The sequence below is a fragment of the Acomys minous genome (assembly GCF_964271855.1).
Source record: "Acomys minous genome assembly, chromosome: 9".
Lineage (NCBI taxonomy): Eukaryota > Metazoa > Chordata > Mammalia > Rodentia > Muridae > Acomys > Acomys minous.
The window spans coordinates 80951482-81016256 of NC_140490.1; the positions used below are offsets into that span (position 1 = coordinate 80951482).

The 64775-nt window shown below is 56.4% G+C and overlaps 4 protein-coding genes across 24 annotated transcripts in view; all 4 read right to left on the bottom strand.

Moving 5' to 3' along the window:
• Positions 1–269, bottom strand: part of MEX3D (mex-3 RNA binding family member D) — a 7341-nt gene extending 7072 nt beyond the window's left edge. The window contains exon 1 of the mRNA XM_084795501.1: positions 1–269. This exon is cut by the window's left edge and continues 691 nt beyond it. Coding sequence (XP_084651627.1) covers positions 1–126 — 126 coding nt within the window. The 5' untranslated portion in view covers positions 127–269.
• A 5272-nt stretch (positions 270–5541) lies between these two features.
• MBD3 (methyl-CpG binding domain protein 3) lies at positions 5542–12034 on the bottom strand. Of its 3 annotated transcripts, none has more exons than XM_084795590.1 (7): positions 11759–12034; positions 8311–8470; positions 7940–8161; positions 7450–7540; positions 6785–6962; positions 6058–6242; positions 5542–5979 (listed from the first exon to the last, which is right to left on the bottom strand). In XM_084795590.1, the coding sequence occupies exons 1-6, from the start codon at positions 11866–11868 to the stop codon at positions 6062–6064; spliced, it is 942 nt and encodes a 313-aa protein (XP_084651716.1). In that variant the 5' UTR covers positions 11869–12034; the 3' UTR covers positions 5542–5979; positions 6058–6061. The 3 variants fall into 3 exon arrangements, with proteins under 3 accessions (XP_084651716.1, XP_084651718.1, XP_084651717.1); XM_084795592.1 differs by having other exon boundaries at positions 11855–12030; XM_084795591.1 differs by having other exon boundaries at positions 7940–8077; positions 11759–12023.
• Positions 12035–15586: 3552 nt separating this feature from the next.
• On the bottom strand, positions 15587–20223 carry UQCR11 (ubiquinol-cytochrome c reductase, complex III subunit XI). Its single transcript, XM_084795633.1, has 3 exons — positions 20068–20223; positions 16692–16843; positions 15587–15726 (listed from the first exon to the last, which is right to left on the bottom strand). The coding sequence occupies exons 1-2, from the start codon at positions 20115–20117 to the stop codon at positions 16723–16725; spliced, it is 171 nt and encodes a 56-aa protein (XP_084651759.1). The 5' UTR covers positions 20118–20223; the 3' UTR covers positions 15587–15726; positions 16692–16722.
• Positions 20224–22961: 2738 nt separating this feature from the next.
• TCF3 (transcription factor 3) lies at positions 22962–47740 on the bottom strand. Of its 19 annotated transcripts, none has more exons than XM_084795520.1 (19): positions 47394–47740; positions 44943–45077; positions 41693–41765; positions 35322–35395; positions 35090–35168; positions 33909–33976; positions 33415–33547; positions 32436–32485; positions 31157–31259; positions 30927–31084; positions 30712–30841; positions 30309–30367; positions 30140–30218; positions 29170–29243; positions 28720–28875; positions 28514–28640; positions 26779–26911; positions 23785–24011; positions 22962–23646 (listed from the first exon to the last, which is right to left on the bottom strand). In XM_084795520.1, exons 2-19 carry the CDS (start codon positions 45012–45014, stop codon positions 23504–23506), a joined length of 1938 nt encoding a protein of 645 aa, XP_084651646.1. In that variant the 5' UTR covers positions 45015–45077; positions 47394–47740; the 3' UTR covers positions 22962–23503. The 19 variants fall into 19 exon arrangements, with proteins under 19 accessions (XP_084651646.1, XP_084651643.1, XP_084651645.1 ...); XM_084795517.1 differs by lacking the exon at positions 23785–24011 and adding an exon at positions 26392–26627; XM_084795519.1 differs by having other exon boundaries at positions 23785–24008; positions 28720–28878.
• Positions 47741–64775: the final 17035 nt, after the last annotated feature.

Genomic DNA, 64775 nt, shown 5'->3' on the forward strand with positions numbered 1-64775 from the left:
CTCGGGTGGCGGCCGGGGCGCGGCATCCTCGGCTCCCGGGAGCGCAGGGTGCGGATGCCCGGGGTCGCCGGCGGTGGTCCCGGTTCCCGCGCCGCCCGCGTCGGGCTGCCCGGTGGAGCCCGGCATGGCTTTAGCGCTCGGGCCCGCGCCGCCGCCGCCGCCCGCGCCGCCCTCCGCGTCTGCGAGCTCGGCCGCCGGCCGCCGGCATCCAGCGGCGGGGCGGGGACGGCGGCGCGGGGATGCTGCGGGGACGCGGGGCTGCGGGGCGGTGGCGCTGTGGCGGGGCTGGCGGCGGCTCCTGGGCGGCCGAGGCGGCGGCGGCGGCGGCGGCGGCGGCGGTGGCACGGGACGCTCGTGCCCTCCCTCCCTCCGCCCTCCCGCCGCCCCGCCCCGGCCCCGCCCCGCGACGTCACCGCGGCCAACAATGGGCACCGCTGCTGCGCACGCGCGGGCCGGCCCGGCGGTCACGTGTTTGCCCCGCCCCCGCCCAGGGCGCGGACCCTCCCCCTCCCCCAGCCGGCTCGCACGTGCGGGAGGCGCCGCAGGTGGGTCGGCGGAGTCGGCTGTACTCTCCGCCACCTCGGTGCGTCCCGGGGGATCTGGGATGGATCGTGTGCGCCCCGGGCCCTCGCCATCATCCCTCGCTTCCCCTCCCTTCCCAGTACTTCCAGTGCTCGCCAGGGGACCTTCTATCGGGGATCGCTTTGCGGTCACAGGTTCCCCCTCCTGCATCCCACTTTAAGATAGGAACTCTATTCTGTGCGCACACGTGTGGGGTCCCCCTCCGGTGTCTGTCCCCCTTACCCCCAAGTCAGTCCCCGCCCTTCGAGAGCAGGGAGTTCCTCCCCGTGGGCCTGGGGACCATGGGGACCCTGTGTCAGGGAGTCATCTCGCAGTCACCTCCAAGCCATGGACTCCATCCCATCGCAGAGGCGTAGCTATGGTCCCTCTTCGGTGTCTGGCTAGTCCCAGCTGTCCCTCTCACGTTTCGGGTACAGTGATTCCGCTCCCGGAATCCACCCCTAGAGTCATAAAACCCGTCTCCGCACGAAAAGTGTGGCGTCCCTCCCAGGGCCTGTCTTCTCCCGAGTCCGGGCCCTCTGTCCCAAGCACAGCTAATGACCTGGGGACCCAGAGCCCGCACTGTGGCATCCTGCTCGCTCATTGCCCTGGTCGGATACCTCTTGTCATGGCGTGGTGCCTGGGCAGCCCCTGAGGTCGTCTCTTTTCCCAAGTCAAACCTCTTTTCCCAACTCATCATCCTCACCTTGGGGGTGGAGAGGGTTGGGTCGTGTACCCTGGATGGGGCATCTCATCATAGTCACTAGCTCTGCCCACCGCCAGGGCCATACTGTCCCCTGCTGGAGCACACACACTTCAGTGTTCCTGTTGAGATTTCTTAGGATGAACAGCAGGGGACAGGATGGGCCTGGCCTGGGTCCTTTGCTTACAGCCGACTGCAGGTCAGCTTGTGTGGGGTCTGTGGCAGAGTCTGCTCTGCTCTGTAGCTCCCTTAGCCACAGCAGTGCTCCTGCTCCCCTCCCATGCACCCCTCCAGGAGTGTCCTCACACCTCCAGTGTGTGGGTTCCCCTGCCCAGAAGCCACCTCATCCTAATTAAAAGGCCAAGAGCTGGCAGGGTGTGGTGGCTCACGATTTTAAGTTCCAAGCCATCCTGGTCTACTTAGGAAGTTCTAGGCCAGCCAGGGCTATGAAGTGAAAGTTTATTTTTTAAATAATAATTATAATTATATATCATCGTTATTATTAAATCAGAGCCGGGCATGGTGGCCTTTAATCCCAGCACTTTGGAGGCAGAGGCAGGCAGATCCCTGTGGGTTTGAGGAGCCCAGCCTGGTTTATAGAGCAAGCTCCAGGATGGTTAGGGCTACACAGAGAAACCCCGCCTCGGGGTGGGGGTGTAAAAAGTCTGGCCACTCCCTGGGCTAGCTACAGGCCTTGTCCTTGACTTGGCAGAAACTCCAGCATCCTTGGCAGCTAGTCAAAGCGAGAGGCTGCATCCCGATGCAGCCAGTCAAGCAGGTCACCTCTGCCCTCTCTTCCCCTCGGGGATTTGAACTGGTCCTGGTCTCCTGAAGTGGAGGAGCACAGAGCTCAGCTCTGGAAAAGGACACACAGAGGGAGAGACACGCAGTCCCTTGTCTGAAGATGCAAAGCTGGGGGTTGACAGACACCTCAAGTGGCTTTCCAAGAGGTTAGGAGCAAGGGGCTGGAAGATGCCACAAAGGTGAGCACCCAAACCTAAATGACAGCAACGTGTTTGTAACCCCAGCACCCGGGAGGCAGAGGCTGGCCTGGTCTACAGAGTGAGTCCAGGGCAGCCAGGGCTACACAGAGTAACCCTGTCTCAAAAAACCAAAAAAAAAAAAAAAAAAAAAAAAAAAAAAAAGAGAGAGAGAGACTGTCTCAAAAGCCAGAGGGCAGAGGCCTCCGTTGAGAGTTTACAGCTTTCGCTGAGGACCTGCGGTCAGCTTCCAGCACCCACGCAATGGCTCACAACCACCTGTTACTCTGTTTCCCGGGATCCAGAGCCGCCTTCGCACTATACAGTGCTCAGGCATAAACTCAGGCATATACACGTTTTGTTTTTGAAACAGGGTTTCTCTGTGTATCCTTGGCTGTCCTGGACTCACTTTGTAGACCAGGCTGGCCTCGAACCCAACAGATATCCGCCTGCCTGTGACTAAGGGGTAACCTTGGGAGGCCAGGGCCAGATATTTCGTTTTGTCTTTTGTGTGTTTTTGGTTTTTCAAGACAGGGTTTCTCTGGGTAGCCTTGGCTGTCCTGTACTCACTTTGTAGACCAGGCTGGCCTCGAACTCATAAGAGATCCGCCTGCCTCTGCCTCCCCAGTGCTGGGATTAAAGGTGTGCGCCACCACCACCACGCCCGGCTCAGGGTGAGATCTTAACAACAAACAGCAGACCAAGGGTGTTGCTCCCACCAACATGCTGGGAGCCCCGGGTTCCATCCAGACCATATATACAGGGCCTATACTGGCTCAAGCCTGTCATCCCAGCCCCGAGGAGGCGGCGGCGGCATGGTCAGTTCTAGGGACAGTGTGGCGAGCGAGGGTTTCTCTGGAGGCCATGGGGGTGTGGGACTAACCCCAGGAACGTGCAGCTGCTCACTTGCAGAAATGCATGCCTTGCCAATGAGGGAGTTGAGTGACATCCTTAAGACCTAGGTATGTAGAACCTGGTACGGAGCATCTGGGTGACCTGCAAATGACCTGGGTAATGACACCAGAAGTGGTCCTCTGAGTGCTATCTGCATGTGTGCGGTGCTTGTACGTGAACACTTACACACAGGCAACAAGTAAACAAACCAATCAACTACAATAACACAACCCGAACAACGCAGGGGCTGTGGTGTGTCTCAGCAGTAGAGCATATCCAAGCATGCAGCTGGGCCTAGGGTCCCCCTCATCTCCAAATAAATGAGTATGTGTGGGAGACAGCTTAAGTGGTCAGAGTTCTGGCTGCTCTCCCAGAAGACTCATGGTGGGTCTCAAGCATGCGTAACTCTAATTCCAAGGTCCTGACCCCCTTTTGGCTTTTGTGTGCGCTGCACACACATGGTACACACCCAGCCACAATACTCACACATGTGAAAGCAGGTAAAGGCGCATGCTCTGAGCCTAGCTAGCCACCAGCATCCGATCCCTTGGACCCTGCTGCCCTGGGGCCTTTCTCCGTGTGTGGGATTAAAGTTGTGTGTGGTGAGCACACAGGCGAGGAGGCAGCTTGCAGGACACTTCACTGAAGCCAGGTGGACAGAGGGCACCATGGTGAAGCCATGGCACACAAGACTGAGTGTGCCAGCACGCTTGGCACTTCAACCTTTCCTTAACAATAAAGCTAAATTTGAAGAGAATCCTTTGATTCATTTGAAAGTGACTGGAGAGATGGCTCAGAGGTTAAGAACACTGGCTGCTCTTCCAAAGGTCCTGAGTTCAATTCCCAGCAAACACATGGTGGCCCTCTTCTGGTGGGTAGGCAGAACACAGTATACATAAATAAATCTTTAAAAAGAAAGTGACTGCAGGACACTGCTGTGGGCCTCTTCCTGGTGTGGGCAGCATAGTACTCTGGGTTCTATCCCCAGCTCCAAGATAATGAGCCACATCTGTGTAGTTCCAGAATATTCCACCATCCCAACAGAGGCCCTGTCCTCCTCAGTCCCCACTATCCCACTTGACTGTCCTTGCTTTCTCACATTCTAGGGTCCCACTGTGAGCTTCTGTCTGGGCTGGGGTGTCTCTTCGGTGTGACATCCTGGCTGAGGCGTGCGAGAGCCTTGCTTTCCTGCTCATGGCCTAGTAATACTCTGACAAGTAGATAGCCCCACCCGGGCAAGCTTTTACCTGTGGTGCCACCATTGGCCATGGTGGCTGACGGGACAGAAGTGGCCTGTGGAGGGGCTGAGCAATTTGGTGGCCACAGGACAAGGTGCAGGGCTATATAGGAGGGCTGCAGGGCTACCAGGTGACCTGGACGACAAAGGTGTGACAGGCTTTTAGAAGGAGGAAAGGGCTTTGGGGTGGGGACATAGGCAGCCCCAACATGTCCATGTGGGTGCAGAGAACCCTTCCCCATGCCCCAAGAAAGCTTAGGTGGCCTTGCCCCACCCAGTCACTAGGTTGAGGTGTCCTCAACGGCCATGTTGCATTTTAGGGCATAAGGCCCGGAAACCAACACTGGTCGTGTGGACCCGAAGACCCCCAACAGTTTCTTGGGTACCGTCAGCACATGCTAGAAGCCCCTGTAGGGTGCCCCACGAGAAGCTGCACTACCACTGCGCCTGTGGGCCCCCAATGACTTAAGAGCCTGGCGCTGGCAGCTCACGTTGGTCAGGCTGCCATGTGTGGATGGTCCTGGGGGAGTCGTCAGCATAGTAGGACCTGGTCCTGCCGGGAGTCTCCTCCATGGTCATGGACAGTGGATGACCGGGGCACCCCCAGCCTATAGGGGATGGTGCCCTGCCTCACACTTTATCTTCCAGCCAGCAGATGCTGAGCCCATCCGTCTCTATGCTGGAGCAAATAGAACAACTCTGGAGCCTCTGAGGTGGCACAAGACACTTTGCCCAGAGTCACAGAACCAACCGGCTCCTTCACTGGCGGAGCCAGCCCGGTTACCCTTGTGGGTGAGGGCAGACAAGGGGCAGCAGCTCTGGCCTTGGGTGCTGTCCAGTGTGGGGAACAAGACCCTGACAGACACAGGGTAGTCAGGGGCACTCGCTGGGCCCTAGAGAGGTATCTGCCGCACCAAGGCTGTCAGATGGGCGAGGCAGGTTTGAGGAGATGCCCCCACTCCCTGCTAGCCTCCTAGAGGCCACAACTGCAGGGATACAGGAGTTCAGGTGGTCAGTATCAAGGGCGTCAAGCAGAGGGGCTGCCAATTTCTCACTCAAAGCCCATGTCCCTGCCACACCAGGACACTGAGGCCTGGAGCAGGTGTGTCCCATGGGCCAGGTACCCTCAGAGCTGTGGCTCAGAATGACAAGTCAGAGCCCAGAGATGTTCCTACCATCAGTTTATTGAATAAAAGCGACTGACTTCCTGGCTGGCTGCTGGCTCTCAGCCGCGAGGCCCCAATGAACAGTTGCAGTCCAGGCCCTGGACCACAGTGGGGTTAGGACACTGTGAGGCAGGCACAGCCAGGTGTGCTTCTAGAACCTTCCTCCAGCGCCCAACAAAGCTCATAGCTTCTTGGTGACGAGAAGGGCCTCTTCCTATGGTGGAGGCAGGGAGGTGACCTCCCAGCTGTGCCTTCAGTTTTCAGTGTGGGGCTTCTTGCCAGGCTGCACAGGGGCAAGCAAGTCCAAGGCCCAGGGGGCACCTGCACTGAGACCCGGCTGGGAAGAAAATGGAGGCCCCCATCTGGTCCAGGCCAGGCTGAGGGAGGTCCGCAGGAGTCCATGGGAGGCAGTTTGTCACCACGGCCTGGGCAGGGCATCTGGAAGAGGCAGGAAGGGAAGCCGTCAGAGGCCTGACTAGGGTGGGGCCTACACCCCGGCACCCTAGCCTGCAGCACCTATTTAAACACGCTCGGGCTCTGGCTCGTCGTCGTCCTCCTCCTCCTCATCTTCCTCCTCGGTGCAGGCCTTGTCCAGTGGTGCCTCCCCGTCTCGGGCCAGCTCCTCCACGTGTGCCAGCATGTCGGCCATCAGTGCCTCCTCCAGGCGCTTGCGCACCTGCTGCACCAGCTCCTCCTGCTTCCTGGGAACACAGGCTCTGACAGGGTGCACAGCCCACAGGTGCCCACCACACCCTCTCCATCAGCTGCGGGGACCCACTGGTCTCTAGACATGTTCCACTTTTCACAGCCAAGCTACGTAGAAGCCACGTGCACACAGGAGCGGGCAGACCATGCACGGTGGCCGAGAATCTAGTTCTGGGACCTGCTCTTGTCTCCACCTTGCTTATCTCCCTCGTCTGAGACAGTGAACCCGGGCCGGCCCCCAGGGTCCAGACAAGCGCCCAGGGCTGCTTCCCTAGCCACGCCCACCAGGCCTCTGGAGAGCTGTCACTCACTCAGGGTCTGCTCCCTGTTTCCCAGTTCTCCCAGGCTCATGGCCGTGACAGTTTCTGAGCCAAGACCGCACCTCACTGTCCACGTCTGTCTTACCCCAACCCCAGCCATTCCAACAGCCCCTGCCCTCACTCCCAGCATTCCTGAGGGTCAGGTATAAGCTGGCCTGCCCTGCACCCTTCATGACTAACTGGTGGTTGGGGGTGCAGCCCACGGAGCCGCCAGTTACCTGATGTCATCATCGGTCACCATGAAGGCTTTGCAGAGCGGCTGTGCAGTGTTCAGCCACACGCCAGGATTCTTCTCCACGGCTGCGGAGAGCTGGCCTGTAATGGGCAGGGTGCTGGTGTGCAGTGCACTGGCAATGGCGGAGAGCAGTGTCTCGTCTGTGCAGCCTGGGCCCACTCCTGTGCAAGAGTGACAGTGGGCAGGGTCACTGGATGGCAGAGGCTCCTCCTGGGGAGCTATGACATCACCCCACAAAGCCTTTGTCCAGCATGGTGGCACAAGCCTGTAAGCCCAGGCAGAGGCAGGAAAGGCTCCACAGTGAGAGCCAGTCTCAGAAAACTGAGAGGGGTGGTGCTAGAGATGCTGGTGGACAGAGAGCACGACCCTCCTGGAGCGCCCAGAACCGCGCCCAACACCACAGCAGAAGGCTCGCATTGCCTGCCACTCCAGTTGCGGGGTGTGCATGCCCCCTGTTCACTGGCACATGAATGCCTGTGGTACAGACAGACTCACAGGGGATGGGGCCACGTGTACACACACCTTTTAAAAAAGAGAACTGATAAAAACAAAAACGGAAAAAAAAGAGGCCCCAGCCACGGGCATCCACCCACCTCACCCAAGTTCACAGGGCAGCCCTCCCTCCGGCCCCCCCCCCCCCCAACTCACCCTGCAGGCCCTTGGGAAGGTCCATGGTTCTGACCAGCTCCTCAGCAATGTCAAAGGCACTCAAGCCACTCAGCTTCTTCTCCCAGAACAGCTTTAAGGTAGAGGGGCTCGGTCACAGGAAGCCAAGGTGGGAACGCCCCGCCCTGTGACCCCCCTACCTAGCACCAGGCCCCAGCAGCCCTGGGGATGTTTACAGAAGGGTCAGAAAACCACAAAGGAATCTTGGCTTTTGTTATGTTGATTTTTAAAGGGCAAGGTAAAAAAAATCTACAATTCATGACCCCCCACAGAGTCCCCCGCCCCAGCCTCAGATGCTAAGTGCTGGGCCTCCGGTGAGGGCCACCAAGTTTGGGCGGCCATTTTCTTTCTAAGGAGTATACTTAAAGCCGAGGGGCTTGCAGCTCACGGGGCAAGGCACTTGCTTATCTCGTCCAAGGTACTGGTTTCTCCCACCCCCTAAAGGATGCCATGGACACTGCCTGGGGCTCACCTGCCTCGGCTGGTCCACTGCCTTTTGCGGGTCGCTCTTGACCTTGTTGCTGGGATGATTGGTGATTTTCGTCACTGGTTGCTTGAAGATGGATGCAGTCTGCCGCACAGGCAGCGCAGTGTTCAGGTCAGGCTTGCCCTGGGGGGAGAAGACTCTGCAGCGGGCCGCTCCGACCGGGGTCCATGGAGGGTTGGAGGGGCCAGGGAGGCGGTTAGCCAGAGCCTGAATAGTGGCGGGTGGGCGATCAGGCGGGCAGATCTCCCACCCACCAAACCAGATACGCGCCATGCTGCTGCCAGCAGAGGTACTGGCTCGATGGCAATGTGGGCTAACCCAAAGGGCCCGCCCACCCCTGACGTCACCACCCTCACCTTGACCTGGTTGGAGGAGTCATAGCGCACGCGCTGGCGGCTTTTATTCATCTTGTTCATTAACATTTTTCCAGTGCGGAAATCGAAGGTGCTGAGGTCCATAGAGCCGCCCAGGTAACGTGCCAGCTGTGGCTTGCTGCGGAACTTCTTCCCGCTGGGGCTGCGGGCGGGAAGCTGGTCAGCCTGAGCAGGACCCCACCCCAACCACCGTGGAGGGGCGCGCTCCCCGTGCCTGTGTCACAGGTCTCAAGGAAAGCAAGAAGGAATAGCCCCAAGAAGCCAGGCCTTAGGCTGGGGTGGGGGCACAGTACATCTGGGAAGCCCAAAGTGGGGGGGGCTATGATATTGGGGCCTGCACCCCTTGGCTTCCTGCTTTCCAAGGATCACCTATCCCGTATCGGGGACAGGAGTCATGTAGGCCAGGCTGGTCTCAGACTTCCTGATACTCCTCTCAGCACCTGAGAGGCCATCGCCTGGACGGCTAGATAAACACTTATCAACTCAGTGAGCCCCAGCCTTTTTGATTTGAGACAGTGTCTTATGTACTTCAGGGTAGCCTCGAACTTGCCACATAGCCCCCAAGTGTGGGCGGCATGTGTCTGCTTGAGTCCCTTGAGCAAGGTTCAGACATTTAAATGTGGAGGGGCCCTGAGGACACCGAGGTCAATGAGGCCGCACCTTGTGGGGGCTCCAGGGCTAGGGCATGTCCCAGAACAGATTTGTGGGGGCTGTTCTGGGATTAGTCAGAAATGGCTACAGGCTGGGTGTGACGTGACCATCTTGGGGCTGGCAGGAGGGCTTCTGGTGGGGACGGTTGAGCCCCACACTGACTGCCAGGACACCAGCTACAGGAGCCCACATGTTGTCCTAGGCCTGGTGGACCCCAGGTAGACACAGGACTCTGACTGGCAGCTGCCTAGGGAGTGGGCAGGGGGATGGGCAGTGGAAGGCAAGGATCCCTCCAGCCAGGCTGGTCTCAAACTGAGGTGGAGCATGCTGGTGAATCCATGGTCCTCCTGTCTCCACTGTGGTAGCAGGCACAGTGTGGTGCTGGGGATGGCCCTGCCGCTGTGGTAGCATTCTAACCTCTTGAGTCCAGCCTTAGTCGCTGGGGCCTTTTAAAAATATTCTAAAACCTAATCTGATGTAGAGCCCACCTGTTGGAGCATGACTAAAGCTGGCTCTCTCCTAATGAGCGAGTTTGGCATCCAGTTGATCATCCTAACAGCTGAATTAGAGCCTGGCATGGCGGCACGTGCCTCAAATCCCAGCACTCGGGGTTAGGGTTAAGGTTAGGGGGAGGCAGGTGGATCTCTGTGAGTTCGAGGACAGCCTGGTCTACAAAGTGAGTCCAGGACAGCCAAGGCTACACAGAGAAATCCTATCTCAAACCCCCCACCCCCCAAAAAACCAAATTTAAAAAACAAGACCACAAAATCAGGCATAGTGACACATGTCCCTCATCCAGGTAAGGCTGAGGAGAGAGAGGCCACAAGTCCCAGGCCAGCCTAGGCTACACAGTAAGACCCTACCTCAAAAACAAGTCAGAAGGGCTCTCTCAGCAGTTGGGGTGGGAGGTGCTAGTATGGGGACAGCCCCTTTGACGAGGTCCCGAGGCAGGGGCTGTAGGGCCCTGACCCTGTCCTAGAGCGCCTAGGGGAGGGCAGCTGGAGCTTGCCCTCATGCACAGGGAGAACAGGGTTCCCCAGTGTCTGTGTGGGAGGATTCTGGGCGCGACAGGTGTCCCGCACACACGAGTGGATGGCACTTGGCTATCTGGGCTGTGGAGGCTGCGTGACGAGCCAAGTGGAACAGCGACCGTCTGGAGACTTAGGCCATCGCGGTCATAGCCACGAGCCGCCGGGTGTCTGTTCTCACCACGTTGTGCCTTAGACAGAGGTAGGGACAGCGCTGCTGTCGCTGCAGGCCCTGAGCTGCCCCCCCTGTGTCCCCCGGGGTAGAAGGGAGCAGAGCTGGATCATGGTCTATAGACTCCTTCACAGGACAGAACCCTGGGGTTACAAGGTTTAGAAAGTGTTAACATGGGGCTGGAGAGATGGCTCAGAGGTTAAGAGCACTGACTGCTCTTCCAAAGGTCCTGAGTTCAATTCCCAGCACCCACATGGTGGCTCACAACCATTTATAACGAGATATTGTATACAACAACAACAAAAAAAAGTGGAGCGTGGTGGCGCACGCCTTTAATCCCTGCACTCGGGAGGCAGAGGCGGATCGCTGTGAGTTCGAGGCCAGCCTGGTCTACAAAGCGATCCCAGGACAGCTAGCCAGGGCTACACAGAGAAACCCTGTCTCAAAAATAAAATTAAAAAAAAAATGTTAACAAGACTGCGCAAGTCAGAAATGGGGGCGGGGCCGCATGCACACAGGGTCCCAAGACACCATTTGCTGCTTACAGATTAAAACCCTCAACTGTCCCAGGCCTTTAGGAAGCCACAGCAACAACCCTCTTGCAGCCCCAACGGTCCTGGGCCGCCAACCTGTGACTCCACAAGACCAAAGGGCCTGCCAGATTTCCTCACAGGGACAACTTCAATCAGCTCAGAGAGCAGGGGGGGGGGCGGGGGACACGGCGGGATGGTGCTTGCCAGGCATACATGAGCCCCAGGAGTCTATCGCCACCACCGCAAAAAAAAAAAAAAAAAGAAAAAGAAAAAAAGAAAGAAAGAAAGAAAGAAAGCGAGGGAAGACTAGCAGCAGGTGCAGGCTGCTTGACTGTAATTCCAACAGCTGTTAACCTAAGGGGTTGCAAAACAGCCTGGTCTATGTAGACATTGTCTCAAAGAAGGGGGAAAGTCTTGGGCACAAACACCACATTCACAGGGCTCAGAAGCCACTGTGACAGATGTCACTTGTACGGGGTACGACTCAAGACCAAGGGATCTGGAAGAATTGCAAAAACGGGAGGCATCTTGCGGACCCAAGTAGTTGGAACCCCAAATGATGCAGCTGAGGGGATCAAGCCACCTCGGGCAGTTCACCCTGCTCCCCAGAATCAGGGTTATGGCCCCCGCGAGCTCCCCACGAGGATGAAAGGGTAAGCCCAACCCCCGCCCCGCCCCCCGCTTCCCAGCGGCGTCTGGCCAAGGCCGGGCACCCCCCTCGGCCGGCTTGCGCGGTCCCCGATTCCGCAAAGAGGACAAAAGCTCGCGCCACGGGCGGGCGCGAAGCCACGAGGCTGCAGCTGCGAGCGGCGCGCACGCGCGCGCGTGCAGTTAAGGCAAGGCGCTGGGTCCGGCGCACGCGCACTGAGCCCCGAGCCGAGCCCGGCGCGTGCGCACTGACCACGAGCTGGCACGCACGACGCACGCCCCGTACGCACGTCGCCCCGGCCAAGACCGCCGCCGCCCGCAGTCGGGGCGCCCAGGCCGCCGCAGAGGCCGCTGGGAGGCGCCCGTTGGGGCCCTGCGCGGCCGGCGCGCTCATTCACCTATAGTAAAAGACATCCCTGTGGCCGGCGGACAGCCCCGACCTCCTGGGCACTTCTTCCCTTTCCCAGCCCTGCGGGAGCGCCGGGCACTCCCACCTCTTCCGCTCCATCGCGCCCCTGCTCTCCGCCCGCCTCCGGGCCCGCCGCCGCCAATGCCGCCGCCGCCGCCAGTCGCGACCCCCGGGTTCGTCGCCGCTCGGTTCCCGCCGCCGCCGCCGCCGCCGCCGCTCGCCGCGGCTGTTCCGTCCCGCGGGCCTCCGCCCTCCGCCCCCAGCCGGGCGCGCGCCGGCACTGCCACCCGCTCGGCCCCCTCCCCGCGCTCCACAGCCCCCGCTAGGGGGGCCGCTCCGCCCACCCGCCCGCGCGTGGCGTCCGTGTGCGCAGGCGCAGAGCTGGCCCCGCCCGTCCTGGCTCGCGGGACTCGTCTGACCGCGGTCCGGACTCTTGTGCGCAGCCGCGGCCTCGGCCCCGCCCCCCAGCTTGCCCTCAAGCCCCGCCCCGCGGCGGTCAAGGCCAATCGGATCACTTCGGCTCTGGCAGCGGCCTGCCCCCGCCCCCTCCCCGTAGGCCCCGCCTTTAGCATCAGGCGTAGGACACGCCCCCGGGGCGGCGAGGCCAATCAGAGTGTTCAGGACCTGTCTCTGCGGCTGAAGCCTCTCGTAAGACCCGCCCTGAGACGGGGCAGCCAATCAGCGTGGAGGGGCGGAGGGACAGCGCTCGCGCTTGCGCTCTGGACGCGGCGAGAGAAGTGTCGCACCTGGTCCCCGCCGTGCTGTCCCTGGGGGTCGCGCTCGCCCGCAGCAGCGCAGGGTGCGATTGGCAGGTTCTGCTACACACCCGCCTAGGCCGGTGTGAGCAAGATCTGATGCAACTCTGGGCCTCCAATGCGCGGCAGTCCTCCTGCCTCAGCTTCCACATTGTTGAGACGACAGGCGCGCGCCATCACGCCCGGCTTCGTCCAAAACTATTTTTATTAAAACTTTTCTTCTTTGCAAAAACAGCGGAACTAGGAAGCAGAGCCTAACGCGTGCTGGGCAGGCCGTCCTGGCTTCCGGCTGCACACCAGCCTGAGCAAGGCGGCTCCCAGGCGGAAGCAGTTTGCACTGAGTGATGCGGGCGTTGTCATCTCAGCACCGCGATGGTGGAGGAAGGGGTCAGGTCAGGACCACCAGCCTGGGATTTATGAGATCCAGCTGTAGCGTTTCCAAGTTAGTGTAGGCCTGGGTGCCACGGCGACCTCACACTCAGCCCCTTGGCCACCGCAGCCATGAGGACAGGAACTGGTGGTAAGCCAGAGCCCTTTCCCCGCCTCAAGACAGGGTTTCTCTGTGTAGCCTGGACTGTCTTGCATTCGCTTTGTAGACCAGGCTGGCCTTAACTCTAAGATCCACCCGCCTCTGCCTCCTGCGTGCGTCAGCCACCACCGCTGCCTCCCAGAGAACCTCTTTATAAACCTGGCCACCCACCACTGGCTGGACTGCCTTCCCTGGCCTTGAATTTAGAGATGCTACTGCCCTTGCCTCCCACGTACTGGGATTAAAGTCATCCACCACCACCACCTTCCCAGGGTTGGAATGGTTTTACCGGGTATTTGCATGTGGGAATTGGAGGAAGGTTGACACCTTTAATTTTAATTTTTTCTAACCTTTAATTTTAATTTTTTGTGCCTCTTACCATCTGTAGTGAGAATTCTGATATTTTGGTTTATTAACAAAACACAGGAATATAACGAAGTGCTTTTGTTCTATCCCCCGTGTAGAAATATGGGCTGCTTTTTCAGACTGTCCACAGCTGCTATGATTTGCCTCCCGCTCCGGCAGAGGCATGGTTTAGCAGCTGCAGTGTCTGAATTCTGGGAACTTTTCAGAGGGTACACAAATATGCTAGAGCCTTGCTAGGAGCGTGGCGGCTGTTGGTTGCTTAGGGAGGTGGTTTGTGAGAAGCTGAGGTCAAAGAAGAAACGAAAGAAATTAGGAAACCCGGTGTGGTGGCGCACGCCTTTAATCCCAGCACTCAGGAGGCTGAGGCAGGCGAATTGCTGTGAGTTTGAGGCCAACCTGGTCTCCAAAGCAAGTCTAGGACAGCCAAGGCTAATACAGAGAAACCCTGTCTCAAAAAACCAAAAAAAAGAAAGAAAAAGAAATTAGATCAGGGGTTTTCCTATTTCCTCTCTCTCCCTCTATCCCTGTTTCTCTCCTGTCTAGTGTTAGGGATGAACCTGGGGCGGGGGCAGGTGGCAAAACACCACAAAGCAGTACAAGTCCTTCTAGAAACATCCAGGTTTTCCAGACAGGGTCTCTTGGCCTGTAGCTGTTTCACCTCAGGGGGCTGGCGGGGGACTCCCCAGGAGTCATGTTCTCAGGGGTATTGAGCGAGCAAGTAGCTCTCCACTTCCCTGCAGCTGGGGACGCACTCTGCCTGGACAGCGCCTGGGGACAAGTGTCCCAGTGCACTCAGCTATGGACCCAGAGCCTTGAACATGCTACAGCAGCGCCATCCTCAGCCCGATGTGTCGCCTTTACAATCCTCCTAGCTTACATTGTGTGTGCGTGGGCCTCAGAGGCTGAGCTCAGGGGCTCAGGTCTGATGGCAGGCGTGTTACCCCCGGAGCCATCCCGCCCCTAAGGTCTGATGGCAGGCGTGTTACCCTTGTTTTTTTTTTTCCCTTTGAGACAGGTTTCACGTAGCTTATGCTGGCCCCTCCAAACATCTATCAGAAGATGGCCTTGAACTTATTTATTTATTTTGGGTTTTTTGAGGCAGGGTTTTTCAGTTTTAGTCCTGGCTGTCCTGGACTTCCTTTGTAGACCAGGCTGGCCTCAAACTCACAGAGATCCTCCCGAGTGCTGGGATTAAAGGGGTGCACCACCCCTGCTAGGCTGACCTTGAATTCTTTTTTTTTTTTTTTTTTTTTTTGGTTTTTCGAGACAGGGTTTCTCTGTGTAGCCCTGGCTGTCCTGGACTCGCTTTGTAGACCAGGCTGGCCTCGAACTCACGGCGATCCGCCTGCCTCTGCCTCCCAAGTGCTGGGATTAAAGGTGTGCGCCACCACACCCGGCCTGACCTTGAATTCTTGATCCTCTTGACTCCACAGTGCTGGGAAGACAGGTGCCACCTTATCCAGAACTTTTTGAGACAAGAAGTCACTACAAAGGCGTGGTGGTGCACTTTTAATCCCAGCACTTGGGAGGCAGAGGCAGGTGGATCTCTGTGAGTTCAAGGCTAGCCTGGTCTACAGATTGAGTTCCAGCACAGCCAAGGATACACAGAAAAACACTGTCTCAAAACTAAGCAGCAGGGATGGAGAGATGGCTCAGAGGTTAAGAGCACTGACTGCTCCTCCAGAGGTCCTGAGTTCAATTCCCAGCAATAGCATGGTGGCTCACAACCATCTATAATGAGATCTGATGCCCTCTTCTGGCCTGCAGGTGTACATGCAGGCAGAACACTGTATACATAATAAATAAATACATCTTTTAAAAAAATCATTGCTGATTCTTTACTGAGGCAGGGTGGTGCACACCTTTAATCCCAGCACTTGGGAGGCAGAGGCAGGAGGATCTCTGTGAGTTCAAGGACAGCCTGGTCTACAAAGTGAGTCCAGGACAGCCAGGGCTACACAGAGAAACCCTGTCTTGAAAAAACCAAACCAAACCCTCTGTTCTCCCTGGGTATGGATGGGGCCAAAGGGACCCGGAATACTAATTTAAAAGCCATTAAAGTCAAGAATGACTTATGAGACTCTCCCAGATGTGCAAGCATTGAGCGCTTAAAGGACCCTTGAGGAGGAGGGGGAGGGGCCAAGTGGAGCATGAGGAGACCCAGGCGTCAGAGTAAGAAGGAGGTTTAATGCCACGCCCATCTTGGCAGCCCCAGTGTCCACGTTGCAGAGGCTCCCGAGGGGCATCCGGCTTCCAAAGCATCTTCCACAGGGTTAGGCTGTTCCTGAGGCAGCAGGGGTGTGAAACCTGGGGGCAGAAGGGGACAACTGAGAGTGAGGTAAGCTAAGCACACAAGGAGCCAGCTCAGGGGAGCAGCACGGACTACAGGGCCCTCGACTGTAACGTGGGGTGAGGACTGGTGAGAGCAATGGGTAGGTAACGACCGGAGCTCTATCCCCAATAGGAGTGCAGTAAGCCCGGCATGAGCTGCAGGCTCAGCAGGAGACCCGAATGGTCAGCGCTAGAGAGATGTGGTTCGGCTCCCAGCACCCACACCCAGCAGCTCACAAGCACCTGGACTCCAGGTGCAGGGCCTCTGACGCCCTCTTGTGGCCTCTGTGGGCACTGCAGCCGACCCCATCCCCACAGCCACACAAGCATCTTAGGTGGAGGGGCGAGAGAGATGGTCCAGCGAGCGGGAGCCTGCTGTGCTGTGAGCGGACGAGGAAGCTAGTTTCAATCTCCAGTACCGCATAAAAGCCAGGCACGGCCACGCACGCCTGTAGCCGGCCCTCCGGCACAGGGTGGAAAGAGGCAGATCCGGGGAGGTTGCTGGCTGGCCCGAAGCCAACCACAGTGGCAAACTTCCGGTCTAGTGAGACCTTGCTTCACGTAAAGTGGAGAAGACAGAGGAAGGCCCCCACCGCAGGCGCTGGCTCCCTTACCTGCGCATGCGCATAAGCACCAGGCGAGGCAGGCGTGCCCTGAACAGGACTGTTTTATGGGCAACAAGCCACCAACCTAAGCAAAACAACCAGTTTGCTGCGGTTCGATGGGGGACACAGTGTCGCATGCCCTCTGCACATCCCAAGAGGCTCCTGGCTAGGGGCAGCCTCCTTCTCCCATCTGTACAAAGGGCTGTCTGCACCTCACCCACCCGCTCTACTCGATGTCCACAGCTGACAGAGAGTCCAAAATGCGAAATCCCGTTCCACAGCCACGCCACCCCAGAATTTCCAACCCACGACAGTCGGCCCGACAGGCAGACTCACCTGCGAGGCCTGCGGCTGAGGAAAGGGGCTCCTAACTCTCATTCTTAAACTTGCCGTTGATGTAGGGCACCCAGTCCAGGATGAGCCGCCAGTCCGTGGCCCACACCAGCCCCACGGCACCCACAGTGCCCCACATGCTGGCTGTGGGGATCCTGGGAGGAGAGAGACAGTCGACTTAGCCTCTGAGAGCCCTTCTCCACCACGTCCCTCCAGGACGTCAGCCAAAGGTCCTCGATGATGCTTCCTTCCCAGCACCAGGGCAGGCGCTCACCCTCCACCAGCGCGCTCGGGAGGCAGAGGTGTGGATCCATCAGCATTTTAGCTCAGCTCAGTGGGAAAAGGCCCTTGCTGCCAAGTGTGTTAGGAGTTGGATCCATGTGGTGGAGAACCTACACTTTCAAGCTGCCCTCTGACCTCCATGCACACATGACCTCAACCGGGGTTAGGGGCTGGAGAGATGGCTCAGTGGTTAAGAGCACCGCCTGCTCTTCCAAAGGTCCTGAGTTCAATTCCCACCAACCATACGGTGGCTCATAACCATCTGTAATGTGATATGGCACCCTCTCCTGGTTTGCAGGAGTACATGCAGACAGGGCACTGTATACATAATAAATAAATAAAAAACAAACAAACAAACAAACCGGGGGTGGGGGAGAGGAGAGGCAGGTGTGGTGGCGCACACCTTTAATCCCAGCACTCTGGGAGGCAGAGGCAGGTGCATCGCTGTGAGTTCGAGGCTAGCCTGGTCTACAAAGCGAGTCCAGGACAGCCAGGGCTAACATAGAGAAACCCTGTCTCAAAAAACCAAAAAAGAAGGGAAGACAAAAAAAGTGGGGGGATGGGGGGAGGGAGGTGCTGAAGAGATGGCTCAGTGGTTAAGGGTACTGTCTGCTCTTCTAGAGGACCTGAGTTCAATTCCCAGCAACCACTTGATGGCTCACAACCATCTATAATGTGATCTGATACCCTTTTCTGGCTTGCAGGTGTACATGTAGGCAGAGTACAATATACATAAAATAAATAAATCTTAAAAAAGAATTTCTTTTAAAAAAAAAAATAGAAAAAGACAAGACCCAATATGCAACTCAAGTGCACCTGGAACCTGTGATCCTCCTGCCTCGGCCTCCCAAGCCTTTGGATGAGACGGCAACATGCTGCTTTAAGCCTGTAAGCTCAGGGCCACTTGTTACCCAGCATTTGTAACTGATACACTTGGCACTCGGCTTCCAAGCACTGGATGTCTGTGAAACCCTTGTGTGGGTCAGATGGGAGCTTGGGGCTGGTTCATCATGGGACCCTTCCCTTTTGGGTAGTAGGACCAGGTTGCTGGGGTTCCAGTTCAACCACCAGTCTCCCTGGCTATGTCCAGTGGGACATGTGCCAGGCTGGAGAGAGCCCGTGAACTTGGAGGACAGAGAGCACCAGGATGCCAGCCACCGAGCTACACACATCACCAGAACCTTACCTCCCCTACAAAGACACCCAGCATGTCCCTTGCAAGCCACAGATACAAACATTAGCTCCCACAGGTGGCTCTCTCTCTCTATTTTTTTTTACTTTAATCTGCGTACATTGGTGTGAGGGTGTCAGACCTTGGAGTTACACAGTTGTGAGTTGCCATGTGGGTGCTGGGAATTGAACCCAGAAGAGCAGGCAAGTGCTCTTAACCACTGAGCCACCTCTCTAGCCCCAGCTCTCTCTCTCGGCCTCTGCCTCATCCGTGCCGCCTCCCACTGAGGTCACCTACACCACCCAGCCTCCGGGGGGTCAGGCACAGCACAGTTGTAGGCACTTACTTATTTGTTTATTGAGACAGGACTCTGTATCCTACTCTGGCCTGGAATTGAATATGCCTCAGAGGGCAGCCACAAACTGCCTGCGTCCCCAGTGGAGTGACAGGCATGCGGTACTGGGGTAGACCCTGAGACCTCAGAATCACATCAGACACTGGAAGGGCAGTTTTGGGCCTGTTATATTAATTGGGTAACTTTAATACCCATACTCTGTTGCTTTTGAGATGGGGTCTCCTGTATCCAGGGCTGGTCTTGAATTCCTCATCCCCCTGCCTCCACAGCTTAAGTGCTGGGCCTGCACCACCATGCCAAGTTTGCTTGCGGTGTTAGAACCCAGATCCTCAAGCGCGTTAGATGACCTACTTACCCACCGAGCCGTAGCTGTAGCTTTGACACTCTTGGGTGACAGTCCTTCGGGGGGCTGGGGGTGTCACTTAGTGGTGTGAGCGCAACAGTAGTTCTAAGGCCTGAGTCTCACTGTATCATTGCAAAAAGCAAAAACTAAAATTAAATTTAAATTTTGTGCCGGGTGTGGTGGCGTACGCCTTTAATCCCAGCACTCGGGAGGAAGAGGCAGGCGGATCTCTGTGAGTTCTAAGCCAGCCTGGTCTACAAAGTAAGCCTAGGTCAGCTAAGACTACACAGAGAAACCTTGTCTTGAAAAACAAAAAACAAAACAAACAAACAAAAACTGAAAAGCCAGGCAGTAGGGACTGGAGAGATGGCTCAGTGGTTGGGAGAGTCCACTACTCTTGCAGAGGACCCCAGCTCCAGGACACCCAACGACATATTCTGGACACTTCCCGCCCCTGCACTCATATGCGCACAAACTTACATATATACATATAATTAGAAATAAGCTAAAATCAGCTGGGCAGTGGTGGCGCACACCTTTAATCCCAGCACTTGGGAGGTGGAGGCAGGTGGATCTCTGTGAGTTCAAGGCCAGCCTGGTCTACAAAGCGAGTCCATGACAGCCAGGGCTACACCGAGAAACCCTGTCTCGAAAAAACCAAAAATAAAATAAAATAAACCTAAAATCTAAATGGGAGAAGATGATTCTTCTTCCAGAGGAGCCAGGTTCAACTCCCAGCACCAACATGGCCTCTTCTTGTCGACGCAGATGCCAGGCACACACAGGGTACACAGACATGCAGGCAAACAAAACACTAAGGTGATGGTGGGTGCCTGAGATTCTAGCATTCAAGGAGTGTGAGGCAGGGGGATTGCTGGGAGTCTGAGGCCAACTTGGGTTACAGAAACACTGTTTAAAAAAAAAAAAATTAAAGACCGTAAAATCAAAGCCAAGGGCCACAAGGGGCTAGGCTGAAAGTTGGAGTTCCGAGCCGTAGGAGGCCAGTGTACCCGCGCCCCCCGGGGCCGCACAAGGCTCTGGATCCAGGTCGGGCTGGGGAAACTGAGGCTCGGAGCAGCTCAGACACTGGACGAGGGTGATCGCAGTCTGACCTCGGATCCTCCACCACTAGCAGTAAAGTATCCTCCTGGAACACTTCTCCTGTCCCAGCCTCAGTTTCCCCCCTGTCCCCAGGACGCACGGGTGGGCCGGTGGGCGGCATCCTCACCAGTTCTTGGCCAGTTCCCGGTAGCGCGGACCTAGAAACCTGGTCAGCATCGCCGCAAGGTCTCAAAACTCAGGGTCACCCTGTTTCACCACCGTGGAGCACCGCGCATGTGCAGACTCACGGCGCATGCGCAAGGGAAACGCAGCCTCTTCCGGGGGCGGAGCGGGTCGGTGCCTAAGACTTCCGGGGAGGAGAGAGAGGTAGGCCCCGCCTCTGTGGGCGGGGCTTCTAGCCTGCTGGGCACGCTGGGGTCGGGACTTTGATCCCGTGGAGTACTAATCTGGTAACTTTAATAATACTCATACTTTGTTGTTTTCGAGACGGCGTGTCCTGTGTCCAGGGCTGGCGTGTCCTCCTCATGCCCCTGCCTACCCTCCCCCCCATCCCGAGTGTAAGCCTGGTGTAAGCGGGCAGTGTGGGGTTGGCCCCCAGGGCCATGGCGTGCCACCGGGGTGCTGTACCCGGAGACCCAGCCCGGCCTTTGATCGGTTTAAACTGCAGGAACTCTACAGAGTCCCCAAGGGGAGAGGCACGGATTGGACCGCGGCTTTGAACGTCACCGAGTCCTTGTGGGACTCTGGCCTCACAGCAGGGCCCCTCCGAACCTCCATTTGGGTGGCCCTTTGCTGCAGGGACACCTTGTGTCTGTCCCCTTGGCCGACGCACAGGCAGGCTTTCATTGGTCACCCTTCCTGCTTAAGTTTTTGGTGGTTTTTTCCCGGTTTGGTCTGACCTCCCAGAACAGGCAGGCACATCCTATTCAGTAAACCTCCTGACCAGACTCGCAGAGGGAAGGTGGGCACATCCCTCAGGATGCATGGGGTGGCATGGGGGGCTGTTTAAACCAGGCCCCGGGATGCAGGGACACAGAAACCCAAAGGAAGAGCGTTAGCGACTGGCACGTGGGAGTCTCCAGAGCTCTGGACCCCACAAGTCCCATCGTTGTAGGTTCTATTTTGTCATTGTCCTTAGCCAAGAACCAACACAGTGCTGGGACCCCAGGGGGGTGCCTTGCTACTTGGTTGGGTTGTGGGGCATAGAAGGAATAGCTCTCGGGAGACCACACCACATCCTCGTCACTCAGGCTGAGAGAAGATACAGCTCAGTGGCTGTTTGTCACACAAACACGAGGAGCCGCATAAAAAGCAGCCCGTGTGGTGGTCCACACCTGTAACCACAGCACTAGGAAGGCAGAGACACAGGACTCAAAGGCTGAGCCACTCTGGCTTAATAAGCTCCAGATTCAGTCAAAGACCCTGTCGCGTGGCTAGGAGCACTAGCTGCTCCTGGCAGAGGACCCGGGTCTGGTTCCCAGCACCCACATGGTGGCTCCTAAACACTTGTAACTCTAATTCTGCCCACATATGGTACACAGACACATATACAGACAGAACACCCATACACGTAAAATTAAAAAGAAAGCTGGGTATGGTGGCCGAACCTTTAAGTGCTAGCTCTTGAGAGATCGAAGGTTCAGCAGCTGAGTTCATTATCAGCCTTGTCAATAGCAAAATAGCAAGCTCCAGGCCAGCCAGCCAGCCACACACGTACAGTGCAATTTTATTTAAAACAGAAAAACCCCAAACCCGTCGAGGTAGAGGGGCTCAGGGACAAGGTGCCTGCCACACAGGCTTACGGACTTTGGGTCTCCCGCACCTGTGTACAGATGTGGTCACACACCTCCCTCCGTGACACTAGCTCAGGGAGGCGGAGACTGTGTTACACTGGTGGTGCTCGAACCCACGGTTCACGCATACACGCTGAGTGCGGAGTCCAGCTCGCCCCACCTTGGTCTTGCAGCTGGGCAGTAGCGTGTGTGGAGTTGGCCTATGGACCCTTCTGGGCAATGAACAGATCGCCGGCCCTAATGGCGTTACCATGGTTCCAAACAAAATCTCCCTTGCTGGAGATTTCTGGGGTTTCCAGGGATGGTCGCTTGTGGGGACAGAGGTCAGCATGGAGCAGGTATGAACAGTGTTGTTGGGGAGCCTCAGTGGCCTAACCTTTATCCTCTGCAGATGCCACTTGGATCTGAAAAATGGGGGGAGGACACTTGGGAGGGGGACCCAGGGGCCAGTGTACAGGTCTGGGCGAAGAAGCTAAAGCCTCAGTATCCATTAAAAAGCCAGCTGTGGGGTGGGGTGCCTGCTGACCTCGGTGGCCAGCTTTCCAGCTGCAGTCAACTAGCCCAAGCAGCCGGGCACACCGGTGGTGGTGATGGGGTCTCTTGGCTGGACGCACCCTAAACCTGGGCCACACCTCCTGGCGGCAGCCCACATAAAAGGGGGTGAAGGAGGAAGGGGGGGTTGCCCGCTTGCCCTTGCTCTCGCTGGCGGGTTCATCTACCCTGCCGCTGAGGCATCCTTCCCTGGGGTTAGAGCCCAATTCTTCAGGACTCCAAAGCAGACGCAAGACCAGCGGTTCCCTCCAGCACGGGATCGAGACTCTGGAGACAGTCACCAGTGGGAATACCCAGACTATGGCCCGTAAGCCACACGAATACCCTCCCCCACAGATCTACATGCCAGTGCGAGCAACTAGTCAGGCCCTGCCTCACATGAGGCTTAGCTACAGACCACAGGCATGTGCCCATGGGCCCTGGCTGTAGTGGCCGGAAGCAGGAGGGGACACAGGCCGTCCATACTGTCAGGCCTTTCGGTAGGGGGACCCTTAGATCAACACTGGGTCTTTTTTTTTTCCTTGTGTTTTTGGAGACAGGGTTTCTCTGTGTAGCCCTGGCTATCCTGGACTCACTCTGTAGACCAGGCTGGCCTCTAACTCACAGAGGCCTGCCTCTGCATCCCGAGTGCTGGTATTAAAGGCATGCGCCACCACTGCCTGGCAACACTGGGTCTTTTGAGTGCTACTTGTAGACCATGAAATAAGACGCTGAATTCTAGAAACAGAACAGACAGGAGACTTTTATACAAAAATTTGTTGCTTACAAAACATACGCAAAAGAAAGCTTAAAAAAAAAAAAGACACAGAAGGCCTCGTTCTTGCTAACTCTTGTCTACATTTTTAAAAAATCTGGTAACTAATGTTCTTTTATTCTTCTTTAAAAAAAAAAACAAAAAACAAAAACGCTTAGGCACGATGTGCTGGTGGCTCTGAACTAGAGGCCAGTCCCAGGCCGCCCCTCGCCAGGGCACGGTCCCGATTCTCCCGTCTTACATAGTTAAGGCATCTTTTCTTCTTTTCTGAAAAGTGAGCATGCTGCTTTGTTTCCAGTTTCGGTTAATCGAGGGGGGAAAGCTCCCTTCAGCTTGGTTAGCGGGGCCAAGACATGTGGGCTGCTCAGTGGCGCCCGAGGCCCCGCAGTGTCCAGGAGCCCTCAGCTCACACCCCGCTGGAGACCTGCCTCGTCCAGGACCATCCTGGGTGCACCCCGGGTAGAGCGCGGTGGTCCCTGGTCCCACGAAGACCCTGCGTCGTCTCACAGGTGCCCGGCCGGGTTGTGGGCTTCACCCAGGCCGGGGTGGGTGGCCGACAGTGCCAGTTGGGGATCCCCAACCACGCCAGACACTTTCTCTTCCTCCCGCCGCTTCAAGCAGGCCGCTTTGGGGTTCAGGTTGCGTTCTGGGGGGAGTGGAGGAGAAAGCAGTGGGAGACGGTCCCCAAATGAGGACGGGGGTGGGGCAGGGGCTGTGCTGTGCTGTGGCCACCCCCAGCCAGCAGCAGGCCAGGGTGGAGCAGAATGGGGTGCGCGCAGCCTACCTCGCACCTGCTGCTCCAGGCCCAGGATAACCTGCACCGCCTGCTGCAGGATCAGCAGCTTGGTCTGCGCCTTATCCGACTTGAGGTGCAGCTGGCACATGCGGCCCAGCTCCCGGAAGGCCTCGTTAATGTCCCGCACACGCACCCGCTCCCGCGCGTTATTGGCCATGCGCCTCTCCCGGTCCCTCAGGTCCTTCTCCTCCAGGGACAGCGCCTCGTCCGTACTGCTGGGTCACAGCACCGAGCCTCCATCAGGGGGGGTCGGGCCACTACGTGCCGTGTGCAATGTGTGAGCGCAGAGCTGGTGGTGTACTGTGGTGTGGGGGACGTGGCTGGCTGGCGTTGGGAGGAGTGTGCGTGGTGAGTGATGGCAGGTCTGCCATGTGGACAACAGTGCCCTGTGCAGGTATCTGTCTGTGTGTGTCCTTAGACTCATGTCTCCGGGAGGCCGGGTGGTCACTCTGGGAAGGACCGGGCCTTACTGTGCCCTGACACATGTGGAGGGGCCCTTCTGGGGTAGTGGGGGTTTCAGTTGTTCCTATCCATGCTGACTAGTTCCTTGCTGTTCCCACGCGCGGTTCTGGGTGACACGCTGCCCTGCAAGGCAGAGTCTCGGCCCCTGAGCCAGGGCTCACAGGAGCAAACAGTACTCGGGCCTCAGCCCTGCCACCCTAGCTGGGCCAGGAGCGTGGACTCCCAGGCCCAGGGACCCAACTGATGTCCTCTACCGTGACAAACACCCACGGCAGCAGCTCACAAGGAGAAGCCCTGCCGGTGTCTCATGCTGACCCAGATGCTTCCTGACCGGAAGCCTCGCAAGCGCAGTCCCTTCCTCTCCACCAAGCCGGCAGATGACCGGCAAAGAAAGCCCTGGCTCACAGGCTCCAAGGCCCAGCACCATACCCTTTGCTACTCATGTCTCCTGGGCAGCCACACTGGCCCCAGACCTCAGGACAAGCGCGCAGACCAAACTGCAAGTGGGCACCAGAGGTTGTGTGCTCAGAGGACTCTCTCCTACAAGGCCCTGCAGGGCCTCACGGGACAAAAGGCCCCTACATCATGGTGCGGCCAGCCCTGCCCACAGGGCAGCAGGTGCGAGGTGAGGGGCGGCGGGTGGCAAGCGAAGGCATGGGACAGCTAGGGTGAAGGGGACAGCATGAAAGACAGACAGCAGATAGGCGGGCTTTGGGGACGTGGGGTGGGCTGTGCGCACGGCCCACCATAGAGACCTTGGAGCCAAGGGAACAGTGGGCGGCCAGGCAGATCCCACCATGCTGCAGGAGAGAAAGGGTTAACGGCAGGCAGGCCAGGGCAAGTGCAGGTTAAGGAAGCAGCAGGGTCTGAGCTGTAGTCCTCCCTCACTGGCCCTGGGGCAGCTGGCTTAATACTATCTTGGATGGGGAAACTGAGTCAGAGACATATTCTTGGGGGCACGCTGAACAGTGAAGGTAGCTCAGACACCAGCTGGCACCTTTGGATTCTTGGGGAATGGGGGTGTCACTGGACTGTAACAGCCGGCCTCCAGGTTAAGGTTGGGCTGATAAGAACTGTAGGAGAGTCCAGGCTCATCAGAGGCCAGGAAGGTGGACAGCAACTCAGTCAAAAGGGGCCAGTCAGTGTGGGGAAAGCAAGTGTGAGGCCAGTCAGTGTGGGGAAAGCAAGTGTGGGGCCAGTCGGTGTGGGGAAAGCAAGTGTGAGGCCAGTCGGTGTGGGGAAAGCAAGTGTGAGGCCAGTCGGTGTGGGGCCAGTCGGCATGGGGCCAGTCGGTGTGGGGCCAGTCAATGTGGGGTCAGTCGGCGTGGGGCCAGTCGGCGTGGGGCCAGTCGGCGTGGGGCCAGTCAGCGTGGGGCCAGTCAATGTGGGGTCAGTCGGTGTGGGGCCAGTCAGTGTGAGGCCAGTCAGTGTGGGGCCAGTCAGTGTGGGGCCAGTCGGCGTGGGGCCAGTCGGTGTGGGGACAGTCAGTGTGAGGCCAGTCAGTGTGGGGACAGTTAGTGTGGGGTCAGTCAGTGTGGGGCCAGTCGGTGTGGGGACAGTCAATGTGGGGCCAGTCGGTGTGGGGACAGTCAATGTGGGGCCAGTCGGTGTGGGGCCAGTCAGTGTGAGGCCAATCAGTGTGGGGACAGTTAGTGTGGGGTCAGTCGGTTATGAGGACAGTCAGTGTGGGGACAGTCAATGTGGGGCCAGTCGGTGTGGGGCCAGTCAGTGTGAGGCCAATCAGTGTGGGGACAGTCAATGTGAGGCCAATCAGTGTGGGGACAGTTAGTGTGGGGTCAGTCGGTTATGAGGACAGTCAGTGTGGGGACAGTCGATGTGGGGACAGTCGGTATGGGGACAGTCAGTGTGAGGCCAATCAGTGTGGGGCCAGTCGGTGCAGGGTCAGCTGGTAGGGTCAGTTGGTTATGAGGACAGTCGGTATGGGGTCAGCAGGTGTGGGGTGAGGACTGGTCATTAGGACAACAGTGCAGCAAACTGCGGAGGGGCAGTGAGCTCCGGGAAGAGCAAGTACAGGAGGGAATCGTCTGTCTGAGAAGGGGTGCAGGGTTGGTCTGGGTTGGGCAGCGGGGAGGGGAGCATCGCGCAGGCGCGGGGCGCGGGCCGCCCACTGACCTCGCACCTGCTGCTCCAGGCTGAGGATGACGGCCACCGCCTGGTGCAGGATGAGCAGTTTGGTCTGCGGCTTCTCGCTGCTGAGGTGCAGCTGGCACATGCGGCCGAGCTCCTTAAAGGCCTCATTGATGTCGCGGACCCGCAGGCGCTCGCGGGCATTATTGGCCACCCGGCGCTCCTTCTCCCGCTCGGCCTTCTGCTCTGGGGGGAGAAGGTCGTCCTCGTCCTCGTCTGGGCTATGGGGGAGGGGAGCCAGGGGCCAGAGGAAGACCATGAGGTGACGCGGTGGCCTGCGGGGCCTCCCGGGGGTCTGTGTGCACGTGTGATGTACATGTGCATGTAGCGTGTGATGTGTGCGCGTGAGGCCCGCGGGGAGGGGTTTGGCACCTGGTGCGTGTGCGTGGGGCCTTCAGGTCCTTCTTGTCCTCCTCGGGGTCCGCCACCGATGCATTCTCGTCGTCCTCTTTTTCCTCCCGCTTGATCTCACTGGTGCCCGCTGCGGCACCTGCCCTCCCAAGTCCTGCAACAAGCCTGGGGTGAGGGGTGGCAGCAGCCGCCAGGCTTATCTGAGGAGCCCCTTGCCAGGATGCAGCTCCATTTGTGGAAAATAAAACAGAGCAGCCTAGCCTGGCATGGTGGCGCACGCCTTTAGTCCCAGCACTCGGGAGGCAGAGGCAGGTGGATCACTGTGATTTCAAGGCTGGCCTGGTGTAGAGCGAGTCCAGGGCTACACAGAGAAACCTTGTCTCAAAAAATCAAAATAAAAACCAAAACCAAAAAAGAAAAAGTAAGAGGGGGAGAAAAAAAAAAAAGGCAGGAGGAAGAAGCAAACCCTGCTGGAAACTCTGGGACAGGGAATGAGTCTGTGGAATGCTGTAGGAGCTACCAGATAGTACACACCCGCCTGTCAACCCCAGCTCTTGGAGGTTGAGGTAGGAGGGCCACAAGTTCAAGACCACCCTGTGACACACAGTGAGGTTATCTAAACACATAAAACCATAACTTCATGTGACAGCACTTGCACTTGGGTGACCAAGGCCAGAGACCAGAAGTTCAAGGTCATCCTAGCCTGGGCTACACTAGACTGTCTCAAACAGCAGAAGATTGCATGGTGACAGCAAGATGCACAGGAGACAGCGAGATGCACAGGAGAGGCGCTGAGCCTGAGCCTGAAGCAGCCTGGAGACCGACAGCTTCAGAAGTGCTAAGGGGACTTACACAAGGCCATTCACAACTGACACTCAGGCCTGGGCCTTCCTCAGCTGACGTCATCCCTGGCCTCAGCCATGCCAAATCTCATCCCTAACACTGCCAGCAGCAGTGGCTCCCGACGGCCACCTGTAAATTCTAAGGTAAGCCATTCTGGCCTTACCTGCTGCCTCCGTTCCACCACAGCACCCGGGGCCTTTGCACAGGCTGCGCAGCCCCCCAGACTCAGCAGCCCTAGGACACCCTCCTATTCCCTCCCACATGTACCCTACACTGTCCTGCCAGCCCGAACATCACCCATGAGAAACACACCTGTCCTAGCACCCCCCCCCCCACCTTGAGCCTCAGGGGCCTCTGATCGAATCAAAACACAGTAGTCGCAAGCTTGCAGGCTACAGCGAGGGTCGGGACAACAGAGTTGGGCTACCTGACTGCTCTTGGTCCCTTGGTGGCAAATGGCCGTGCGTGTGTGCATCTAACGCTCCAGACTTATCCCTGAGATGGTCTCTCACTGAACCTGGAAGTTGCTGATTTCCAGCGAAGCTGGCTGCGAGCTCCCAGCATCCTCCTGCCTCTGGCTTCTCAGTGCTGGGATACAGGCTGCCACACCTGGCCTTTCAGTGTGGGTTAGAGCTATGAACTCAGGCCACCACGCTCATGTGACAAGCACCAACAGAGCCATCTCCCACCACTGCCTTTTCGCTGTAGGCAGGGGCTTCTCAACTGCACCCTGTGGCAGCTGAGCGGCCTGTGCCTGCCTCCCAGCACGCATGTCCATGCGCACACGCCTGTGCCTTCTTCGAGGCTCCAGCAGCAGGTTAACTACCACTAAGTCACCCTCCAGCCTCGGGGACAGTAGTTCTGTCCCTCCTGACTAGGACTGAAAGGCCTTCAGCTCCCCGTGGGGACTCACCGCTGTAGGAGTCAGGAGGCCTCTGGGAGAGGTCAGGGAGGGAGCTGGGCTGGCTCGGGAGGCTGGCGTGGTTATGCAGAAGGCTGGCAGTGCTCGTGAGGCCGTCCTCAGGGTGGCTTGCACCGACCTGCGGCACAGGAGAGGGACGCGTCAGGGTGGATGGAGTCCCGACACATCACCCTTCCCTGACCCTGGCTGCTACTCACCAGGCCTGTGTGCCGCCCGCCCAGGGGCACGGGGCCCGGGAAGCTTGTGGCCAGCGCCCCGTGGCCAGGCAGGAGTCCGTGGAGCTCGCTGGCCGTGCCGACAGCGTGGCTGCGAAGGACGTGGATCGCCTCGTCCAAGCGGTCCTCCATCTTGCTCTGCTGTGAGGGTGGGAAGGGCAGGTGCTGACGGACATTTTTAGTTACTCTCCCTCTGTGGCCCAGGCTACACCCAAACTTGCTCCTGCAGACCCTCCACCTCCCCAGCCTGGCATGACAGGTGGGCACCCTGGAACCTCTTCTGCTGCGCACGTGCCAGGCAAGCACACTGAACCCCTGGCCTGCTGTGGCAACTCGTCCCTCTCCTCAAGGCTGCACTTCCAGAGGGTTCTGCACTGCGTTGGGGATGGGAGTGGCAGCTGGTGCCCTGGCCGGTGGGGAGGGGACACTCACCAGGCCATGGAGACCCCCATCGTAGTTGGGGGATAAGGCACTGGGCGCTCCTGCCCGGGGCCACTGTGATGTCCCTGGAGGGGAAGGAAGGGTATGAGTGGGCAGTGGGGAAGGGAGGAAAGCCCCGCCCCACACCTGACACGGTCACCTGGACACCAGACACGACTCGCTATTCGAAGCCCACCTCTTCCCTGCCTGGGGAACATGCCCTACCACAGAGGAGCACCCTGTGGGATACAGAGGGGCCTCAGGAGTGGTTTCTATCCACACCCCCAACACCTGGACTCACTGCTCCCAACTAAAGCAACAGGTAGTTAACTCCAGAGAGGATCAGACAGACCAAGGTGAGGACAGGTGTGGCACTGTAGACCAGGCTGGCCTCAACCCCATCTGCCCCCCTCCCCTTTGTTTTGAGACAGGGTTTCTCTGTGTAGCCCTTGAACTCACAGAGATCCAACTGCCCCTGCTTCCCAAGTGCTGAGATTGCAGGCCTGCGCCACTATGCCTGGCTCAGAGTGGTTTTTTTTTCCTAAAGATTTATTTATTTATTATTTATATAGTATTCTGCTGCACGTGAGCCAGCAGGCCAGAAGAGGGCATCAGATCACATTACAGATGGTTGTGAGTCACCATGTGGTTGCTGGGAATTCAACTCAGGACGTTTGGAAGAGCCCGTGCTCTTAACCTCTGAGCCATCTCTCCAGCCCAGAGTGGGTTATTTTTAACCCCAACCCACAGGACTTATAGAAGCCTCCAGCTCCTGCTTTCATGTGTCCCTAGCTGATGACCCGGCACAGCCACCCTAGAGCAAGCAGTGTGGCTCGAGAGCCAAGCCTGGAGCCAAGAGGTGGGAACCCAGGCGGAGCCGAGCCCACCTCATCCAGGCGCCTGCCACCTCTCACTACTTGGCCAGGGCCCCAGAATGAGGGTAGCCCTGAGACCACTCAGGATTCCCGTGTCCCCCACACACCTGGCAGGCCCTGGGGTGAACCCACAGGGGTTGAGGGGCTGGGCGAGAAAGTATTGCTGGAGTGGTCCGGAGAGTAGATCTGTAGTGGTAGGGACAGAAGGAGGAACAGTCAGGGCCACCGTGAGGCTACCAGAAGCCCCGCCCTGGCGCTGCCCAGGCCCCTGCTCACCGAGGCCAGTGCCTTCCCAAGGGCATCCCCTGAGCTGCTGGCTGTAGTCCCTCGGGTGCCTGTGGGGGGAGAGAGGTGAGCCCCATGCTGGGAGTCTCCATCCTAAAAGTAGGATAGGACCCCGACCCCCACCCCGTGTCAGCATCAAGAGAAGCAGCGACCAGTCTTGTGTAACACTAACACCTGCCTTCCAGGTAAATGAGGCTCCCTCTCTGACTCAGTTTACCCCAGAGTGAAGTGGAAAACCTTTTCACTGGGTATGTGTCCCTAATAATGTAGCAAGGCCATCCTGGCTCAGGGAAGGACCACGCCCTCTGGTTCTGGGCCCAGCAAGCGTCCCTTCTCTGTGGAGCTCCGATGCCTGCCCTGTGGCGTCCACCAGCAAAACCCCGTGTGGCCTCACCCATGAGGCTGTCGGCTCCGCTCACAGGTGGCGTGTGGCCCGAAGTCCCACCGTAAGTGCCTGGAGTGGATGAGAAGCTGGACACAGCTGGAAGTGTGCCACTGACCTCAGATCCGTGCAGCTGGTAACTCTGAGGGGACAGGGCAGGGTGATGGCTAAGGGACAGGCAGGACAAGGTGCTGGCACAACACAGGCCCCCTGACCATGGCACTTACCATGCGTTCCTGCTGCTGGAGGCCCCCAAAGGCACCACTTCCCACAGAACTGCTGCCAGGTGCAAGGGGCAGAGGGGACGAGCCATCACCTAACATGGGCCCAAAGCCAGCCTGGCCCGGGGAACTCCATAACTCTGCTGAGGGGTGCAGGCTGCCATCTGTGTAGAGGGGGACGGTGAGGCAAGGGACCTTAGCCCCGCAGAGCACCCCCGCCCAGGAGACCCACGCACCTGCCACGTAGAAGGGGGAAGGGTAGGCGCTGCTGGGGGTCTTGGCGGAGGGGTAGGCTACAGTATCCCTGCTGTAGCTGTCACCTGAGCTGGGTGGATACACCTGCAGCAGGAGGGTACAGTCAGGCCGGAGGCTTGGGACAGGTGCTCCTGCCTCATCTTCCTCTCCTGTCAGTTCACTGTCCAGCGAGCCCAGGCCCTGCAGTCTGGTACTCACTTCTGGCAACCTCACTTCCCTTCACTACCTCTTAGAGGCTTCTCCTGCCTTGCAGGACACCCTTGCCCACCCAATATAGACACTCCTAGTGAATCCTCACAGCCCCACCTCTAATGCTCATTTCTCTATTTTGTCCCTCTGGCACATAGGAGCCTGGGCCATGGAGGAAGAGTCCCAACACAGCACCTGGCCCTCCAGCAATGACCTTGACCAGTTGGCATGTCTGGAACATTTGACAGCTTGAAGAGACTATGGTGATCTGCCCTAGCTCAGGACTCAGGAGGGGATCGGCTGCTCATGCCTGCCTTGGCACAGGACTCAGGAGGGGATCGGCTGCTCATGCCTGCCTTGGCAGAGGAACAGGCAGCAAGTCTGAGCTGGCTGCAGGGTTAACTTCTACCTAGCTCAAGTGGGTTCTGTTGGACACCGTCTCTGATCTCAGCTCTGACCCCCCACCCCTGCTCCATGTGTGTGTTTCTGGGAAGCTTTGGTCTATACTCTCTCTTGCCCACTACAGTCCTGACATCAAAGGAAACTGCAGGGTTCTGGAGGTGCTGGAGGCTTCTGTAGATGAGGTGCCATGGTGACTCGCCTGGCTGTACCTCCCAAGAACTGGGGGAGGTGGCCAAGTCAGAGAATCCAGCACACTGCCTTTCTTAATGTGATTAAATCAGAGGCGCATGGTTCCTTGAACCACGGAGGGCCAGCCACCATCTGCTGGGGTTGGCAACCTGCCAATCACCAAGCTGGTGGGCGGGGACACTCACAGCCTTGGCAGGTGGGCATTGCTGGAGAACAGGCAGGACCTACCCCGCCCCTCCTGGCCCACCTTTGTTCTTAGCCACAAGAACCCACTCCTAAAGTGAGGGAGGTGGGACCTGAGGGAGGACATCCCTGGGGTAACGGGGGGGGGGGGGGGAAGAACAGCACATGCTCAGTTCAAACACATCTGGCTTCGGCTGCCCTCAAAGCTCAAAGCCTGGTCACCCTCAAGATGCGGCCACAGCTCCTGGAGTGGAAAACCCTTGGCAACCACGTGCACCAGGCCTGTCCCACACTCACCGAGGAAGGAAGACCAGGCGGAACTTTCCGGACCTTCTTGGGCTGTGAGTCTGCTAGGAACAAGAGCAGGGAAGAAGGTCTGGCCACTGCCCTCTCCACATGTCCTCATGTGGACACTACCAGGCTAGGGTCAGGTCCTAGGAGTGCCACACCCCTGGGACTCGAGGGGCCTCCTTAATGCAGCCACTAAAAACCTGTTTCTGGAAGCACTTGGGAGGCTGAGGCAGGCAGATCTCTATGAGTTTGAGGCCAACTTGATCTAAATAGAGAGTTCTAGGACAGTCAGGGCTACGCAGAGAAATCCTGTCTCAAAACAAACAGGGGCCGGAGAGACAGTTAAGAACTGTCTGCTCTTTGAGAAGATCTAAGTTCAATTTCTAGTAACCACATGGTGGCTCACAACCATCTACACTGGGACCTGATGCCCTCTACAGGCAGGTAGGTGTACATGCAGGTAGAGCACTCATATTCATAAAACAGCACCAGCTGTTCTTCCAGAGGTCCTGAGCTCAGTTCCCAGCAACCACATGGTGGCTCACAACCATCTATAATGTGATCTGATACCCTCTTCGGGTGTGCAGGTGTATGTGCAGGCAGAGCACTGTATACAGAATAAATAAATCAATCTTTAAAAACCAAGTAACAAATAAACAAATCTAAAAACCCAGGGTGCCACCCACTGAGACTCCAAGATGTAAATAAAAAACATCTTGGGGCGCTACTAGCACAGAAGAGCTTGGGGGGCACGTTAGACCAGCAGTCCCAGGCCGGCACAGACAGCAACCTTGGTGCACACCCTGTGGGCTCAGATCCACTGCCCAGTGTGAGGCTCTCACTGCAAGCACCACCCCAGCTCATCCCACCCTGTGGCCGCTGTGACCCACAGGCGTCTGTTTCCACGCACGCCTGGGGCCAGCCCAGGGTCAGTCTCTGCCACAACTGCCCCTGCACCATCTCCATGTTCCCAGCCCTAACTCACCCAGGCCGCCGTCCGCAGCTCTCCGCCGAGGGTTGCTGGGGTATGAGGGGTAATACTGGGAGCCACTCTTGACGCCCGTTGGGGACAGTGGCCCGGGGCTGCTGAGGCTCAGCTCACCGGGCAGGAAGCCAGCCTGGGGAGTCGGGGGACAGTGTGCGAAGGTCAGACCCAAGGCCAAGCCCTGCCTGGAGAATCTACCAGCTGTGGAGAGCAGTGCCACAGAGCTGGGCCCACAAGCTCTTGGGACACATGCTCTGCTCCCACTGATACTGGCCCATGTGAGCAGCCAGGTCAGTGCCTGTGCGCTGCACAGCTCTGCTCCTCGTGTGGGCTAGGACCACTTAGGAACGTCAGGCATTGCATGAACACGTGACCATCTGTGGTGGACGGTCTGGTCCCAGCAGCTGTTAACAACTATGGCTCCCCTGGCACAGTCTGAGCCCTAAGGGTTTCCTCAGAGGTCAGGCCAGCCGTACCCCTCTGCCTCAGTTTACCTGACTCAGTGCGCCAACACTGGCATCTCTCCCGAAGGTGGCATAGGCACTCCGCTCACCGCCCTTGCCTGCAAGGGACAGAAGAAATTTGTATGAGGCCCCAGGAATGTCCCTCAGACAAACGGGGTCACACATGGTGGGCCTCTGGCAAAGCCCTGCATGTATAGGCCCAACTGCCTGGTCCCCCTGGATACAGGGTGGGGGACAAGGGTTCCCTAGCAAAAGTGGGACCAGCTGATCTGCAAATTTTTTAGTTTAAAATTTTTTTTAAGATTTATTTATTTATTATGTATACACTCCTCTGCCTGCACATATGCCTGCAGGTCAGAAGAGGGCACCAGATCACATTACAGATGGTTGGGAGGCACCAGGTGGTTGCTGGGAATTGAACTCAGGACCTTTGGAAGAACAGTACTCTTAACCTCTGAGCCATCTCTCCAGCCCAAGATTTATTATTTTATGTGTATGTGTTTTGCCTACTTGTATCTCTGTCTGCATAGCACACGCATGCCTAAAACAGGGCATAAGATCCCCTGGAACTGGAGTTATGGATGCTGTGAGCCATCACGTGGGTTCCTGGCCTGAACCTGGGTCCTCTGCAAGTGCTCTTAAACACCAAGCCAACCTCAGACCTATTCTGAGGTGGGGTCTCATGTAGCCCAGGCTAGCCTTGAGCTTGCCGCTCTCCTTCCTCAGTTGCCCGAATGCCTGGATTCTGAAGGCTGTGTTCCCTGCCAGCCCCCAGGGCCCACCCTAGGAATGCGAGACGAGTGAACAGACACAGCTGGACTCTGTGGGAACTGCCCTATGGCCCTGCCACCCTGTCAGGCAGGATGCTAGAGGGAGGCAGGAAAGGAAGCCCAAAAGGGAACATGCACCCCACCGCGGCAGAGGCCACTCCGGGCCACGGTGAAGGAGCCAGGGTCAGCACTGGCCAGTTCCGGACTTTAGAACAGAACCCAGTCAAAGCCAACACCCTTCACACTTTTTCTGGCCTGGTAACCGTCCCCCACAGCGCCTAAGGGTGGAGACAACACTAACAACCACTCATGTGGGAAGCAGCATCCAGCACACTGCCTGCCTCCATTTCCAGGCTGGGCTGCTGACGTGACAGCAGGCTCTCCACTCTCCCACCGTGCCCCGAGGCCCTCTTGGGGTTCCCACAGAGTGGCCACGTGTACCTCCAAGCCCAGGCCCCGGGAAGGCGGAAGAAGACAGGCTGCTGTGAGAGCCGCTGAAGTGCGCGCCTTCGCTGTACGCCTAGGGAGACAGACAGGGTGAGAGGGGCAGGTACCGTGGGCCACGTGGGCCATGGGCTCAACCACGCTGTCCCAGAAGGTGACCACGAGCTTTTCCTCACCCCCTGCCCAGGGAAGGAGACCCAGAACTCTGGGCCTCACAGAGGCGTCTCACCCGGCTGGGGTCGAAGGAAGAACTGTTCTGATCACTGTTGCCCCAGGAGCCTGAGCTGGGTCGGTCCTCAAGTCCTGTAGGAGGCAAAGGGAAACCTAGCCCAGTTCTCAGGGGACCCAGAAGGCTCTGGGATCCTTGCCAGCGGCAAGAAGGTCAGACCCTCTGTCCTACACGGCCTGCCAACTGTCACTCCTGGCCAACACCTCAGCTACTGTGCCCACTCTGAGTCCCATGGGCAGGCCTCTTGCTCAGGCCGATGTCTCTGAGTCAGAAATGGCTGACAAAGGTTCACAGGCCCTCAGGGACTTCAGAAGTAGGGTCTCCCTGGCCCAGGGCCTCCACTAGGGAGGCTCACTAGCTCAGCAGGATTAGCCAGGGACAGAGGCATGCCTGACTCTGGGTCCTGCAGCCTCAGAGGAAGGTCACGGCTTTACTAGTAAGGCAGGGGTTAAGCAGCCTGCAGACAGAGGACCTTGTCCCGAGGGGCGGGGCCAGGCAGGGAGGGGCCCTTATCGCCCCCAACACTCCTCACAGGCAGCTAACGGCCACACCTCCAGCACACTGGCTTCCCCTGGTCCTGGACCTTGTCCCTACCCACAGGGACTACAGAGTCCAAATTGGATTCCAACCCCCCAACTTGGCTACATGGCCCTGCCTTGTGCCTCAGTTTCCCTACTGTGAAACTGAGCCTCTGAGCAAGAACTGAAGTGTCCACCCCCACATTCTAGACTCCAGGGGGTCTCCTGTGCTTGCCACCCCCAGCTAGACACCAGAACCCTTCAAACCCCAGAGACTTTATTAGGAGCCTTTGTGCTCATCATCCCCTCCCAGGAGAACTGTGTTTAATTGTGGCCTTATTTGCATAATTATGCATATTAATCTCCCAGTCTCATGAATATTCACCCCTCAATTACACCTTATTTCTTGATCAAGTCCCAGTGTGTTGGCAGTGGGGGGCTGGGATACAGACCTGGGGGCTTCCAGGAACCCTTCCACCATCAGGTATAGTCTGTGAGTATCTACACCCCAAAATATTTAGCAGTCCACTAAGGCTTGTGGTGAGGCCGGGGAGCCAGCCCTCACACTGGCTGTTCCCATAAACCCCCATTCACCATGAACCCCAGGGGCACACAGTGCATTCTAGAAGCCCAAACGATGGTCAGGGCCACCAGCAGTCGTGGCCCCCAAACTCATCAAACACTGCCCCATCCCTGAAAGCCTGACGATACTGAGGGGATACACAAGACCCCAACACCCTCAAGCACAAGCCCTGTCAGGAGGCCCCTCCCCCACCCCATTAATACAGTTATTAAAATCACCCCACTGATAAATTATGCATCTTAATAACCCCAACATGAATATTCATAGAACAGTTTCACTTGTGTACTAATTAAAACATTCTAATAGACTATGTTGATGTCAGTCTCTCTCTCTCTCTCTCTCTCTCTCTCTCTCTCTCTCTCTCTCTCTCTCACACACACACACACACACACACACACACACACACACACACAGTTTCTTTTCCTGTCCTTCAAAGGTGAAGCACTAAAGGAGAAACAGCACCTCCTTGGAAAGAGGCAGGGGGCTCACCCCCCAGAGCTGGCCCAGTCAAGCCCAGATAACCTGAGGGTGGACCAAAAGGCCCAGCTTGGAGTTCCATCCTTCTGCACAGATTATTGGCACTTTGGCCCCTGACTTGTTTTTATAAATAAAGTTTTACTGGCACACGGTTCTCTTGTTCATGAGCTGCCTACAGCTGTATTCATGACAGGGATAGTCCTATTGAAAGGTTTATGTATTCGTTACCAGGCCCATCACGGAGACAATCGCTGCCCTGGTGTGGAGGAAACGTGGGAGCTCAGCACAAGAGCATCACATGGTATGGAAGAACCATCCACACGAAGTCTCGGGACATCAGCTCACAGCACTAGCTTTGCACCAGCCTTCCAACCAGGCATGTGGCCTGAGCCGCCCACCCTGTCGCCCTTTTCCTCCCTCCCACAGCCCACTCAACAGTGACGGAGCAACGTCAGCTACTTGCACGCAAGGTCCAGTTGGTACTGTCCCAAACAAGCCCGACAAAGCTCTCAAACAAAACCTGCCTTCCATCCGGTGAGCTCCAGCCTGGACTACTGAGGAGAAAAGCAAGCTTGAGACTGCCCAGTCTTCACAACACATCTCAAAAAAACCCCAAGTGAACCAAAGAGTGGATGCAACCTCTGAGGGCCTAACAAGTAAGACCTGCGCTGCAAACAGCACACTGTACCTGTGTGGGCTCAACCTCAGCCTATCAAGGCACCTAGGCCGGGCTCCACCCACGGCCACGCCCCCAGCCCCTTACACTGGGAAGAGCATAGCAGGTGCTCCACCCACAGCCACGCCCCCAGGCCCTCAAGGGGGTTTCTAGACAGAGACCCCACCCAGCCATGCCCCCACTCTCACCTCAAAGTAACTCTTTGGTCTGAGGGCGGGGCTCGGTGGTCAGCTCCATCCTAACACACCCTCCCCCATCAAAAGGATTAGTGAACACTTGGATTCTAAACTCTGGGAAAGAAAGATGAGAACTTTAAAAAGAGGAATTAAGATGAAAGGAGAAAGGAGTCGATGGCAAATATCGATTCTCCAAGGAGCAGATTCCACAGTACAAGATCAATACACAGCTACAGGAGCCGGAGTCAAGGACAAAGGGACAGGACTGTAAAGTTTTACAGGCAGCAGTGGAACACTCAAACTGATGGAACAGATGGTCCTGCTTTTGTTTTGGGGCTCAGGGCTCACGTAGCCCAGGCTGGCCTGGGACTCAGGACACTCCCTGTCTCCTCCTGAGAGCTGGGATGACAGGATTACACACTCACACTTGGCTTCAGTGTTCTCCTAAGTGACACAGTGGGCAGGAGGAGGGGACTGGCTGCCTCTGCTGGCCGGGTTGTCTGAGTGAGAGGGCACGTAGGGCAGGCTTGGGATGCAGCAAAGGTGAAGAGCGGAAGGTCGGGCTGGCCAATCAGATCAGAGGATGCCTGACTTCCATCCCCAGAAGCCACCTGAGAGCCAGGCACAGGCAGCACTGGGGAGGAGGAGAAGGGAAGACCCGTGGGGCCCACTGCCAGGCCAGCTTAGCTGGAAGTGAGCGCCAGGTGCAGAGACCCTGCTTCCAAAAGCCCGGAGGGGAGTGATGAACGAAGACACTGCTGCCAACTTCCAATGTGTACTCACAGACACAATCAGAGTCACACACACAGACACAACCACACACACACAGAGACACAATCACAGTCATACACAGACACAAACACACACACACACACACACACACACACACACCAAGGTAACAGTCACAGAAGAAAAGCCACCAAGGGGGACACCGGGCCGCAGAGGCACCGCAGATAGCACAGCTCAGACTCTGCTTAGTTTTTTCAACTTCACACAAGCCAGGGTCTGGAAAGAGAAATCTTAATTGAGAAAACAACTCCGTCAGATGGCTCTATGGGGCATTTTCTTGAACTGTGGTTGACAGGAGGGCCCAGCTCACTGTAGACGGTGTCACCAGAGACGGGCAGGTGGTCCTGGGCGCTGCAGGAGAGCAGGCCAAGCAGTCATGGGGAGCAACCAGGGAGCAGTGTTCTGCCATGGCCTCAGCTGCTCCAGGTCCGTCATGATGGACTGTGATGTCAGAGTATAAACCAGAGACCCTCTCCTCCTCAAGCTGCTTTTGGTCACGGTGGTCACCACAGCAGGACTCTTACGGAGGCTCACTGTGATGCTGGTCAGCCATTGTGATTTGTGACAGGGTCTTACTATGTAGCCCAGGCTGCCCCTGTGTGCCCAGGGCTGGAATTAGACAGGGGCAGGCATGGTCACCATGCCTGGCAGCCATCAAGTCCATTCTGGAGGCTGCTGACTCAGTCCCTAGGGCGCACACGTTTAATCCCAGTACTCAGGAGGCAGAGGGAGGTGGATTTCTGAGTTCAAGGTCAGCCTGGTCTATAAAGGGAGTTCAGGACAGCCAGGGCTACACACAAAGAATCCTTGTCTCAAAAAACTAAAATAAATAAATAAATAAATAAAACAAATATAAAATGAACCCCATTGGGCTACACGGCCTACTCAGTGGGAAACAGCCTGGGCTGATCTTCCAGAGGCCCCAGGATCAGTTCCCAGCACCCACACGCATCTGTAACTTCAGATCCAGGGAATCTGCCGCCCTCTCCTGGACACCGTGGGTACCAGGCATGCATGTGGGGCAGATATACACACCAGCAAAACACCCATGCACAAAAACAAATATACCGCAGAAAGCTACCCAGAGAAGGAAGCTCTCAGAGGCATTTCAAACACTCCATGAACCTCCCCACACTGGCCCTGTCATCTGACTCAAGCTCCCTGGTTCCTCCACGTCTTCCTCTCTCTGCTCTACTGAAGAAAATTCTAGAGAAGCCTTCCTACATAAAGTGCAACTGCAAAGCAACAAGAGTTGTGTAGGACAGGGCACGGGGTAGCCCTGTTCGGTGAGAAGGAACCGTAAGTTTCAGCCTCCTGATCATCAGCACAGGAGCAACACCGCATCCCGCATCCATGAGGAATGGAGCTCCAAGGACATGACCCGGAGTCACCACACAACACACTGCACTTTAGAAAAGGAGATAGAAACTGTTCTCAACATGCAGTGGGTTTGGTTGGTTGGTTGGTTTGGGTTTTGGAAACAGGTCTTTTTTTTTTTTTTTTTTTAAATTTAAAACAAGGGTCTCAGGTGGGTGTGGGGGAGGGTGGGGGGGTAGGGGGTGGCGCACACCTTTAATCCCAACATTTGAGAGCCAGAGGCAGGCAAATCTCTGAGTTCGAGGCCAGCCTGGTCTACAAAGCGAGTCCAAGACAGCCAAGGATACACAGAGAAACCCTGACTTGAAAAACCAAAAAGAAACAGTGATAAGAGAGAAAGATATTGACAAAGCCCCCAGCTTGAACCTTCTTGAGCCTCTTGAGGCACCTGTGTCACAGGATAAATCCCATCTATGCATCAGCACTGGGGTCAGGGACGCTAGAGAGAGATTAGAATCAGAGCTCCTTCCTATGTAAAGAGCTCCTACAAACCAACATGTCACACAAGTTCCTACGTAAAGAGTGACTGCAAGTCAACAAGGGCTACAGGGCTACCGCACAGGAACCAGCTCTCAGGACCTTTTATGAGTTCTTACCCCTTCTCTACGACTCAAGAAGGATTTGAAATGAAAGTTATCAAGGAAAAAATCCTGACCAAATGCAGGAGGGCTCAAGTCATGGAGGCAACTTACTGCGATACTGACAGCCCTGAGCCTGCCTTCCGTCTCCTGTACTGGCAGTGCCGGGACCTGCTCTATGCACTCCTCCTGGATGTGCCTAGGTGGTCAAGAATGGGGGCAATGTCTTTTCTGTAAGCCAGGTTGGCGGAGGTGATGTCCCTCCGAGGTGATACGCCCCTGCAGGCCTTCTGCAGTGGTCCTTGTGCTCTGGATGCCACCCCTCTCCACAAACTCAGCTGACTGTGAGGGCCAACAGCGTCCCCTGGCAGGCTCACGTAGCCCCAAGGCAAAAGGGCCACGTGCTAACCTTCTCAGGACCTAAGGAAGGGTCCAGGGCCTGGGTGAGGACGGGGCTGGAGGGTGAGACAGGCCGGACGGCAGCCAGTGAGTGACGGCTCCACAGTCCCACTCTGCTAGACCAGGCTTGCAGGGAGAGGCCCAGCAGGCTGTACTATCGCCAAGGAGCCAGCTCCAGGCCCCGGGGCAGGCCTGGAGGACAGTGGCTGTAAACAGGGCAGCCCTCCACCCTGCCCTCACAGGAGCTGCCAGCCTCACTTTACCCCCATTGTGGCAGGAAGCCTGAGCGCTGCGGTCTGGGGGCGACTTCCGGGGCAGTGGGAGCCTATGGGGATTTCCAGGCCCCCAGGAGTGCCCAGATGGCCCTCCATCCACTTCCTCAGGCCAGGGGAAGACCAGCAGCAGAGCGACGGTGGCGCTGCCTTAGGGTGGGGTAAGCACGGGTCACCCCACACCAGTCCCCCAACACATCCTCCATAGGCCACACACGAGCCGGCGGACGGCAGCCCACTGTCTCCCCATCCATGTCAGCTCAGGTCTATGAGGCGATTCCCCTTCAAGACCTCAGAAGTCCTGGGTCCTGCGCAGCCCGGCCGCACCACGTGTATACACCATGCGCCTGATAATTGTTCAAAACGCAATCACTGGGGGAGACCAGGCGGCCCGGCTCGCTGGGTTCTAGGACAGCCATGCTCCAGTGGGGCACGGCGTGAGGAGATGCCACTGTCCACAGGGCCAGCCACCACACAGATCTGTCACAGTTCCCATGACCGCTCTCCCAGCACCCCTCGGTCTTACCTGAGCCTGCAAACTGAGTTCCAGCCAGGGAGGCGGGCCGGCCCTTCCCATTGGCCACAGGGAGCGGAAACATCTGTGGAGACAGAGGGGAGGGTGGTGAGTGGCGCAGTAGAGCTGGTGGGGGCAGTGGGGGGGGGATGGGGTGTCTCCGCCTGAAGACCCAAAGACTGGGTTTCCTACATGAGGCTTAGAGAGCAGCGGCCATGGTGAGGCCAGCTGTAGGACAAGCTTAGAGCGGGACCTCACACTCACACTCTCAAACTGGAATGTCCAGGCCTCTAGGCCTCTAGGTTAAAGGGGAGGGACAGTGACCCACTTGCTAGGGGGCATGACTTCAACAGTTTGGTCTTGTGTGTGCACAGCCTTGGCTGTCATTCCTCAGGAGATGCGCTTGGTTTTGTTTTTGAGACAGGGTCTCACCTTGGCTGACCTGGAAATTGCTATATAGACTGGGCTGGCCTTGAACTCCCAGGGCTCCAGACGCTTCTGGGCCCTGAGTGCTGGGGTTAAAGGTGTGTGGCCATCTTGTTTTTGAGAGATCTCTCCCTGGCCTGGAGCTTGCCAAGCAGGACAGACTGGTGGGCCAGAACCTGCGGGCGATGCTCTTGTGCCACCTCCCCAGCGCTGGAGTTACAGGTGCATGGTGCCGTACCCCACTTTTTACGTGGGTGCTGGGATTGAACCCAGGCCCCAACACTTTACCCACAGAGCTGTCTCCCCTGCCCCGATGTTGTTTCTCGGATGGGTACTCTGTAATCTGGGCTGGCCTTGAGTTTATGATCCTCCTGCCTCAGCCTCGGGAGTACTGGGCGCCAGGGGCATGTCACAGGCCTGACTCAGCAGACCCAGCCACCCACACTGGAGGGGACACGGTTGCTCCCATCTCAGCAGGACTACAACACGCTTCTGTTCAACAGGTGGTCAGGCAGGAGCCTCAGGCCAGCTCTGAGAAGCTCGCTCCCTGGACAGCACCCCCATGGATCTGGACATCCCCAGACACCAAGGAGAGGCGTGAGACCCTGTGTCACCATGTCACTCACTGCCAGGAGGTGTGACCCAACGTTGTAAGAGACAACTGAGGCTGTCCCCCAGCACTGGGAAGTGGAGGCAGGAGGATCAGGCCGTCCCTGGCTACACAAGAAGCTGAAGACCAGTCTCAAACAAACAAGACAGCGAGGGGGGACGGAGGTACTGACTGGTGGAGCGGGGTGTGTGTGAGGGTCCTGCGGGCAGCCTCTGCCACGTCTACACACGCCCGCCCGGCTCGTCCATGGTGCTACTCTCAGAGGCAGAGAGTGACAGGAGGGGCGGAAAGGCTCCACGCTACCCACCCTGTTCCCTAGACAACTAGGCAGTGCCAGTGTAGCCCCACAGGCAGGACGCGGGGGGAGGGTCACCATCACAGAGGGAAGAGCAGTGGCAGGGGCACAGCTCAGTCCGGGGTGAGCATGGGGCTACAGAGTGAGACTGGAGGCCGGGGGGACAGCTCCAGGGTCAACACGCTGGCTGCTCTTCCAGGGCCCGGGTAAGGCTCCCAGCATCAACACGACTACTCACAACCATCTCTAACTCCAGCTCCAAGGGTATGAGGCCCTCTTCTGAACCTCGAGGGCACGGGGCATAAACACGGCGCACAGACACACGCACACGTGCACACACTCTCACTTCTTTAACTAAGGAAAAAGTTATGAACAAAATCTGGACACCGTGGCGCAGTCCTGTCTTTCCAGTACTCGGAGGCAGGAGGGCTAGGAATTCAAGACCAGCCTGGGTTACCTAAGGTGCTAGCTCAAAAACAAAAGAATAAGAACTTTAAAACAGGCCGGGCGTGGTGGCGCACACCTTTAATCCCAGCACTTGGGAGGCAGAGGCAGGTGGATCGCTGTGAGTTTGAGGCCAGCCTGGTCTACAGAGTGAGTCCAGGACAGCCAGGGCTACACAGAGAAACCCTGTCTCAAAAAACAAAACAAAACAAAACTTTAAAACACATCCTTCCAAAAAACACAAAACAAAACAAAACAAAAACCTGCCTCTCACTTTGGCCACGTGAGCCACGTGCGCCCTGCCGTGGGAAGTGACTCTCGCTCTCTGCTTCCTGCCTCAGCTTCTGACCGGGGCCATGGGATGCTCTCTCCTGACCTAACTCAGAGGAGACCCTGGGCCTTGCGGACTGAAGACAGGGTGGCCCAAACGCTTAGGGTGTTCCCATGGGTCCAGCAAGGCTGAGCTGCACCCCCAAGCTGCTGTGTTCCAGGCCAGTAGGCCGTGACCTGTCAGTTTAACAACAACAAAAACCCCAGCAGGCCGGGGGGCCTGTGCATGTGCAGCCAGGGGCAACCAGGGGGGGCAACAACAAAACGGGCCTTGAAAATACCAGCAGGGCCTTCCGGAATCTCGGGGCTCTGTCCCCAGGGCCGCATTTCCGCAGGGCGGCTGGGGCTGTTTCGGTGTGGGCACACTTGTTTTGTCAGAACTCTGTGGCCTGGGCCCCTTGTGGGGATGAGCTGGGGAGGTCAGACCGAAAGTCACCCTAGGAGCTTTCAGGGCACCATGGTGCTTCTGGGGGTGTGGCTGAGATCTCGTGACTCTGGAGGTTAGGAAAGCATGCTGATTCTTAAGGGCAGGCCCAGTGTTCCCCCACATGGGTGCCCACTGCACCGATGGGTGACCTGAGAGTCCCAGGCTCGTTACTGGGCGGTTCTATGCAGTGTAACTGGTGTCACCCAGCAACCTCTCTGGGCCACCGCAGACTGGGCGACTGGGCGCGGGGCTGACCCTCTCTCCCAACCATCCCTGACTGTATGCTAAGGAGCAAGGTTGCTGGAAGCCTCCCCCAGGCCAGGGGCTACTCATAGATCCCCCTCACTTGCTCAGATGGACAGGGAAGAGTAAGTTACGGGTGTGCCGGAGGTGCTTGGTACCTTCCTTCTCTGAGGTCCCCAGCACGGGCCAGAACAGCCTGAGGCCTCATCCTCACCATCTGTAACTTTGACAGTCACCTTCCTGACTGCATATTCAAGGCCACCAACCCCAAAGCCACAGGGACTTCTCCAGTGAACAACCTGGGTAGGGCCCAGAGCTTTCTCTCTGGCCTCAGTGCCCCCACTTGTAGAGCAGTAAGTGGGCCTATTTCTTTGGTGGGTTTCACCATGCCCATGGTGGGGGCTCCATCCCCTCCTGAGACACCCCCCCCCACACCGCCCTGCCCTTTGAGCCCTCAGCACTGTAGGGTGGGGGGGGGCTAGCTCACCATGCTGAAGTCTAAGAGGTCACTCAGTTCTTTGTCAGAGCCCACAGGTGCCATCCTCTGAGACTGGTTCATCGTTGTCTGGCCAGGGCAGCAGGTGTAGGAACTGGGGTGAGTTCCCCAGGCCTAGAGACAGCCCTGTGTGGTGACACCAGGGACAGGAGGGGAAGAGATGGAGGACACAGGGATTAGAGGCAGGGGCCGGGGTCTATGGGGCCCCGGGGAGAGGAAGTGGGGAACCTAGGGTAGGGAGGAGCCACTGTAAATCCTTCCCAGAGCAACTGGACAGCTCCCACAATGGAGGGAGGGGGTACACATATGAACTCTCTCCACTCCCACAGGACCCCCAAGCATCAGGTTGCATATTTTAAACTGGTGTGTGTTGGGGCAGGGGTAACTAGGAACACTCCTACCACACCGTGGGGCGCATTCATGGGCCTTGTCTGGGAGGCAAGGACCGGACCAGGCTCTGAGTCCTCCAAATAAATTTTGTGGAACAGCAGCAGCAGCAGCAGCAGTTGTCACTGAACACTCAAGATCCAAATCACCCCCAAATTCAAAGTAAAGCAAACGCCTAGCTTTAAGATTCCACCAGGTTGGTAAAATAGGCATAACCTTGAGACCCCTAACTTCTCCCTTTCATCCCCCCCAAACCCAACCTCATTCAGAAGTTTAAAAAAAAAAACCCACACAAAACAAAACCTACTGGGCTGTCTTATTGTCAGGATGTATCCGGGAATTATCCCGAGCTGAGTTTAAAAACATCCTTTTACCAACATCACCCTGGTGGGGGAGGGGGTCCCCAAGTCCTGGGGTTCCCCTCAGGTCCCAGGGGGCCCTGCTCCTCCAGCGGGGGAGGGGACCCACCTGCCAGGCCCACCCCAGGAAGAGCAAGGAAAGCATAGCCGCCCAGCACACATTTAAGAAATTAACTTTTTCCAGGGTTCCCCCAGAAAGGAGAGAGGGCAGCGGTGATCTGAGAAACCAAAGGGTCGGGGAAGGAGGTTCTGGGGTTGAGGGAGGACCCATGTGCAGAAGCTCAGGAACCCCAAGTCTTTTGTTTGCCAACTCAGACACAGAGTGTGAAACAGGTACCTCCTCCCCCGCTGGTTTTTTTTTTTCTTTCTATCCTTTTTGGAGGACGTGTGAAACTGACTTTTTTTTTTCCTTTTAAGTTGTATGAAACCACACTTTTTTTTTTGTGGGGTATTTGAAACCGATTTTTCTGGGTAACCCCAGGAGAGGTGAAACACTACTTGGAGTCTACAAATACTCGGGGTGCCATAAACACTTTTGAGAGGGAAGAAATGGGACAACCTGAGACTTTAGATTAAGGGGGGGCGAGCAGAATTGGGGACAGCCCTCCCTTCTTTTCCCTCCCCCACTCCAGCAGCCAGTGCGGGAGGGAGAGGAAGGGCTGGAAGCTCTCTGAGGCTCGCAGAGGCCACCACCGTGTCCCAAACCCTGAGCTGTGCCGCGCCCCACAGTAACACGGAGCAGATGTTTCCATCTCGGGGTCCCCGCGTCTGCCCTGCTTCTCTGTAGCCAGAGATCCCTTTTTAGCGACAGACAAAAGGACCTGTTCTCTCCTCCTGCGAACTCCAGCTTGAATCAAGGGGCCCATCCCTAAGTGTGTGTGTGTAAGGGGGAGACGTATCTCCCCAGACCCCCAGGAGTTGGGGGACCCCTAGCTACGGAGTTGAAGAGATACTCCTTGCTCTTCCTTCCACACTCTAGCTCGGATGGAGGGTTGGGGGCCTCCCTGGCTGAGGGTAGGTGGGAAGGAGACACCTCCCTCCAAATCCCCCAAGAGTTAGGGAACCCCGGGTCGCGGAGTGCGAGGATAGCCCTCATCCCTCCAAACTCCAGCTAGGACCAAGGGACACCTCCTTGAGTGAAGGGCTGGAGGAGGGTGGTAAGGGGATACCTCCTCTAAGAGAACCACGAGTTGGGGAACCCTTAGCTGATGAGGACATGGTCCTGTCTCCCCCGCCCCACCACCACAAACTTCAGCTCTGATCAGGGGGACCTCACTCCTTCAGGGTGGAGGTTGAGGATAGAAGGTAAGAGAACACCTCCCCTAAGATCCCTACGAGTTGGAGAACCCCTTCCCGACGAAGTTGGGTGACCGTCCAAAGAGAGCCGTCACAAAAGAGGCCTGGGCAAAGTTTGCTCCCAAGTGCGCGCGTCCCCTCCACGTCGCCCCCCTCTCCAGGCGCGCAAAGTTGAAGACAGAGAACAATGCGCCGCCGGGCCCGGGGCCCTGTGCAAGGGGGACGCGTGCAGCCCTCCCCCGGGGGCTCGCCCCATGCCCAGCCTCCCCGAGGACCCGAGAGAGACCCGGAGGCAACTTTTTTTTCCCCCATGCACTAAGCAGAGAAGGGGGGGTCCCCACCGTGCGCGCGTCCCCGTGTGCCCCACGCGCGCACCCGGGGCCCCTCCGCGTGCGCTCACCTGCTGGGCGGGGGCATACACCGGGTGCACCGGGGCTCCCTGCTGCCCACCGCCCTCGGGGACCCCGGGGACAAAAGGGTGGCGGGCGCGTCCCCGAGGGTCGCGCGTGGGCGGCGGGAGCGCGCAGGGCTCGGGGGCGCGCGTCCTTCCTCCTCCTCCTCCCCACTCGCGTTCGCGTCGCCTGGCCTCTCTCGAGCTTCTCCCAGAGCAGGCCCCGCGGGAAGGGACCGTAGCAGAGGCGGCGGCGCGCGGCGGTGGCCCGCGGTGGCCCGCTACGCCCGCAGCCGCCGGCGCTGCCTCATCTTCCTGCGGCGGGAGACATGTTCCGCCCCCCCACCCCGCCCCGCGCCGCCCGCGGAAGCCACGCCCCCTGGAGGCCACGCCCCCTCCATCCCAAAGCCACCTCCCCTAAGTCGCCGCGGCCGCGCCCCGACCGGATGCACTGCTCGGATCCCTCCACCGCCTCACGGGGAGACGCTACTGTACACCACCTCACAACAGTCGCTGCCAAAACACCCACAGGGATTACCATGGCACCCAGAACCACCCAGTATCTAATACTAAAGTGCTTCCGGCGGAGATACTAGCTATCAACCGAGGCAGAGCCTTAGGGACTATCTTCCTACGCGGTGGTGCACACACACGCGCTGAGCGAAGCGTCTGTGACGCAAGCGGGAAGGACCGTGAGATTGAAAGATAAGGGCCACCACGGACAGCCAATGGGAGGAAGGAGGAGCTTTGATTGGCAGTGGCTCCACCCATTCACCACGAGGTACCGCCCACGCTCCCGCCCTGCAGCAGAGGCGGGATTCTCAGAGCGAGAGGCCGCGAGAAGCTCTCTCGCCGGGAAGGCGGTGGAAGGGCGGGGGGGGGGGGGGGGGGGTTGGGACTCTTATTTTCTGGTTGTTATGCCCGCCGGCGCAGCCACGTCTAGTGGGTTCTGTTTGAGTTTCTAGAGTGGGCCCTGGATGTTATGTGTCGCGAGCGGGTATATCAAAGTCGGGTCGGGATATCAGGTCCTTAATGAGAGGCTGGCAAACTATTGGTCCTTCTGTTTAGTGCTGAGGGACCACACGTTGGTCAGCTTTTCCTTCTCTTGAAAATAGATGATCTAGTTGGGCGTGGTGGCGCACGCCTTTAATCCCAGCCCTCAGGTGGAGGCAGAGGCAGGTGGATTACTGAGTTCGAGGCCAGCCTGGTCTACAACGCGAGTCCAGGACAGCCAGGACTACACAAAGAACCACTGTCTCAAAGAACCAAAAATAATAAATAATAAATAATGAAGGCAGAAGAGGGAACTGTGGCTGGGATGTAATATATGAGCGAATAAATTAAGAAAATAATGAGACCAGGCGTGGTGGCACACACCTTCAATCCCAGTGCTCTGCAGGGAGAGGAAGGCAGGACTCTGAGTTTGAAGCCAGCCAAGTTGTAGCCCCTCGCCGGCCCCCCACCCCAGATTTCTCTGTATAATAGCCCTGGCTCACCTAGACTCACAAAGATTCCAAGCGCTGGGATTAAAGGCGTACGTACATCATCACCATGTGCGGCAGAGACCACATCTTTTTAAAAAAATTTTTTTTAAAGTGAGGAAACACTTCCAGCTCTGCCTGAGGGTTCTAGAGAAAACTGTCCCTCTGTCCTCACTCCTGGTGTCTTTGGGACTCTCAGCCCTAGGAATACAGCTGAAAGAACGAAGGAAGAGCAAGTGTCAAGGCTGCACAGTGGCTCTCTTCCTACACACAGACTCACCTACATATGGTCAGATGCAAGGACATCCCTTGCGCCTCGCAGGAAGGGACCAATGTCCATCACAACTCTAGTTCCAATCCTTTTGTAGCTGGCAAGGATGGGGGGGGGTTGAAAAAGGGGCTCATGTAGCCCAGGCTAGCCTCCAACTTCCTATGTAGCCAAGGATGACCCTGAATTCCTGTTGGCATCCCATACCCCACCACCCCAACCTAGCACACCTGCTTATGGGGTACAGGAAAGAAAGCCAGGGCTACTTCGTGTATCCTAACTGAACTCAGCCCTAGCTCCGGGCCCCAGTTCCACTACTTTAAACTCCCCCCCCCACACACACACACCCCTATGCCTCAGAGCCTTTGGGCAGGCTCTTGGGACTCAGGGTACCTGTAAAGGAAATCAGAGGATACAGTCGTGGCCATGCAGATGGTGTCACTGAACGTGATTCTGCCTGGCTCTTTTTGTTTGTTTGTTTTTCGAGACAGGGTTTCTCTGTGTAGCCCTGGCTGTCCTGGACTCGCTTTGTAGACCAGGCTGGCCTCGAACTCACAATGATCCCTTGCCTCTGCCTCCTGAGTGCTGGGATTAAAGGCCTGTGCCACCACCCCCGGTTCAGCCGGGCCTTTCTATGTCCCCGCTGAGGGACTTGGGTCTCCGGGTTGAATCTCTGTCCCTTCCTGCGGCTCAACGTCGATTCCAGGAGTTTGACTTGGGCCGCCTGCTCCGGGGTGCAGCATGCTTTGCGGTGGGCTCCGGCTGGCACTCTGATGGCAGCCCCTCCTTCGCCCGCCTCTGACGGACTCTCTTCAACCTCAGGCTGTCCTGTCCTTCCCAGAAAGTGAGTCCATTGTACAGAGACAGAGACTGAGGTTCCGGGAGCTCCCCGGGCTCCTCGGGGGGCCTCACACCTGCAGGGAGGCTCTTCAGGCGCTCACAAGCCAGCATTGTCTTCCCCCAGGAGGCCCGTCTCGGGGCTGAGTCACCCGGCGGAACAGCCCTTGGTGGGGAGCACCTCTGCCCAGCCCTGAGGCTTGGGTGTGCCCTGGCATGAGGACAAGCTGCCAGGGGCTGGAGCCAGGGCCCCTTCAGGGCTGCCCACGGCCTGCCCGCCCCCGCCCGCCTGCCCTCCTGACTGTGCCCTTTGTTCTGCTGTGGATGCTGGGGAACCCGTCCACCTGCCACGGATCCTGTCTCATTCGGCCATATGCACTGGAACCTGAAGCCATTTTTGCAGGCATATAAGGCACCAGGACAAAGGAGAAGAAGGACCATCAGAGGGCAGGCAATAGAAGATGGGCCTCTGTACATCTCCGCTACTCGGGAGACTGAGGCAGGAGGAGGGCAAGCACAAGGGCACCTTGGAAAACGTACTGGGTGTTTGTCTGAAAATCTAAAAAGAAGGCTTAGGGTGTCCGTGGGTTGAGAACTGATGGTTGGGAGTGCCCAGTGAGGGTCTGGGGGCGTGGTCAGGGTGGAGCCCCGCCTAGAATCCCCCAGTGAGGAGCCGGGGGCGTGGTCAGGGGTGGGGCCCCGCCTATAATCGCCAGTGAGGGGGTGGGGGCGTGGTCAGGGGGTGGAGCCTCATCTAGAATCCCCAGTGGGGGGCCGGGGGCGTGGTCAGGATAGAGCCCCGCCTAGAATTTCCCAGTGAGGACCTAGGGGTGTGGTCGGAATGGAGCCCCGCCTAGAATCCCCCAGTGAAGGGATGAGGACTTCCATGGCGGCGCCATCCCCTGTAGTAGGTATTGAGCAACAGACACAGTTTGCATCTGGTTACAAACAAATTCCAGCAGTTGGTTCAGAGGATTGTGGCCTCGTCTCTTAGTGTAGGAGAAGAATGGTTTGACACTGGGCTTTTCCACCCTGGACTTGGCCAGGGGCTCTTGTGAGTCAAGAGAGCTGTTGGGGTGGGGAGTGGGAGTGTGCATGTCAGGACCTTCAGGGGGCTCGGTGGAAGTGACAGAGGTTGCCTTAGGGTTCGTGAGAAGGAGGAAACGGGGAGCAGGGGTTTCATGTTTGAGGCTTGTGGCCTTGAGGTGGAGCCAAGGTACAGCCAAGAGAAGCTGGGTAAAAACTGCCTGAATGCATAGAGTAGCCAGTATCACAGCCGATCCCCAACACTGGACAGGCCTTGCGCCAAGTCGAACCCCAGTCTTTGTTTTTCTATTCCTTTTCCTTTTGTTTTATTTAGAAAGAGTCTCATGTAGCCCAGGCTGGCCTTGAATTCACTAAGTAGCCAAGGGTGACTTAGATCTCCTGATCCTCCCTTCTCCGTCCGGGATGCTAAGATGATGGGTTATGTGGTTCTGAGAATGGAACCCAGTGGTCACACGTGCCCTCCGTGTACCCTGGTTCTACCCCCTACCCCCAGCTCTGAGCTCCGTTTTAAAAGAGTAGGCTTATATTTATTTTTATGGGTATATGTGTGCCTGAGTGTATGTATGCACCACAGTGCGTGCAGGTGTCCTCAGAGGCCAGAAGACGACATCAGGTCCTCTGGAACTGGAGAGTTACAGCTGGCTGTGAGCCGCCATGGAGTCACTGGGAATTGAACCCTGGTCCTCTGGAAAGTAGTGCAGCTCTTAACTGCTGAGCCAGTTCTGCAGCCCTGACCTATGACCCAGCCCTGGCCTCAAGGTGAACCCCAGGCCCCAAACCTGCCTTTAGTTTGAACGTGAACCCAGCTCCTCTTGATGAGGATGGGGATTAAGGAGACCCACTGTGGTCCCCAACCCCCTCCCCGTGCGCCAGAAGGCCTTGTCACCTGCCTAGGAAAACAACAACAGCCTTACTCCTGGCCAGGTGCCTCAGGCCCTGACTCAGGTCCCTGGAGGCCTGCTCTGCCACATTCCAGGACAATATGAACAAACACTGGGCTCCTCCCTGTCAGCCCCCACAGGCACTGTCCGGCCTAGTGACCCCAGGGGAGGCACAGCAGGGGACAAGGAGCCCAGCCTGGTTTCTACCTACACACCAGCACGATGCAGCGCATCCCGGCTGACTTCTGCTTGGTGAGAAGATGCCCCTTCAGCTTTCAGACAACGTCAGGGTGCCCACCTTCCTCCCAGAAGTTGCTCTCGAGGACTGAGCAAACCATATGCTATTTACCTGGGGAAACTGAGGCTGGAAATCAGGGGTCCCTTGCTGGAGAGTGGACTGGGTTTCTATGTCAATTTCTCCTTGTCTCAACTCACCTACCTACAAAATGAGGGGAAAGAAGTCCAGACTATTCTCTCCCGCAGGGCCAGAGGGCAAAGGTCAGAAGTCACTGGTGGCCAGCTCCTTGAGGCACAAAGGACCTGCTGTGAGTGGAACCAGACTGTGGGAAGATGTCGGGGCGAAGAGTGACAGACAAGGACTCCATTTGACATCCTGGAAAGGGAGACCCCCACAGGCAGCAAAAAGAAAGCCCCTGAGACCACATAAGATACACAGGACACAGACACCCCCAAACCCATAGCTGAACTCAAGGTGAACACTCAAGAGCTGGGGCACCCTCAGGGCCCGGGAACCGCTGGCAAAGGCAAGTCACCCACGAATCGCACCAACTGACCAACAGACTCACGTCCCCCATCGGTGCAGGTCACCCTGATGGGAGCCAGCTTCCCAGCCTCCCACGGTGCCCCAGTTCAGTTCTGCAACTCCAAACACCCAGGGGCAGTGGAGCGCCCTTAGTCTCATGTCCTTCTTGCTCATCTGTGCCCTTGGGCTGACCTTGCCTGTCCCATTCCCTCCCAGCTGGCCTGTTCGCACGCTACAGCCCCTCACAGGGTTAAGTCCCCTCTCCCAGCCTCTGAGTAAATCCCTCAAGTCCTCAGCGTAAGGAGCTGGCCACCAATGACTTCTGACCTCTCAACACTAATCTCCAGTGGCCATCGGCAGATCAGCCCCCACCAAAGGCAGGAGCACCACACACTGCCAGTTACAGGAGCACCACACACTGCCAATTACAGGAGCACCACACACTGCCAATTACAGGAGCACCACACACTGCCAATTACAGGAGCAGTACAGCACTGCCAATTACAGGAGCACCACACACTGCCAATTACAGGAGCACCACACACTGCCAATTACAGGAGCACCACACACTGCCAATTACAGGAGCACCACACACTGCCAATTACAGGAGCACCACACACTGCCAATTACAGGAGCACCACACACTGCCAATTACAGGAGCACCACACACTGCCAATTACAGGAGCACCACACATTGCCAATTACAGGAGCACCACACACTGCCAATTACAGGAGCACCACACTGCCAATTACAGGAGCACCACACACTGCCAATTACAGGAGCACCACACACTGCCAATTACAGGAGCACCACACACTGCCAATTACAGGAGCACCACACACTGCTAATTGCAGGAGCACCACACACTGCTAATTACGAGAGCACCACACACTGCCAATTACAGCAGCACCACAGAGTGGAATGCAAGCTCTAAGGTTCCGGCTGGGGGGCGGGGCTGGTGAGATGGCGCAGCTGGTAATGGTGATTGCAGCTGAGCCTGACCACCTGAACTCGATCCGAGGCTCCACACAGAAGAAGGAACAAACTGATTCCCGCACTGTGCTCTCTGGCTAATGTGCACGTGCACAAACAAAACCTTTTTAAAAAATATTTTTTAATAGCTGGGCATGGTGGCGCACGCCTTTAATCCCAGCACTCAGGAGGCAGAGGCAGGAGGATCTCTGTGAGTTTGAGGCCAGCCTGGTCTACAAAGCATAGTCCAGGACAGCCAAGGACAGACAGAGAAACCCTGTCTGGAAAAAATAAAACAAACAAACAAACAAAAAGATTTTTTTGTTTTGTTTTCCGAGACTGAGTTTCTCTTGTGTGGCCCTGGCTGTCCTGGACTCACATTGTAGACCAGGCTGGCCTCGAACTCACAGAGATCCTCCTGCCTCTGCCTCCTGAGTGCTGGGAATAAAGACGTGTGCTACCATGCCTAGCCAAACAAAACCTTCTGTTGAAAAATAAATAATAAGGGGCTGGAGAGATGGCTCAGTGGTTAAGAGCACTGTCTGCTCTTCCAAAGGACCCGGGTTCAATTCCCAGTGCCCACAGGGCAGCTGACACCTGTCTCTTTCTCCAGTTCCAAGAGATCTGACACTTTCACAACAATGCACATAAAAAATAGTAAAATAAATTATTAAAAATAAATAAATAATGTTGATGTCTCCCAAGGAATTACACCCAAGAAACATGCTCATTCACACACACACTCACACTCACACACTCACACACACACACACACACTCACACACGCACACACACACACCCCACACCACACACACACACACACACACACTCACTCACTCACATACACACACACCCCACACACCACACCCCCACACACACACCACACACCTCCCACACCACACCCCCCCCCCCCACCACACTACACACTCACACACACACTCACACACACACACACACACACACCCCACACAACACACACACACACACCCCACACACCACACACACACCCCACACACCACACACACACACACACACACACACACCCCACACACCACACACACACACACACACCCCCCACACACACACACCACACACACCACCACCCCCACACCCCACACACCACACACACACACACACACTCACACACACACACCCCACACACCACACCCCCCCAACACACACCCCACACACCTCCCACACCACACACACACACACACACACTCACACACACCCCACACACACACACCCCACACACACACACACACACACACACCCCACCCCACACACTCACACACACACTCACACACACACACACACACACCCCACACCACACACCTCACACACACACTCACACACACACACTCACACACACACACTCACACACACACACACACACACACACACCCACACATCACACACACACACACACCCCACACACCACACACACACCCCACACACCACACCCCCACACACACACACCACACACACCACACACCACACACACACACACCCCACACCCCCACACACACACACCCCACACACCATCCCCCACACACACACCCCACACACCACACACACACACACACACTCACACACACACCCCACACCCCACACCCCCCCACACACACCCCCCACACCACACACCACACACACACACACACCCCACACACACACCCCCACTCACACACACACTCTCACACACACACACACACCCCCACACACACCACACACCACACACACACCCACACACACCACACACCCCACACACACCACACACCACACACACACCCCACACACCACACACACCCCCCCCACACACACAGAAATTGATTGATTCCAGGCAGGGTGAGGAGGCCTGCTTGGCTCTTAGGGTCTGAGTTCTAACTCTAACGTGTTCGCACTGTGTGACATTCGGCCGGAGCTGATCCTCTCTGCTCTCCCCTCTCAAGCCCCATGTCAGTGCTCTCAGACGTTCTCAGATGCCAAGAGGCCAGAACCATATTTTCAGATGGGAAAACTCAGGGAACCCTATAAACCACATCCCAGGGTGTCGATGCGTACCTCAGAGGCCAAGGGAAGAAGAGTCACGCAGGAATGTGCCATTGTTACTGGCACCACAGTGCCGCCTTTACACTGGGGTCTCCTGGATCATCTACTGGCCTGTGGAGGAGGGCGGTGTCAACCTCACCACCCTGCTCCCCCCCCTTTTTTTTTAAAAACTATTTAAGGATTATTTATACAGTGTTCTGCCTGCATATGAGCCAGCAGGCCAGAAGAGGGCGCCAGATCTCATTATGGATGGTTGTGGGACTTGAACTCAGGACCTCTGGAAGAACAGCCAGTGCTCTTCACCTCTGAGCCATATCTCCAGCCCAGCTGTTCTTAACACATGACGACCTCAGCGTCGAGCACACATGGTTCTTCTTGTCCCAAGCATTGCCTTTGGCTGAAGAGAAACGGGCTGCAAAGTATGCAGGAGGCACACGGGCCTCCTGTGGTTGTGCTGTGGAGCCCAGCGAGGGGTTCTGTAAGCGTGAGCGTGTAGGCTCAATTTTCTTAACCAATATATTTTATTATGGACTTATTAACTAGCGTAGGTCACTTATAACCTGACTAACCGAAACAATAGGAAAAGAGGATTAAAGAATACAATAACAAAACCGTAAGGATATCAGTTCCGAGGTACGATTTTCCTGGTGTAATCTGCAGAATTTTTTCTGCTGGAACGTGGAGTCACCACGGAACCTCAGCAGGAGCCAGAGCCCCGAAGCCTTCCCTCAAGCGGTTCTCTCTAGGAGCATCTCGAAGTGGAGCACTAAACAGCCAAAACTACCCCAAGTCTCCAAAGGCCCCGCCTCCAGTTCTGGGCTCATTTATATATCTCCTCCCAGAGTCTGTTCATGGATCTTTTCAGCTGGCAACAATCCAGCTCCGGCACAAGGTGGTTTGTCTTCTAGTGGATTAACCTCACCTGTTCTCTCACAAGACTGTTTATCTCTCTTTCATGAGTGTATGTGTGTGTGTGTGTGTGTGTGTGTGTGTGTGAGAGAGAGAGAGAGAGAGAGAGAGAGACAGACAGACAGACAGACAGACAGACAAAGAAACAGAGACAGATATGTGGCCAAAGATACACACACACACACACACACACACACCCCTACACACAGTGAGAAAGACAGAGAGAAAGCTGGTGGCTGGTGGGCAGGAAATGTCCACACTCAGCTGAGTTCCCTGTATTCTGGGGTCTTTGTCTTCTTCCCAGGGCAGGAAAAAGGTTCAAACTCAAAGATATAAGAAAAGATGGCACAGGGAGGGATGGCGCTGTGTATGGTGGCTCACGCCTGTCATCCCAGCACTCAGCAGGCTGACTGAAGCATTGAATCACCTGTTACAGGCCAGCCTGGGCTACAGATTTGCTAGCCTGGGCTACAGAGCAAGACTACATCTCAAGCAAATAAACAGCAGAACAAAGCACCCTGAGTATAGCTAAGCATCGAACACTCCCAACTGCAGCCAAGGAGGAGCTGAAGGCAGAGAGATGTGACAGTTGGACAGAAAAGATCTTGTCTCATTAAAACACTTCAGTGTTTGTATCCTTCACAAAAAAAGAGTTCCTGCAAATCAATAAGAAGAGTAAAAATTTAGAACAGGGTAGTAAAAACAAAGAGCTGGGCGGTGGGGGTGCATGCCTTAATCCCAGCACTCTGGGAGGCAGAGGCAGGTGGATCTCTGTGAATTCGAGGCCAGCCTGGTCTACAAAGTGAGTCCAGGACAGCCAAGGCTACACAGAGAAACCCTATCTCAGAAAAACAAAACAAAACCCAGAGAACATTAGAACATAGGTCTGAGGCTCGGGTCTAGTGGGCAGAGCACTTGCTCATCATGCAGGCCCAGCACTGTGTAAACCCACATGGTGACACACACCTGTCACTTCTGCACTTGAGTGCTGGACATAGGAGGATCAGCGTTCAAGCTCATCCTCAACTACATATACATAGGGAGCTTGAGACCAACCTGGGCTACATGAGACTTTGTCTCAAAAATAAATAACTACAAATAGCCACTGGATGAGCAGGAATGTTATCCTGGCTCTTGGGAAAGCTGAAGCAGGAGGATCATGAAGGCAGCCTGGGCTGTCATACATGAAATGAGGCCTCCTCCTACACAAACAAACAGAAATGTCAAAATGTTCAGATATTACTGATGTTTAGAAAAGTGTAGATGCCGGGCATGGTGGCGCATGCCTTTAATCCCAGTATTCAGGAGGCAGAAGCAAGTGGATCTTTGAGTTCGAGGCCAGCCTGGTCTACAAAGTGAGTCCAGGACAGCCAGGGCTACACAGAAAAACCCTGTCTTGAGAAAAAAAATGTAACATCCAAGAGAGAGAGAGAGGGATGGAGAGATGGCTCAGAGGTTTAAGAGTATTGTCTGCTCTTCTGAAGGTCCCAAGTTCAATTCTCAGCAACCACATGGTGGCTCACAACCACCAGTAATGAGATTTGGTGTCTTCTTGTGGTGAGCAGGCACATGTGTGGGCAGAATACTGTATAAATAATAAATAAACCTTTTTTCAAAATGAAAAAAAAAAGGGGCTGGAGAGATGGCTCAGTGGTTAAGAGCACTGCCTGCTCTTCCAAAGGACCTGGGTTCAATTCCCAGCACCAACATGGCGGCTGTCTGTAACGCCAGGATCTGACACCCTCACACCAATGTACATGAATTAAAATTAAATAAAATATTTTTAAGTGAAAAAAAGAGAAAAGGTTCATTGAAATAAAATAACTAGTGTCCCTTTAAGCACCCCAAACACCGCCCATCTTTCTTAACATTTTTATAGGTTTATTTTGGGGGGCAGGCTTTTCCCTGTATCATGTGGGTGCCTGGTGTCCACAGAGACCAGAAGGGGATGTTGGAGCCTCTGGTGCTAGAGTTACAGAGGGCTGTAGGCATAAGGTTATTGTGCAATTCAAATGCTGATTTCTGTATTCACCATATCTTGTTCTGAGAATCTCCTGTCTCAATTTGTATAAACACTGCTCCCCAATTGTTTCTTTGTATGCCAATAAACCAGTTTACAGCCAATTGCTGAGCAGGGGAGAAAATAGGGCCGGGCTCCTGCCAGCCAGTGGAGGAGGAGCTAGAGGAGGAAGCAGGGAATCCAGCCACTGGCAGAGGCGCAGGAGAGATGAAGGAGATTCAGCTGGAACAAAGAAAAACAAAAAAGCAAGCAATGTGGGGATTTTGGCAAAGATGGAGTCAGGATAACAGGGAGGGTTAATAACAGACTTAAACTGCTCAAGATTGTGTTGTAAAGCTCTATAAACAAATGCAAAAGTCTCAAATTATTTGTGTGATAGCCGGGTTAAGAAATAAACTTAGGGGCTGGAGAGATGGCTCAGTGGTTAAGAGCGCCACCTGCTCTTCCAGAGGTCCTGAGTTCAATTCCCAGCAACGACATGGTGGCTCATAACCATCTAATGTAATCTGATACCCTCCTGCAGATAAAGCACTCATAGGCAACAAATAAAATAAATAAATCTTTAAAAAAAAAAAAAGAAATAAACTAAGGGCTGGAGAGATGGCTCAGAGGTTAAGGGTACTGACTGCTCTTCCAAAGGTCATGAGTTCAATTCCCAGCAACCACATGATGGCCCACAGCCATTTATAATGAGATCTGTATATATAATAAATAAATCTTTAAAAAAAGAAAAGAATATAAAAATAACTGTCACAAGGGCAGTGAGCCACCATGTGGGTACAAGGAACTCGAGTCCCCCCTGGGGGTGACCGCCTGCTCTGCCATGTCCTGCTCCCTTCTGATTGAGTGACTATGTAGAGAAACAGAGTAGAGGGGCTCCCTTGCGAGCCCAGGCTAGCCTGGGACTCCCAACCCCCTCGCCTGGGCCTGGCGGGCATCTCAGGCTTGCTCACATTGCTTGGCTGAAGGGTAAGTTTTTATGAAGATGAAAAATAAAGTATGGAGAGGAGGGGAGCAAAGGAAGAAATGTTGGGGTGCTGAACAGAGGCCAGCTGCCCTGGAGGGAGGGACTTCCAGCTCTCTGTGTTTTGATTTGAGAAGTCGGATCCACAGCTAGTTCATGGTGGTTTAGCTCTCCGGTGTGTTTCCTGGGCTGTTTTGGTTGGTTGGTTGGTTTTGGGTTTTTGTTTATCTCTCTAGGACCATGGGGGTTTGCCTGTGGAGGTCAGAGGTCAGAGGGTCAGAGGTCAACCCAGGGTGCCTCCCCAGATTGCAAACCAACTTACTTATACATTAAAAAATAAATAAATAAATAAAATTATACATATATATATGTGTGTGTGTGTATATGTGTGTGTATGTGTATATATATATGCCGGGCAGTGGTGGCACGTGCCTTTAATCCCAGCACTCCAGGTGCAGTGAGGTGGGGGGCTGGGGAGGGGGTGGGAAAGTGTGGTGGGGGGTCCGAAGGGGGGAGGGGGGCCAGAGGATCTTTGAGTTCCAGGACAACCTCGTTTACAGGGCTAGACAGTCACTATCTAGACCTTGCCTCAAAATGAAGAAATAAAAGGATAAATAGAGAAATCAAATGTCCTCCTTCAGTGTCTGCGTGGGTGGCGGGCGCATGCGCCACCGCGCGACTGTGGAGGTGAGATCATTACGTGGGCTCGGGTTTTGACACTGGGCATCTTACTGAACTTGGGGCTCCCCAGTTCTGCTAAGCTCAATGGCCAGCAGTCCCTGGGGGCTTCCAGCCCTGTCCCCCAAGTGTGCACAGTCACCAGCCTCTTATGTGGACTGTGGGGCTTATAAACCCAGGATCCCAACCCTGCATGGCAAGCAGTTTACTGCACGACCACACTGTCACCCTGTCACCCTTCCTACTTTTCCTTTTTTCTTTCTTTTCTTTTTTCTTTCTTTCTTTCTTTCTTTCTTTCTTTCTTTCTTTCTTTTTGTTTATTTTTTATTTTTTATTTTTTTGATTTTTCAGAGGCAGGATTCCTCTGTGTAGCCCTGGCTGTCTTGGACTCGCTCTGTAGACCAGAGCGCTGGGATTAAAGACGTGGGCTACCACGCCCGGCCATGTCTGGTCTTTTAGGCAGCAGAAGAAACAGAGGTCAGCCAGGTCCCAGGCGGTGGAGGCTGAGGGCCTGCAGGTGTCTGGGGATGGAGAAGGGGCAGTCCCTTCGAGGAGCCTGGGAGCCTAGGGGGGCCCCCTAGGGCTGCACAGGAGGAAGTGGCCTGGCCCTGGAGGCTGGAGAGATAGGTAGATGCGCAGAGGCTAAGGACACTTGCTGCTCTTCCATTGGATCCGGGTTCTGATCCCAGCACCTGCATCAGGCAGCCCATAGCCAGCTGATTCTAACTTCAGGGACCCAATGTCCTCTTCCAGCCTCCAATGACACTGCACTCATGTGGCAGACACACGGACATATCCATGTAGGATAGATAGATAGATAGATAGATAGATAGATAGATAGATAGATAGATAGAGCGAGCCAGACATGGTGTCGCACGCCTTTAATCCCAGTGCTTGGGAGGCAGAGGCAGGCAGATCGTTGTGAGTTCGAGGCCAGCCTGGTCTACACAGCGAGCCCAGGACAGCCAAGGCTACACAGAGAGACCTTGTCTTGAAAAACAAAAACAAAAACAAAACAAAACAAAAAAAACCCACACCAAAAAACAAAACAAAACAAAACAAAAGTGGTTGAAGGAGAGAGGCTAAGCTCAGTCCTCCGTGCACCCCTGTGACATCCTTACCCCCTAGCTGTCGGGGGTTGGGGGCAGGGGTGGCCCCAAGGTGGAGCTTCGAGTCCCAGTCTAGCATGTAAACTCTGTGACATAGGCTGAGGCAGGAGGATTGTCATGAGTTCTGGGTCAGCCTGGGCTACACACAGATCGAGACCCTGTTTCTCCATGACAAAACTGAAGCCCAGACATGGCGTAAGGAAGTGTGTCAGGGATTCAGGGCCGTCCTCCAGGGACGCGTGGCTCCCCTGTCCTGCCTCTTTGGTGTGTGGTCTCGCAGACCGCAGGCCCTTTGTATTCGCCAACCCCAAAGCAGCTGTGACACTTCCCCCACCCCCAGCCAGCACCGCCTGTTGGCTTCTTAGATATTAAGATTACACTAATTACGTTTCATTTGTGTGTGTGTGGCCTCATGAGTGCTGTGGTCCATGTCCAGGAACTGGTGTTTTCCTCCCACCAGGTCATCATCCCCAGCTGAGGCCTTCTGAGCTGTTGTTACTGCAGACTTGTGAGCTGCAGACCCTTGGCAGCCTTGCACTCCATGGGGAAAGAGGAGCAGGGGGAGGAGGAGGAGGAGGAGCAGCGGGAGGAGGAGCAGGAGGAGGAGGAGCAGGGGGAGGAGGAGCAGGAGGAGGAGGAAGAGCAAGGGGAGGAGCAGCAGGAGGAGGACCAGGGGGAGGAGGAGCAGGAGGAGGAGCAAGAGGAGGAGGAGGAGCAGGAGGAGGAGCAGGGGGAGGAGGAGCAGGAGGAGCAGGAGGAGGAGGATCAGGGGGAGGAGCAGGAGGAAGAGGAGGAGGAGGTGGTCTCCAGGTCTCCATTTCACCAACAAGGAAATCAAACCTCCCAGGACCAGTCTGCGGGCCACACTGCTGGCCCAGGCTTCTGGGCAGTGCGCTTTAGGGGTCCCAGGCGGGGAAAGGAGCAGCTGCAGGGCCTGAGGGGAACTGAGACAGCAGGTGCTGGCTGGCACCAGGCCAGCCGGAAAGCGCCCCCCGCCTCCGCCTCGTCAGGGCTCTCCCCCCCCATATGATGCAAGGTTCAGGTTGGCCTTGAACTATCTGTGTAGCCAAGGATTCATGATCCTCCTGCCTCCGCTCCCAGAGTGCCGGAATGACAGGTGTGCACCCCCAAAGCTGGCCCTGTCTGTCTCTTTGTGTCTCCGTCTTTGTCTCTGTTTGACACCCTGTCTGGTACGCGTCCTCTGTTTCGCTCTCTCTAGTCCTCTCCTCTGCTGTGCTTTGGCCTCTTTGGCCTGTCCCTTCCGTGGGCTGTCTGTCTTCCGTGGGTGACTGAGCTGGGCCAGCTTCCGGTGACTACAACGTCCCCTCTTCTGGATGCAGGCTGGGGGACCCTGTGCAGCCTGCTGCCCGGGAGGTCTGGTGTCTGCAGGATTGTTCTCTGGGCACAGTGACAGAGTGTTGTAGTTCATGGTTCGTGGCTGTTGGGAGAGCATCCGGTCACACAGGGTCACCTCGCCGCCCTTGCAAGCTTCCCTGAGGCGGGAGCCTGTGGGCAGGTGAGACCCAAAAATGCAAGGCCGGGTCCAGGCCTCAGCTGCCTTTTCCTAACCTCTGCTCTTATGGGAATTGGGGGATGCTGGCCTCGTTAAAGCACTCTCAGTGACCTACACCCCCCAGTGCAGAGACACCCTAACCTCATACAGACAACAGACCCATCTCAGTGGAAACATGGGGGTGGAGCTGGTGTAACTATGCCTCATTTGCATGTTTGCATATTAATCAGGGCAGCTTTGGCTACCCTTCCTGGGAACCTGCCAGTGCTTGGGGCCTTCCCCACCTGGCCTGGGGTGTGTCCTCAGGTTCTGGGGTCTCTGCCCCAGTGGAGTCACTTTCCTGAGGCTCCCAGGGGCCAACCTCTCTCCCCACCTTGACTTTAGGTTACCCCCCCAGATCCCAGCATGAGCACTACACTCCTAAAGTTTTCTTCAAATGCTCTGTTAGTTGAGAACCGAGATCAGAACACCTTGGGGTCCTTGGTCCCAGGAGACCCCCAAATCCCGCGAATGTCCCCACCTCTTGCATTCAGGACAGAAGCCTGGGCCTCTCAAATCCAGCCTCGCCTTGGAGCACCAGCCACGGCGGTGCCTTTGCACATGCCTGCAGACCTTTGCTGCCTCTGGAAGGGCCCCCACGGTAATCTCAGATCAGCTTGCTGCATATCCACTGGGGAAACTGAGGCGCAGAACTGTGAAGCCACATGGTTATGGTCAGGCAGCCTCTAATCCACAACCCCGGGGACTCCCAGTAGACTATAAAGAAATGGGGCCAGATTTGGGGTCTTCCTGTGTGCACCTAGGCCCAAGATGCCACCTAGTGGTATCTCTGTCTGTGGCCGACTATATGGCAGGAGCAGTTGCTGAGGCTTGTTCAGCCGCCTCCTGCCTAGGAGTGGCCCCGCCCACAGTGGGCGGGAACCCCGGGAACCCTCCCACATCAATCATCCATCAAGAAAATGCCATAAAGCTATCCTCACAGGCTACTATAATGGGTGCATTTTCCTACCCCTACTCCCACGGGAGTTGGGGGGTGCTGGCCTCGTTAAAGCACTCTCGGTGACTTACACCCCCACTACAGAAAGACCCTCTTTCCAAATGGCTCTGGCTTGTGTCAACTTGACAAGCAAGAACTAACCAGGACAGAGCCCCACCACCACTCTAGGTGGGAAAGCCTCAAGGATACGAAGTTGACTCCCCCAAACCAGAGCGACCCAGGCAGAGGCGATGGGGGTGTCCTTCCTGTCTGCCCTGCCTTTGACCCCTCGTCTGGTCTCCGTTCCTTACGGTTCTTAGTCCAGCTAAACCATGCCACACGCCGGCCGCAGGAGGCGGGTGGGAGGCCTCACCGGAGCCCCAACTTTCCCCAGATGGAGCTGCAGTCCAGCTCCTGTCCACTAGATGGCAAACGACGCCCAGAAACGCTCCATAGAACGAGGCGCGAGGCTCCGTGTGCGCACGCGCAGTCCGTGGGCTTACCCGGAGGCACCTGTGCAAGTTCATGTGTTCAGACTGTGAATTCATGCTTCGTGCACGCCACGAGCGAAGGCCACGCGGAGTCCCATCACGCTCGAGGGATGCACAGGCGTGCTCGCACCCACTCATGATAGTGCTTATATACAGCGTGCTGGTGCGTGCACACGCATGCTGAGCACATCTGTGTCCCGAAGAGTCAATTCATACTCACATTCCGTGTGTAAGCCCGTGTGTCCTCTGTTCTGGGCGATCCCTGTGCTGGGGACGTCATCGTGTGAATGGTGCACCCTAACGGACATCCACAGAGTCTACGCTCCAGGGGCCACTCACAGATTCCCGCGGCCCCTTCCTTCATAACCTCAATCAGGACCATAGTCTCTGCCTCAGTTTACCTCTGTTACCCCAATTTCCACCTTAGAGGCT

Coding starts and splice junctions, on each gene's coding strand:
- MBD3 (XM_084795590.1), bottom strand. CDS start 11,868: ATGGAGCGGAAGAGGTGGGAGTGCCCGGCGCTCCCGCAGGGCTGGGAA. Junction 6,963..7,449: donor CCTTCCCAAGGGCCTGCAGG/GTGAGTTGGGGG, acceptor ACTCTTGCACAG/GAGTGGGCCCAGGCTGCACA. Junction 6,243..6,784: donor GTGACCGATGATGACATCAG/GTAACTGGCGGC, acceptor CTGTGTTCCCAG/GAAGCAGGAGGAGCTGGTGC.
- UQCR11 (XM_084795633.1), bottom strand. CDS start 20,117: ATGCTGACCAGGTTTCTAGGTCCGCGCTACCGGGAACTGGCCAAGAAC. Junction 16,844..20,067: donor CGGGAACTGGCCAAGAACTG/GTGAGGATGCCG, acceptor CTCTCCTCCCAG/GATCCCCACAGCCAGCATGT.
- TCF3 (XM_084795512.1), bottom strand. CDS start 45,014: ATGAACCAGTCTCAGAGGATGGCACCTGTGGGCTCTGACAAAGAACTG. Junction 26,912..28,513: donor GCCTCCTGACTCCTACAGCG/GTGAGTCCCCAC, acceptor GGCTTGTTGCAG/GACTTGGGAGGGCAGGTGCC. Junction 26,628..26,778: donor GCCCCACGCACACGCACCAG/GTGCCAAACCCC, acceptor CCTCCCCCATAG/CCCAGACGAGGACGAGGACG.